This window comes from Lycium barbarum, chromosome 7 (genome assembly GCF_019175385.1).
Source record: "Lycium barbarum isolate Lr01 chromosome 7, ASM1917538v2, whole genome shotgun sequence".
Taxonomy (NCBI): domain Eukaryota; kingdom Viridiplantae; phylum Streptophyta; class Magnoliopsida; order Solanales; family Solanaceae; genus Lycium; species Lycium barbarum.
Window position 1 is genome coordinate 112,128,897 of NC_083343.1, and position 72,089 is coordinate 112,200,985.

The window sequence follows — 72,089 nt, forward strand, 5'->3', positions numbered from 1 at the left end:
AACAAGAGTTACAACAATTTTCCCCAAATGGCTACAACAACAAAGCCAAGCACGGAGCAACAATACGTAAAAGATAGCACCAAAACTAGTGAAGAAAGGAGAGAAATCACCCCCAAAAATGAGCTACTATTCGTACTAGAAAACTGGAGCGACAGACCACAAAATCAGATCTACACCGTTGAAATTGAAGAACCAGATGTTGAGAACCCCCAGTACAAATTTCAGCACGATCCAACGGTTAACTAATCGGGAAACGCAATTTAAAGTAGACTGCTGTAGCAGAAAATTTCTGGACGAAAATCTGTTTTCTCTCTCACGTTTTTCTCTCTATATGGCTGCTATGAATTCACTATTGTGTTCTGAAAATAAGACCTAAATTGATCCTATATATAGAGGAATTTTTGGGCAAAAGTGGCTTGGTCCACATTGGATTGGGTTTTATTAATCCAATTCCACATAGGAAGGGAAAACCCAAAAACCTAACAATTCTCTCCCTCCCGACTGTGTGGAGGAAACCGCCATGCCGTCGATCAAACAACACTCTTCAAACTTCTCTCTTGGCAAATCTTTAGTTAACATATCCGAACCATTATCATCAGTGTGAATCTTCTCAAGTTCAAGCAACTTACAATCCAACACATCTCTAATCTAATGGTATCTCACATCAATATGTTTCGACCTATCATGAAATGTAGAGTTCTTGCCAAGATGAATAGCACTTTGACTGTCGCAATAAAGCACATATCTCTCTTGAGCAAAGCCAAGTTCCTCCATAAATCCCTTCAGCCGTAGCAACTCTTTACAAGCTTCAACGGAAGCAATAAGCTCAGCTTCTATAGTAGATAGAGCAACACATTTTTGCAACCTAGATTGCCAAGACACAGCTCCCCCTGCATAAGTAATCAAGTAGCCCGAAGTAGACTTACGAGTATCAACATCACCGGCCATATCTGAATCAGTGTAACCACAAAGAATAGGCTTTCCTGTCCCAAAACACAAACTCAGACTAGAAGTGCCACAAAGATATCTCATAATCCACTTCACAACATTCCAATGCTCTCTTCCCGGATTAGAAAGAAAATGGCTGACAACACCAACGGCATGAGCAATATCAGGTCTTGTACAAATCATCTCATACATTAGACTGCCAACGGCTGAAGCATAAGGAACTTTCTTCATATCTTTCTTCTCACCATCACTGGACGGACACTACTTCGTGCTCAATTTGAAGTGCATAGCTAAAGGTGTTTTGACAACCTTAGCTTTATCCATGTTGAACCTGCGAAGTACTTTCTGAATGTACTTGTTGACACCCAATTTTGTCCCGCCTCTCCTCCGAAATACCTATTTACGCTTCTAATATTTTTGAAAAATTAAAAAATATATTTATATTTTACTATAATTATTAGCCTCATATCAATACCGGCGTTTCATTATTCTATTACAGTTACTAGCTATTATTGTTATTATTATTATTATTAGTTCAAATACGAGCTCAATTCACCCCCAATATTTTCGGATTAACCCATAAACAATTTTCATAGGCCACTACCCATTTTAATTCACCCCAACCCAATTTTCAGACCAGTCCACATTTTATTCCCAGCCCACATTTTAATTCACCCCAGCCCAAATAATTACCCAAACGGACCAGCCCATACCCGTTTAATTTGACCCGATCGGCCCATTTCCTTTTAACAAAAGATGAAACCTCTAGGGTTTCATCTCCTTCATCAGCCGTCCCCCTTTTTTTTTCTCTCTCCTCTCTGTCTCTCTCTTCGCTCCTTCCTCTCTCTTCTCTCCTCTCCACCATGCCGCTCCCCCCCCCCCCACTTCCGTTTGTCTCCCCTACGCCACTGTCGCCTCCACCTCCTCCTGTTCCCCACTCCTCTGCCATCCCCACGTTCCTCTGTCCACGCTCCTCTCAAACAAAACCCTAGTTCTCCCTATATATAATCATTTCCAAGTCAGTTAAGGAGGTCGGTTTTTTATTCAGGTAATTCCCCATACCAGGGGATTTTTGATGGTGAAAACCCCCCAAGAACTTGGATCTTTTTCGATTCATGAAATTCCCCAAGAACCTGGAGATTTCTTTTGATTGAGAAAATTCCCCAAGAACAAGTGGTTTAGCCGCAGAAATCCCTTAGGGATTAAAGTCGAAAACCCAAAAGTTCTCCACAATATCAATTTGCAGTTCGTTGTGATAGTTCAAAATATCGAATAAAAAAAATACTCAACAATTTTTTCGTCCGTTCTGTTGGTTGCTGTGAATCCGAGTCCCGCAGCCTCGGATTTGGTAGTTTTCGAGGTATTTCGGAGACTCGAAACCCCTGTTCGCTGCACCTGAAAAGGGTGCGTAATTTTCCTTCCTTTCCTATTTTTTTATGTGTTTTGTGTTAGTTGATTATTAGAGCATGTTGATTAGTTGGTTTAACTAGGAATTTGTGTGTATCCTGGTATTTTTCTGATTTAGGCAATCTAGTATGTTAGTGTAATCGAAGATGTTTGTTGGTAATTAAGTAATGTTCATGCATGTCCATTTAATTTGATTTGTTTAGATCTGTCGGCTATGTGATATGCTATCTTGTGAACTTGGCGTCTACGGCAGTAAATTCAGTTTGTCCAGCATGCTTGTGTTAGTTTTAATATGTATTGATAAGTGTTTGATTAGGCTTGCCTAAACTGAGTATAGTCGACCTCACCTGATTCGCCTTAATCTGCTAACGCATTGGTTTGTTCTGGACAAGCATATTTATGTTAGCTTGAGCATGATGGTCAATTCGAGCTATTAATATTTCTATGCTAGTTTAACTTAGCTGATATAGCACACTTGTGTTGGTTTAATCTGTCTATTTTAAACATGAAAGCTCAGGCTGTTAACTATGCATTGTTCAGTCTGTTTGGTTGTTTTAAGCATGTTTCAAATGTTTGTTCAATTCAGCTATTATATGGCATGGGTCAGATGTTTTTTTATTAAGCATATATTTGGCTTTGAATCACTTGAATCTGGCTGTGTATTCAGTTAAATTGATGAATTGAAACCAACTTGTATATGGCTTTTGTTGAAATTGTGTGAGCTCATATAAAGTGTAGAAGTGTATGTTGTTTCTACCTTGGCCTGAGCACACTATCCATTAGAAATTTGCCTATTCACAGTATGATTATATTATGCTAGTTAGGATATCTGTTTTGGTCAAAATTGTTAAAATACTTATATAGTACATTTAATAGCTTACCAAATCTCTGTAGGATGTTATAAAGGGTTGTTTGATATTTGGTAGCATAAACTCATTTTCAAGTAGATATAAGCTAGTATGTTATCCAATAGAGATGGTATTTCAAAGTGGTGTTTGGCAGCCTTGATGATACACATATATTTAGTTCTAATTGGTTAAGTATAATTCAATAACTAATCCTAACACAATGCTTGGTATGACTGTTAATGTGTCTTCATGATTAAGCTTGTTTTATGTGTTACCTAGATTATTTACTAGGGGTTATCAAGTCTTGAATCTTCTTAAACGCATATCTAGTTATATTTCTGCTTAGTGTCTCTTTGGGTATTCGGTGTATCCCTGTTATGATCCTAAATGAGAATAGTGACAAATCAGTAACTTGTGATCTTAACTCCAACTCAACTTGTGTCTTTCCAATCCATTACATGTTTTGTAGTCTAGATAGGTTTTAAAAAATGATTTAGCCTTAAACCATGACTAATCCTGCTCTAGTCACTAATATTTATCTGATGTTGTTTATAAGTTCTCTGGGAATTAACCTTGAAAGTTTGAAGTGATAACACTAAGTTATGTGAAGTCAGACAACTGTTGGGATTGAGCCTCGATTCGGAGTTTCCATGTTGTTACCCTGCATTGTGTAAAACTGCTCGTTTCAATTCTGATCATGCTAGTATTGTCATCTTGGGATCAATATGCATTCATTTTTGCTTCACCTACAGATAGTCTTGTTGGTGCTGCCTCTGCAAACTTGCCTATGTTTTCCTATATTGCCTATTCTGAGTCTTGTGTGCTAAGTACTTGCCTTGTTTTAAGTCAGGCAATCGTAGCCTAGTTTGGATGTTCTGCCATATATGATTAAAGCTGGTTGAAACATCAAACTTGCTGGTCCTATACTTGCAGCACACACTGTTTTTAAGTTCAAGTCTATGATGCAGCTTTAATGCGATTTAGTCTGTGTTTACTTCCAGTACCCGTTTCATGAGTCTAAATATGTTTGGATCTTAAATGTCAAACCTCTATTATGTTAAGGTAGAAGAGCAACATCCGTCCCTTTTAGATTTTTTCCTTATGTTAGAATTAGATTTTCATGTTTAAGAAATCATTCATCTATCCTTTGTTTTGTCCACATGGTTGAATTAAAATTGAATTAAAATATGCATGATGTCATGCCTATATGCTAGAAGAACCAGAATACTTTACCATCTAACTCAATATGAAACATGAATTTATTTGGCATTTCTTTCATTTTTCATGCTTGTCCTCTCCCTATTCTCCTTCTGATTTTTTCAAATAGGTTTAAGGTGCATGGTATTTGGCTAAGGTAGTTTCATCATAAACTCGTACTTGGTTACAAGTCATGGGAATATCAAAGATTGTTTGTCATCAGTTATGTATGGTTCTATGCATAGTTTGGCTTCTTAAAGGTTGTCATGGGCTGTGTGGATTATGTTTGATAGCTAGCAATGTTTTGAATCATTCCTTACTCCTTTTAAATGTAATCTCTCTTAAAACAGTAGCTAACCTCTAGTGACGTGTTCAGGTAATCTAGAGCTTAGTTATATGTTTAAGCGTTTTGTTTGGTTTGTGTTACTGGATTAGTTACCCATTTGAGATTATTTAATCGTATTAATAGATGTCTAATCCTTTTCTTTTATTTTGTGCATGACTGTCGTATACGAGTCTGAGGGACTCATCCCCTTTCGTATCCGGTGTTGGGTTGGAAGCCCAACGTGAACTCTCCTCCCGAGTCAGCCCACCTGCAGCGAAAAAAAAAAAGAATTCTGGGCCAAGGCCCATAACAGCAGCGACAACAACAACGTCCCAAATGGGCCAAACCCATTTGAACTCCTTTACATTTCCGTCATTTTATTATCTTTGTGTATTTGATTGTCTGACTAACACTTCTTCTTATTTTAGCTTACTTAGCTAGAATAAACTTTAGCGAAATTAGTGGGTTATTTTAATATGATGGGTAGTTAATTTAAAGTATCTATAATATTTATTTTGTTAGAACAGTTGATTATCAAATAGTATATTTGGAATAAAAAGAATCATGTTTTGCTACCTTAGAATATTGTTTTAAGAAACGTCGTTAATATGTGAATATAAACTCAAATATATTTTATGAATATTATTTTCAAGATTAATTCAATTATACATATTCCTAGCCGAATATAGATAAATAGGTTAATAAAAAGAGAAAAATTCACCTCCTCTTGCATTCTATTCATAACAAGTCTAGATTTCCTACACCACTATATTCATATAATGTCATTTTATTCCAAGTTAAATTGACTAGATTTTCTCTTAAAAAGCTTCTATCCATATACAAATCATTATATTTTGCAAGTCTCATTTTTAAAATAAAATTATTATTTAAAGCTTAACAATATTTATAAGTTTTATTTTTTGAGTGGACTACTATGTATTTCTTCAAGTTAGTTTAAATAACATCACTATGTTTTCCTTTCAAACCTTAATAACATTTACAACCTATTTTCTTAAGATTTAAGCATTATATTTAAGCTAAATTAATTAACCTAAGTTTGGTCGGATAACCGTAGTTAACGGATTCTAAAGGATACCTAACCCCTTCCCTTTAGGATAATAAAGAACCCTTACCTAGAATCACATTGGTTAAGCAGACTATTAACGGAGGTTTAGTTTTAACTTTACCTTAGTTAACATCTAGGTGTCCTAATTCACCGTTAAACTAATTAGGTGGCGACTCCTTAAATAAAACAAATAGGAATCACCAATATGTTGTACTTCTAATTATAACCCGGTTAAAATGGGGTACGACAGCTTGGCGACTCCGCTGGGGAACTAGGTTCTTAACCATAACAACTTAGGTTAATAATTAATTAATTGGATGTTTGGGGTGCTTTGCCTTTATTTTTGCTTTGTTGTTTTCTTATGTGCTTTTAAATGACTGCTTTATTATGACAAGTTTTCTATGTTACTGCTTTCCTTAAACTGGCATTCCGTTCATATTTCCTCCATTTCTGGAAAACTCACACTATCACACGTACACGCGAGGTGTGTTTAGCGCACCCGCAAATTTCTTCGTAGAATCCAAATTTTAGGAGAGTCGGCGTATGCGCGAGGTGCCCGAATAACGGGGACCGCGTAGCCTTCTCACTCGAGCAGTCCGCTCGGGAACCTTGTGTCTAGTAAATCCACTCTTAGTTTACCTAGGGTAGAGCAAAAATCAAAACCTTGTAAGGACATGCATCATTTTAAACCCATGAGGCTTAATACCCTTGGCGTATTGAGTTCATTAGTCAACCTTACCAAATGTCCAAATAAGTCCATGACTCTAAGTGACACTATTCACTATTTATGTGCATTATTTGAAGGACAAATGTGAAGAATATGTGGACCTAGTACTCTATAGATAAATATTTTGGAAAAATTGACATTTTATTGCAGATTGTCATGGAGCATCCAATTAATGACAAAGGTTTGAAGACAACCAAAGAAAATTAGTGGAGATGAAGTATTAGATATCTCAGATTAACTTTGAATCGTATTATTAACTTGCATGTAATAAATTTTATTATTCTTGTAAATTAGTTTTAGAAGAGTTGTGGAATGATACATAACAGACATGTTTGTCCTTCAAATGTTCGTTAGGCCTACCTCTGGCATAAAGAGGTCCCTTGCATTATAGAACGCGGTGTATTATGTGCAATAATGTGTTTATGTGCAATAATATGTCCTTACCGTATACTGACTCATTTTCTTTTTCTTTTCTTGTTTTATCTTTTTTTTCTTTTAAACTTATTTTCAAAACAAAAAGGTTGACTTGTGCTAAAAGGGGAACTGGCTGAGTATCCATATTTCACGCGATCTAAAGAAATCAGACTCTGACTCATCACTAATCACCTGGTTAACCAAAAAGACTCGTTCTAAAATAGAGCAAAGTTTGATCAATGCAATCACTTCATCTGAGCCATCTCTTAGTTTACCGATCACAAGTAATCCCACATCCTCTAATGAACCAGAAACACATTTGGAGATCATTGCTCGTCTGGAGCAACGAGTTGCAGAATTGAATCGTATGGTACTTCAAAATCAGTCATTTTCTCAAACTCCGCCGCATATGACTCCATCTCATGGGGTTCGTCAAACTTTGCCTATGCCAGATTCCCAAATTTGAATGAACTTAACCAAGCAAGCTATTTTACCGCTTCTCGACCAACTCATTTTGAACCAGGCACCCACCACATAATGCGGGTATCTTAAATTTCAGTTCAGGCACCCACCTCATAATGCGGGTATTTAAATTTCAGTCCAGGCACCCACCTCATAATGCGGGTATTTTAAATTTCAGTCCAGGCACCCACCTCATAATGCGGGTATTTTAATTTCAGTCAGGCGCCCACCTTCTAATGCGGGTATTTCAATTTCAGTCAGGCGCCCACCTTCTAATGCGGGTATTTTAATTTCAGTCAGGCGCCCACCTTTTAATGCGGGTATTCCATTTCAAAGCCCTAGCACACAAAGCAGAGTATGCATCAGGATCTAGGCACATAACACGGGATTTCATTTCATTTCAAGGTTTCGGTACGCAAACCGGAGCATACATCAAGGTCCTCACACACAATCCAAGACTCCCCCATTCAAAGCTCCGATACACAACCCGATCTATTCGTCAGGGTCCCAACACACGATTTTGTAGTCCCTTTCAATCTATGGCTCTGACTTCGGTCGCCCCTCTAGCAATGAATCGTTTTCCTCCCCAACAAGTTTTCACGAACTACGTCTGGCCTGATTCCTTTGGGATACGTAGGCAACCCAAGGCGGGTTCGGCCCTTCTATTTTAAAATTTCAAAGTCTTTGTTTGTCCAACCATTTTGATCCCTATGAGATACATAAGGATTTTTTATGTAAGATTTTGGTCTTCCCATTGTCTAAATTCATGTGTCCTAGTATCTTGAAACTGGGACAAATTTTTGAAATCGTTCAAATCGCTTCCAAAAACTTTCATTATAAGTTCTCACTTTTCAATTGTTTAGAACCAAGCGCCTCCAGGACTGAAAACTGGGACAATTTTTTAGAAATAGCACAAAAGTGGTCTTAAATGTTCAACAATTTTAAATAAAGTTCGTCCATGTCTTTCTAACATGTTGATAAGTTTGAATTCAAGTCTTCATAATCATTTTATCTATTAGAGCACTAAGTGTCTCCTTTCAAAGTCATCCAAAACTCATTACTCTTAATTTCAAAAGACGTTCTTTATTACTTATTACTGAAACTCCTTGGCAAAGCGAAATATGTGGTGAGGCCTCGAAGAACGTGGACACGACCGGGACAAGAATCAATTCAAGGATCAAGTTCCCCGACATGCACAAGTCAACCAATTTTCTTTTAAACTCACAATTTTTCTTTGATGAGACAGGTTCAATTAACATGAATGTGGTGCATATTTGACTATTCTTAAAATTTTAATTATGGACGTGATCAAAGAGTTAGCTTTCTTCAAAAGGCAAATATTCTTCAGTGTGGATGCAAAGGTAGCTTGCGCTAAACGGTGGACGTTGTTCCACTCGTCATGAAATTTTGATCGCAACAGTGGACACGAATTTATCTTCTCAACCAAAGGCTGTGAGCATAATTATTTCAAACCCAGCTATTTACATATTCTTATCACTAACAGTTGTTTTAGCTCGTGACATTTCTCGACGGATCAAGGGCACATAATCGTGGATTTAACTTTCTTAAGGGTGGATACGGACATGATCACCTATTATCGGGTTAAATTCCTCAACTTTTTCATCACTTTATATATACTTATTTATTTCAAGTCGATAACAAGTTATTTTTTTTAGAATGTGATATTTACTAAGATGAAAAGATCGAAATCTTGCATCATATATTAAATTGTGGGGATAATTATAGATTTAACTTTCGTCACAACGGGACATGGATTAGGATGTGGATATAAACGTGGATACCTTTCTACAATACTATTTTTAAAGTGGACGTGGATTTACATTTTTTTTACATTGTGGATGTGGACGTGGAAGTAGATTTATATTTGTACATTATAAAAAAAAAATCTGGAAGGGGATGTGGATTCATATGAACATTGTGGACGTGGAAGTGGATTTATTTTTAAAGTTTGTGAAAGTGGAGGTGGATTTATTTTCTTGCACCGTGGAAAGTGGATGTGGATTTATTTTTGCATTGTGAAAGTAGATGTGGATTTATTTTTGTACCGTATAATACGGACGTGGAAATGGATGTGGATTTATTTTTTGTACCGTATAATACGGACGTGGAAGTGGATGTGGATTTATTTTTGGTACCATATAATACGGACATGGAAGTGGATGCGGATTTATTTTACCGTGTAATACGGACGTGGAAGTGGATGTGGATTTATTTTTGGTACCGTATAATACAGACGTGGAAGTGGATGTGGATTTATTTTTGTACCGTGTAATACGAACGTGGAAGTGGATGTGGATTTACATTTTTTGTACCGTGAAATGCGGACGTGGATTTATATTTTTGCACTGTGGAAGTGGACGTGGATTTATTTTTCTGCACTGTGGAAGTGGATGTACAGAAAGCCAAGCCTAGAACAACCCGAATGGATGACATCTTCACAACTGGAGAAAAGATTTCATCAAAATCAACTCCCTTCTTCTGATTAAAGCCATTGACAACCAATCTAGCCTTGTACCGTGGAACTGGGTTGCCATCTTCATGTTTCACCCTAAAAACCCACCTGTTTTTCAAAGCTTTTCTATCTCTAGGAAGCTTAACCAGATCAAATGTATAATTATCATGCAATGATTTAATCTCATCTTGCATAGTATCAAACCACCTTTTTTTTTCTTCACTATTCATGGCCTCATCAAAACTTTCAGGTTCTCCCCCATCAGTCAAGAGTACAAACTCACTGGGAGAGTAACGAGATGAAGGTACTTTTTTTCTAATAGATCTTCTTAGAGAACTCTCTGGAGCATCAATAGCAGCTGGTTGCTGGCCAACCACATCATCTTCCACCGGAGCATCAACAACATTATGCTAGTCATTTTGAACATGATCACTATCTTCATTATCAACTTCATCTTCATTATTTTGAAGATTTTCTTCAGGTGCAATAGTCACAGGAACTGGATCAACATCAACTAAGCTCTCATTGCTCTGAGAATCAGCCTTCTCAGCTTTGTCAAAATCTTCAATTGTCTGGTCTTCAAATAACACAACATCACGGCTTCTAACAAGTTTCTTCTCAACTGGATCATAGAAACGATAGCCAAATTCGTCTTGACTATAACCAATGAAGATACACTGCCTAGTTTTAACTTCCATCTTTGACCTCTCATCCTTAGGAACATGCACAAAGGCCTTACACCCGAAGACTCTCAGATGAGCATAAGAGACATTCTTACCAAACCAAACTCTGTCAGGGACATCACCATCCAAAGCAACAGTAAGAGATAAATTGATAACATAAGCAGCAGTATTAAGTACTTCTGCCCAAAATGAATCTGGAAACTTAGCATCTGAAAGCAAACATCTAACCCTCTCAACTAGAGTTCTGTTCATCCTCTCTGCTAAACCATTTAACTGAGGAGTCTTTGGAGGAGTTTTCTGATGCCAAATACCCTGTTGTCTACAATAATTGTCAAAAGGACCAATGTATTCACCACCATTGTCTGAGTGGATGCATTTTAGTTTCTTCCATGTCTATCTCTCAACTAAAGCCTGAAAAGTCTTGAACACATCAAGTACTTGATCCTTGGACTTCAAAGGAAATACCCAGAGTTTGCGAGAATAATCATCAATAAAAGTCACAAAGTAAAGTGCACCACCACGAGAGCTTACTTTAAAAGGACCACACAAATCCGAATGTACCAACTCCAGCAAATCAAGCTTTCTTGAAGGCGAATGACTCTGAAAAGAAAATCTTTTCTATTTCCTGCTAAGCAGTGAACACATCTCTTTAACTTTGCTTGTTCCACTCTAGAAACCAAATTCTTCTTAGCCAAGTTATCAATCCCCTTCTCACTCATATGACTCAACCTTCTATGCCATAACTCTGATGAAGTATCATTCTGCACCAAATTTACTGAGTTACCACAATGGAGCCCTGAAATAAGTACAAATTAGATATCTTGTTACCTCGAGCCACAATCATTAAACCTCTAAGAAGCTTCCACTGGCCACCACCAACGGTTTGATCATAACCCTCATCATCAATCTTTCCTACAAAAATTAAATTAAGACGAACATCTGGAACATACTTGACATTGTTAAGAACCAACCTCGAACCGTTCTTACTTTTCAAGCAAACTGTGCCAATGCCAAGTACCTCAACCTCACTATTATTGCCCATTCGTAACATTTCAAAATTACCAGGAGTGTAAGAAGAAAATAACTCCTTCTTTGGCGTGACATGAAAAGTGGCACCTGAATCCACAAACCAGGTAGACTCATCACAAACAAGATTGTTATCATTGTTACCACAAGCAACAAGAAGATCATTTTCAGCAACAACAATTTTCTTTATCTCCTTCTTTCTTTTGCCTTTTCTGGTCTCTCTTAAACTTGTAGCAATGTTTCTTGATGTGCCCTTTCAAGTGACAATAGTCACATGTAAGATTCTTGTACCTGGAGGATCTTGACTTGCTTCTACTTTTACCTCTATCATTTTGACCTCTGAAACTGCTTCTCCCCCTGTCTTCAGTAATGAAAACATTGGAGTGTGAAGCTGAAGAAGACGAAGCTTGAGATCTTCTTCTCATCTCTTCATTCAAAACACCACTCTTAGCATATTCCATAGTTATACCATCACTGGAAGCAGAATTAGTCAAAGAAACTCTAAGGGTTTCCCAAGAATCTGGCAAAGTATTAAGAAGCCAAAGTGCCTGTATTTCTTCATCAAACTTGACACCCTTCCAGACAGCTGATCAAGAACACCCTGAAAATCATTGATATGAACAGAAATAGGGATACCCTCTTTGTATCTAATATTCATCAATTGTTTCAGTAGGAACAACTTATTATTGCTAGTCTTCGAAGCATAAAGTGTCTCGAGCTTTTCCCACAAGCTTTTAGCATTTGTCTCATTCACAATATGATTTCGAACATTAGTTTCAACCCATTGCCTAATATAGCCACAAACCTGTAAGTGCTCAAATTCCCACTCTTCATCTTCAATAGACTAGGGTTTCTTAGAAACAAACACAGGTAAATGCAATTTCTTGACAAATAGAAGATCTTTCATCTTGTTTTTTCAAATATGGTAATTACTGTCATTTAAACAAACCATCTTGCTCATATTTGCCTCCATCATTCAAATAGACGATCAACACAACCAATACAACCACAAGCTCTGATACCACTTTGTTGGGAAGAAACAAGCAATAACCAAATTGCATAACGAGGTAATAGCGGAAGAAATACCTAAGTCAAAACTTTTCACACAATTTGAACCAAAAGAAGACAATAAACACTAGCAAAAATGGAAATCCGAGCAGCAGCTATACCAATAATAAAATAGCAAAGCAAGCAAAATAAATCGAATGCAAGAGACACCAAATTTACGTGTTAAAACCCCTTCAAGGTGAAGAGGAAACATTCACGGGACCTCCGGCCTACAAAAGCTCCACTATAATCAACAAGAGTTACAACAATGTTCTCCAAATGACTACAACAACAAAGCCAAGTATGGAGCAACAATACATAAAAGATAGCACCAAAACTAGTGAAGAAAGGAGAGAAATCACCCCCAAAAGTGAGCTACTGTTCGTACTCGAAAACTGGAGTTACAGACCACAAAATCGGATCTCCACCATTGAAATCGAAGAACCAGATGTTGAGAACCCGCAGTTCAAATTTCAATATGATCCAACAGTTAACGAATTAGGAAACGCAATTTAAGCGGACTGCTGTAGCAGAAAATTTTCGGACGAAAATCTGCTTTCTCTCTCACGTATTTCTCTCTATATGGATGCTATGAATTTACTCTTGTGTTCTGAAAATAAGACCTAAATTGATCCTATATATAGAGGAATTTTTGGGCAAAAGTGGCTTGGTCTAAATTGGATTGGGTTTTATTAATGCAATTCCACATAGGAAGGAAAAACCCAAAAACCTGCCCAAATTAAGCAATGACAAACCTATTAAATTGAAAGACACACTGTTATTGGCCTTAATTAAGGTCAATCAATATTATCCATTATGATGATAATTATGGTGAATTTATTCTTACAGTTATCATCTCTTTCCCCTATATAAAGCTGAAGTCCAATCTATTTGCCTTGCATATTTTATCACATCATAAGATCATTTTCTTTTGGGTTTTGGAAATGCTGGAAGTTGCAATCTCAATTATTATTAATCATTTTTTATTTTATTTTTCCTATTTTTGTTGATCTTAATTAAAAATATTGTACTTGAATTGTGTTTGAAGCACTTTTCCTTCCCTTTTTTCTATCTCACTGATTTTTTTAAATTTTTTTTTGCAGGTTGATTGTTGTGTGTAGCTGTAGATTGTAATTATTTTATTTTATGGGAATATTATTAAGTCGTTATTTAATTGATATTTCCCGGAACGATTTTGATTCAAAGAACGTTTAAAGTCATGATGAATAGTAATCGATACATCATTACCTTTTCTATAAAGTTTCGATCGATCATTATTGTTTGTGCCTAGAAATTGTCTCACTTTCGAGCGAAAAAAAAGTTATCCACATAAAATTTAATTTCACATGAAACCGAAATAATGTCAAATAATTTTATGTTTTGTCATTTAGTTTTATTAACTTTCTTTGCACCTAAACCATATGCAAGAATTCAAGTACAAAAAAAGTCTTTCTTCAACTATCTCCTCCTCTATTTCTTTACCCTTCTCTTTTCTTCTTTGGTTTTTAAAAAGTAGGCGAAGTTTTTGTCTCTATAAAATCAAAATTGAGTAAGGTGTTGCTTAGGGAAAAAATCTTTTGAATGATTCATCCCTCTGAATTATGGTCAATGTTGTTGTAAACCTTGTGCAAAAAACTTTTTCTCTCTTTTTCTTAATGAAAGAAGATGGAGAGCGGTATGTAAAGAATTTGAAGCAGGACTATTATGCATTTTCTGACCTCATATACTTTATTCATGGCCATATTTAATAATGCAATTTTGTAAAAATTTACTACTTGTATGTTTATCCAACAACATGTTTGTTATGTCAGTATTACATAATATTAGAATATTTTATGATTCTGAAATAAAAAGGTGATTATTAGCGAAAATTGGTGAGCGAAAATATTTCTATACATATATATATATATATGAAGGGAGTGCCAAATAGTAAGAGAATCTATTTAAGGAAAAAACTTATCTTTCAGGTTCTACGTAAGAACTAACAGGAGAAAAAGAAGCATCTGATGGGTTCTAAAATTTTTTTTTTTTTTTAAATTCTTCACAATTTAAGTTCTCTGATCCTTAAAATGAGAAAACACTAATGTAAAATACTGTAATAGAAAAGTAAGATTGAAGTCTAAGCTCATTTTAATCTATAGAAAAATAATTAATTAGAACTGATTATTAAATGTGAGCAAAATTTAGGTATGTACACCAGATGCTAATAATTAGAATTAGAGGTTTTAACATTTTTTATTTTGTAAGTAGTTAGTGATTTACTTTGCTTACATCTTCTTTCTTGAATTTTCATTATTTTTTCTTCATTCATGAAAATTTGTGTTAGGACTCACCAAACCTCCTACAAGCATATTTTTGACAGAATTATAGAAATGTGAATGGTGATATATTGATACTGTACGATGAGTAATTGAGTGTTAATTTTTTCAAAATTTTCAAAATATGCTTATACAAAAATAATGTAGGCAACAAAATTTGTGATTTTTTCTCTTTTTGTAGACATGATTTTTGTAGACGAGAATGCAACCTCATAGTTCTTCTTATATCCCAATTAAATTTAACAAAAAAGTAATTTAAAAGTTATTAATATGTTTAATGAAATAACTGCGCGAAGCGCGATCAAATTCACTAGTTGAAAGTAAATGAAGAAATTGGAAGGAGTAATTTTATGCACTTAACAAAAAAGTTTTCATCTTACTAAAGAATTGCTTGTTGTCATGTCAAAATGAAAAAAGAAAAATAAGAATATCAATTTTATTTTTGTTGAACTAATTATGGAGAAGTTCAATTTATGCATATGGTCACAATTAGGTAGACAACGAAGTATTGATTTCAAGTTTTCTTCTTTTTGTTCTTCTTCTCACCTTTTAGAAAAGAGAAGTCTAATAAACCTTTGATCCTAAAATAAAATGATTAATTGAAAAAAGTGAATTTCGTTTATTTTGAGAGGGGTATTTGAGCAAGTTCTTCAACGATAGGAGCATATTGGGATCAAATCGAAAAGGAGGGCAAAATGTTCTAAAAGTTCTATTTTCCAAAGTTGAGGGGCAAATCCGAGGCATTCCACAACGATAAGGACATATTTATGACCAAATTCAAATGGAGGACACAATTATTTTACTTAATAAATGTTCTTCCATCTTTTACATATTTGCATAACACCATGAATGTTTAATCGGAAAAGGGCCAAATATACCCATGTACTATTAGAAAAGGATCAGATATACCCTTCATTATACTTTGGAGCCAAATATATCCCTACAGTTATACTTTGGAGCTAAATATACCCTTGTTGTTATATTTTGGCACATATATACCCTTTATCTTAACGGAAGGACACATGTCACCATCCTATTGGCCTAGTTTGAATTATACCTTAATTAATTATAATTTAACTCATAACCCGATATCCAATTAAAAGACCCATATTCATACCTGGAAAATTCGAGTCTTAAGTTTCGAAAAACTTCTTCAATGGCTTCTTCCTAACAGAGTTTCAGTAAAGGGTCTAAAACAGAACAACTTTAAAGTATACAAAACTATATTAACACAGGAATTTTCATTACTTTATCAGATTAACCAGGGAAAAAATGTACAATTACTTAACAAAACTCATTTATTTGAGGGAGAATGGAGACGTAGATGCATTGCACATGGCAAAGATTATCATGGTAAGTGCAATTGCAGACGAGAGTATTATTATACAGGGGCATATCTTTTCTTTTCAGTGTGCTCCAATTTGGATTACCACCACAAGGGTTTAGCTTAAAATCCCAGTCTTTTTACCCCAATGGAGCTGCTATTTCTTTAAGAGCTTCAACTGCAACCAAAGTAAACGGGTATCAACCTTTTAATATACATTCCCTTAAAAGAAGTTGAATTTGTTGACCTTCATCTTTGCGAAGTTGACAATGTAAATTAAAATCTTTTCAAGCTTTAACTCAGAATTGTCTTGCTCTTTCAAAATATACTTTTCTTTAGCCATTTGAAGCAGTTTTTTTAAGCTTGACCCGAATTTTTCCAGGTATGGGTATGGGTCTTAATTGGATACTGGGTTATTAAATTTTAATTAATTAGGGTATAATTCAAACTAGGCCAATAGGATGATGACACGTGTCCCTCCATTAAAATAAAGGGTATATATGTGCCAAAATATAATAGTAAGGGTATATTTAGCCCCAAAGTATAACGCTATGGGTATATTTGACTCCAAAGTATAACGAAGGATATATCTAGTCATTTTCTAATAGGACAGGGGTATATTTGGCCCTTTTCCGATGTTTAATAGATTAAAAGAGATGAAATAATTTTTCTAGGATCACAAGGAAAAATCTTCAATTATAGATATCAAAATTCTTAAAACGACTTTTTTTTTTAGAGAGTTGCTAAATTGCCACACCAATTTGACCCAAATTTGGTCACACTTATGTAAAAACTACCATAACTTCTATTGTATAGTTATAAATTAGGATAAACTTTGAGAAGAAAAGATAGAAATGACATTAAGTAAACATAAATTGTTAATTTGACCTAAATAGTCATATGAATTTACTCCATTTGGACCATTATAGCTAAAATAGTGTGGCAAAAAAAACCCTGTTTTTTTTTTTTTTAATATTGTACTTTAGACTTAGGCGGTTGTTGCATTAAGTCAAATCCAATCCACGAAATATGGAACATAGGTGGAAAAATTATCTGGTGTCTCCGAGTTTCTAAGTTAAGGGGGACTGTTGGCCTTTTTTCCTTAAAAAATAAAAATAGATTTCTGATACATAAAGTACCAAAATTGTCTGTATGTGTAGTGCTCCCTGATTTCTTAATAAGTGGTGTTTTTAGTTTGGGCACACCCCTTAAGAAATTACTTTTATTCTAGAAAGTAAGTGTTTTATTACTTACCCTTAATCAAATGGCTTGAAAAAAAAAACTCTTTAATGGTTTTCTGCCTTTTTAGTACGTAAAACTTTATTTATTTAAATAAGGGTAAAATTGCAAGAAAATAATCAATGCCTTCTTGATTTTAATGAAACACCACTTATTTTGAATTTATTTATTTAAATAAGGGTAAAATTGCAAGAAAATAATCAATGCGTTCTTGATTTTAATGAAACACCACTTATTTTGAACTAAAATTAAAGGATAAAACACCACCGATTATGAAATGGAGGAATTACTTAATAAACAAGAGAAGGTAAAAACTTATATTTCCTTTCCCCTAATAAAAAGTTTAACTCTTCTTTCAATTGAAATTTCAACTAATCGCATTAATAAAAAGAGTATATTAAAATTAAATAGTTTTCAAATATGTAAAGGGACAAAGTAGGGTCCTCTGGTTCAAAACAAGAATATCCTAGAATCATAATTTGAATATTAAAATCATAATCATAACTTAGATAACTTCTCCCATCATATGTGATAAGTTATCAAGATTTTAACATAAAAATATAAATTTAATTTCAAAATTTATATTGAAATAATCCACCTAATCCCTTGAATCATACGAACCGAGTGACTAGAGAAAACAATTAGGATGCATTGGCAAAATTACGCTTTAGGTTTATTTTGTGACATATTTATGTCACATAGCCCACTCTGAGTTTGTTACCCGATTTAGCTCATATTTATGTATAAATATATTTTATACACTATTCTACGCTTTTTACAAGGTTGATACATCATATACAATACTTTTCCTCACGTATAATATTGTATAATATTGTATATTGGGCTAGCGCAGTAATTTATGTCGGTTATATATGGTTGAAAATTTCCCATTCGCTAATGGTTGAAGATAAGGTGCCATTAGCACAAACCATTCTCCCACACACACACAGAGTGACCATGGGAAGCACAAATATGGAATCCTACAAGTTAGAGATGTATGAAATAGGCCCTTGTGAAGATGCTTTCCAAATTGGTTTCTTGATTGGCCAAAGATTCTCCAAACTGATACAAAGCAGATTATCTACAGACCTTATTCTTAAAAACCAACTCCTCCCTTTTGCTCAACTCCCAAATTCCCAGCCACTGATTAATAATCTGTCTGAAAATAACAAGAACAAGTTCCCAAGTTATTGGAATGAACTCAAAGGAATTGCTCAAGGAAGTGGTGTCCCCTTTCTCAATGTGAACTTTCTAACTTATCCTTCTTTTTTATCTAACCGGTACTCATGTGCTCGACTAATTTAAATTTGCATCGTGTAGAACCCAATGAGAGAGCTAGGGCGCAAGGGTTCGTTTGTATTCCCTTCGTCGAAAAAGTAAACTATATATAAAGGTGAAAGAAAAAACAGTTTGTAGGATTCTTGATAAATTATTTATACATATTAAATAGATTTTTAAACACAATACAAGGTTTGAGCCAAAGTTAATATGTTCTGTCAAACCCATATGCACAAGTTGTAGCTCTAACCCTGACTGTATATACAAAGTTAAAATTATTTTATATGTAGCTATAGTAGACATTGAGCCCCTTGACTTCTTTTATGTGTTTAATTTATTTCTTTATATTTTGAATCTCTTAGTGAAAATTTTATTTCGCTACTGGTAGAACCCATTAAATGGAAAGCGCCTTGTAGGAGTTTCTTTTGATTTTCGAACCTTTAACTAAGGGTGGACGAATCTCATCTGCCAAACGACTTTAGTGGCCATACTTATCCTTTCATTAAGTGCAGCTAACTGATAAATTAAAAAACTGATATTTTCTTTTCTTTTGGTTTTTCCAGATTTTACTATTGAACTTTAGGAAAGAAATATTGCCTTTCATTCGAAAGACAGAGGATTATCCCAAGGAGGAAGAGATTAACGATGACTGTTCAGATATTCTTGTTGTTAGTAACACCGTGGCTGTGGCAGCTCATAATGAGGATGCAAATGTTGCTGTTGTTGGACACACGTAAATTATCTTGTTTTCTTTTACAGCAATAAATCCCTGTTTTATATGTGGTTTTTTTCTTTGGGATAATTACATTTTTGGACCGCTCAAAAAACAATAGCCAGCACGTGTATAGGTTTTGTATATTAAGTATAACTATACATATAATACGCATATAGTATACACAAAATATGCATATAATATATATAATAAGTGTATATGTTTTGTATATTTTGACTAGTGCCCGTAATTAATTTCGGCCGACGGGCCAAAAATGAAAAAAAAAAATCCTTTTTCCATCTTTGGAATTTGACCAGTTTCATTATATTGCAGTTATTTGGTTAAGGTGACATTGTCTAATGGTACAACATTCACTGCGTATACATATGCTGGAGAACTTCCAAGTTGTGCCTTTGGATTTAATAATCATGGAGTGGTACACTGATATTAATTTCTTGTCAATTATCACTAATATTCTAGTTCTTACTGTATTTGTATGTGTTTTTATCGATTATAGGCATTTACTTTGAACTCAGTACCACCCTGTGAGGAAGAGATAGTAGCTGGTGCAATTGGCAGAAACTTTGTGTCCAGAGACCTGCTTGAAGCAAATAGCATTGAGGATGCTCTGGCTGTAAGCTTTAAGTTTTCTTCTCTCTCTTCTGATTCACGTTGTTAAGTTTCCCACATTGATTGAGGGAATGAGTTGTTGTCTCCTTCTATAGTCTTGACCAGTGATGAAGCCACCTTATGCTAAGGGGTGTCAAGTGTCCTCTTTCGCCAGAAAAATTACACTGTTTAGTTAGGTTATAATTTTAATTTTATGTATATATGCTATATGTTGACTCCCCTTATTTTATATATATATATATATATATATATTTATTTTTCAAATATTTTGACATCCCTTTGTAAAATTTCTGGCTCCGCCGCTGGTCTCTTGGCATTCTTCACCTCATAAACTAATTTTTGGGCTTGAGTTATCTGGTTTCGAAATGAGACTCATTCCAATTCTTTGAGCCTCATATTATGTTATTGACGCTCCAATTGTCCAAAATGTTCCACATTACTTGAGAAAATGAAATGTTGTTTACATATATGACGATCTTGGATCAAAACTAGCTTCTAGCCTTAAGTTAAGTTAAGGTCCATTTTCTTAACACAAGATGGTAACCTGCTTTTATGTTCATAATTGTGGGATCCAGAGGATTCATTCCTCAGAAGCTTCAGTTGGGCACAGCTATAATTTGATAGACACAAGGGCTCGGAGGATTTTAAACGTCGAAACTGCATCAAGAAATCGAGTTTCAGTTCATGAAGTCAGGGAAACTCCATTCTTCCATGCCAACATGTATCTGCATCTTCAAGTAAAGCAGGTAAGTACACCTTTAAATTTTTTCTTAGCTATCACTACATTTTAACCTATTGTAGCATGTAATATTTCTTATCCCACCTTTTTATGGACGATTACCGGTAATTATCTTTTAGGTGACCTGATAGTGTACAAATTCGTGTACGCTGTAAATATGTTGAAGTTAAACTCGTCTATATTTTGTCTAATGAAGGCACAAGATGAGAACTCCTTGAGTAGGCAAACAAGGGCATCTTCTTTGCCAAAGCAATCAAAAAGTGATTTCTTAGCACTTCTTGGAGACATGAATAATGAGAAGTATCCCATTTACATGACAGGTAGTTGAGTTCATGAAAAATATTGTACATATTGCTCTATTGATATCATTTTATTGATGTTCTTCAACCTCGTTTCAGGTCCATTGCTGTACACATTGTGCACAGCTGTGATAGATTTGGATGAGAAAATTCTAACAATTATAGAAGGGAACCCAAAGGAAAATCAAGAATCCTATGTCTTCGCATTGTCCTAAAAGCAAGCTATTATGGGGACTTGGCCTCTTAAATAATTGTTCCTTGGATAGAGGATCCAAGGAGAAAATTTTGTTACCATATAAACTCCTTCATATTAAAGGGAATTTTGTTTTTTAAGTATCTGGTTTTTGGAGTAACTAAATATAGAAAGACCAAGAAAGTTCCGTAGCAGAGCGGTTCGGGCAACCGATAGCACCAGTATCTCCTCCATACTTAAAACTCAAAAAATAGATTAGGAGCAAGAAATATCCACTCACCAAATTTCTGGTGGAATCCTGTAGGACCTTATTCGGTTTTCTGGTGCCATAGTAAACAACATTTTTTCTTCATCTGAGCAAACTACATCACATGGTGCTAATAGCTATGTTGCTCGGAATCTTCAAAAATTACCAACTGGTGCATGTCGGATCCTACAAGAATCCAACACAGATGCAGCAGCGTTTTGGAAAGTCCCAACAACATAGGCTAACAACATACAATGTTCAAGCATCTAAAGTTTGTCATGCAACCAGGAACAAGATGCTCCATTCAGGCACTTAAATCTGATGTAAAAGGACCACCAATTTATCAAACTGAATCTCAGTACTCAAGAGGAATATGTGTTGGGTTTAATTGATAGGTTGAATGGGAAATGGGAGGAAAAGAATTGGAGGGAAAAATGAGTTGTTCCCTCTTTCTTTATGAAATAAGCATTTGTCCCTCATAGATGGTGGAAAGAAAAGTTCTCCTACTTAAAAGTAGAAGCACTCATTCGTGTCCCTCCGTTTTTCCAACGGAATTTTTCTGAAAGGTTGCAAACCTTTTCCCAAACAGGCTATATATTTCTGTTGATCCTCAGAATTTTTCCTTACGAAATTTTCTGATATTCGTCTTCTTCTTTTTCTGCACTTCTTAAAACTCTCGTGTGACATACTACTTTCGAGTAGTTCGCAGTCACCTTAATTTGCTGTACCGCTATTTTGGTGAGTAAATCGTTCTATCCTGGGAGGAAAGATTCCAAAACCTCATGTACATTGAGGGGAATAATAACCTTAAGGACACACTGTGAATTCAGTGGGCTCGATTTGGTTTTCCATATGCTGTTCATATTATTTTCCAGTTTCTGTTAATTTCGTTTTCTACAGTTTTGCAGAATCTGTCCAGTTTCTGTTTTTTGTTTTCAGGAATTATTTTTTATTGTTTCAACGTTTTTGCAATACAGTTGGTTAACAATCTTAAGGAAATTAGTGCTTATATATTTTAATCCGTATTCTGTTTTGGAGACTAAAACCTTCTGGTTTTCTACTCCGTTGGAATTTTTCTAGTCCAACTTGAAGAACATAAAAACTTCGTTGGATTATTAAAGTTCATAACAATGACGCGATTTGAAGAACATAAAAACTTCATCGTGAAACAGATTCTGGAAAAAGGATATATATATATATATATATATATATATATATATATATATATATATCTTCTCTGTTAACTGTTCTGCTTCATTTTCCATTTATTAAACAGTTTGTCAATTATTGACAGTGAAGAATGGAAACAGAAAGTGATGTTAATGCTCCTAGTGGAACTGCAACTGTTGGCGCGACTGCTGGTACTACTGTTGGCACTACTGTTGGGCCGACAAATGTTGCATCGTCAAGTCGTCCAACTGCTGCACACGCGATGGCACCGGCAGAGAAACTAGGGAAGTTTTCTGGTATCAACTTCAAAGGATGGCAGCAAAGAATGTTCTTCTGGCTGACTACTTTAGGCATGCAGAAGTTCACAAATGAAAATCATCCTGCTACTGAAGAGGGAATGCCTGAAAACCAGCGCTTTATGATTACTGAGGCTTGGAAGCATGCAGATTTTTTGTGCAAAGGATACATCCTTAGTGCACTAGATGATGATCTGTATAATGTCTACAGTTCTGCCAAAACTTCAAAAGAATTATGGCTTGCACTCGAAAAGAAGTATAAAACTGAAGATGCATGCTTGAAAAAATTCGTGGTTGCCAAGTTTCTTAACTATAAGATGACAAACAGTAAAACTGTTGGAACCCAAGTTCAAGAACTCCAAGTCCTTATCCATGACCTTATTGCTGAAGGTATGGTGATCAATGAGGCATTTCAAGTGGATGTTGTGATTGAGAAGTTGCCTCCTTCATGGAGAGACTTCAAGAACTATCTGAAACACAAGCGTAAGTAAATGTCGCTGGAAGATCTTGTGATTCGCTTGAAGATTGAGGAAGATAATAAAGTTGCTGAAAAGAAGTCGCCTGGAAATTCAACGATTATGGGAGCGAACATCGTTGAAGAAGCTGCTCCAAAGAATAAGACAAGGAAGAAACCTTTTGGAAAAAGTAAGGAGCAGAACAAGAAAAAATTGAAGGGCAATTGCTATAATTGTGGGAAAGCTGGCCACAAAGCCCCAGATTGTCGTCTCTCGAAAAAGGACAAAGGAAAGGTACAAGCCAATATGGTGGAGAAGAATGATGACATGGATGATCTGTGTGCTGTCACGACCCAACCCCATGGGCCATGACTAGTGCCCAAACTGGACGCCCGTATACGAACCTGTTAAATATAGGTAAACTGGAACTAAGGACAATAGGGAAACTTGTAAAAATAAACGAAGGGTTCGCAACACCGCATATCATAAACCTGTCTCCTGAGGAGTCACAGCATACAATAACACAATATGCAAGCCGACAAGGCTGCCACTATACTCGGGGATATCCAAAGCATAACAATAACACGATACGCAAGCCGACAAGGCTGCCACTATACACGGGGATATCCAAAGCAAACCATATAGACACGGCTGACCAAAACTTATATACAACTCACACATGTCTACAAACCTCTAAGAGTTATAAGAGTGAAATATGACAGGACAGGGCCCCGCCGTACCCCTGAATATATATAAGTCTATATCAGAAGATCTGTACCAAAATATCTAGGCTCCAGACAATGGAGCTCTCCAAACAGCTGAGCAAAAATCCTAAGCTGGAGGATCACCGGACTGAGTGTCTGTACCTGCGGGCATGAAACGCAGCCCCCCGAAGGAAGGGGATCAGTACGAGATATGTATTGAGCATATAAAGCATGAAATACAATAAAGAGGTTCATGACTGAAATAGAGATTTCCGGAGACAAGTATGACAATAAGAAATCACTGTACCTATGCCTTATGAAATGAAAATCATGCATAGCTATATCATATACCATATCCAGCCCATTATGGACTCGGTGAATAAAGTCGTATACATGTATACCATGCCCGGCCCATCAGGGGTCTCGGTGCCATCATCACATCATCATATCATATATATATATATATATATATATATATATATATATATATATATATATATATATATATATATATATACACCGTACCCGGCCCTCTAGTGAGGGACTCGGTGAACAATGCAGTGAAACTGTGCACGAAAACATACCCGGCTCGGGACTTGGTGAAAGATACATTACGGCATGCACGAGCAGAGTAGTGAGCAACCATATGCAAACTAATTCATATCTGATACTCAATAGAATAAGCAAAATGAACTATCATTTGAAAATCAAGACAATAGTCATATCAAGTACCCTTCGAGTGTCACTATGGATTATATCAAAATAGGACGGTTGGAATCATAGACACGTATCAAGACATAATAAAATAAGTTCTGGGAATCAAGAACATTAGCCATCCTAGTGTCTCTAAGAATAGGAGCTTCTTTGGAGTTATATGCTCGTCGTCTGTTTGTTTCACAAAGACCATGCCAAAAAGAAGGAAGGATAGCTTCACATACCTTGTCCGCTTCTTAAGTTAACCATAACTTAGGTCTCGGGCTTCACCAATCTACAAACAATACCAAATATGCCAATAATCAATTTAGGATACTCTTTCAAACCAATCCTTAATTACTTAGAAATCTAACGATATTCGAGCAGCATCTTTCCTAAAAAGACAATAATCCTCGTGATTCCAACTTACCCAAAATATCAATCACCATACCAACAACAATATAAATAAATACATATCCAAATAGAATCAAATCCATTCTTAAATCACTTTCAAAACAGCCCAACATACATTCCTATACCGATACTTGTATACACTTCTTTATTTTCGTATATACATAGTATAACAACAAACACAACAACAACAACTACAGCCAATCCCACGATATTCCAGCACACCAAACAATTTATAACAACCACCAAACAGCCCACATGATAACAATAACAATTTATCCGATTTCCAATATAGTTTTCGTAATTCTTTCATCTAGCAACGTAGATACGACTCGGATAACTCAAATACATCTAGGAGAGAGGATTTCTTACCTTATGTGCCAAGATTTAATCTTCTTCCACCTTAGTCTTGAACAATTGTACCCAGTCCGTTCTATCATGAGCTTACTACAACCAAGAGACTACCATAGCTTAATTGAAATGGGACGAGGTTGCTGCCTTTGCTTCCATCAAATGAATTGTTCCCCATGGTTAAATCAAATGGTTGCTGAACGTTTGTTTGCCTCTTCATAATGAATCTTCAAAGAAAAATGTTGTTGTACTTTTTTTTTGCTTCCAAAATGAATCCCAAAGTTACTAAATGAACTCCAAGTGAAAAATGAACAAGCTGGACGTATTTGGTCTGCTTGAATCCACTAAAGAAACACGTGGACTGCTACCACTTCATTAGCTACTCATTTGATTAATTAGTCACTATAATAATTTAACAAGGTCACTCCACGTTGACAGCCCAAAAAGCCACATTTATCTATACTTATAATTACACATAAAGATGATTTTTCCCCACATGGGACCCAAGTGGACATATTGTCCCCTAAACATTACCTAAATGTTTTTAATTTCCACTATCTCATAACATTGGACTAATTACCGATATAAATAACGTTTGATCTCAATTCACTTAAATATTACTCACCTCTAACTCACTTCATTATTATGGTCATGTGATATGGTCCTAGTCCATAGCCTCATTTGCCACACATAAAATATTATTTCCAGTCATCGTCGTCACACTTTTCCATCTTAAATCATTTCGGGACTTCATTTCTCGTATACACCGAATTCTTTTATTTTCATGTTTGACTATGACCAAATCTTACAGTCGGTAAAATTTGCTCATGTTGGACGGTTCAATTTCCTAGTCCAAAAATACAGGATATTATAGCTTGGACTGTATTTCATTTAAATAAATTTCGAACCTCAACGAAACTTATTTTCTTAGATTTGTTTAACTTCTAATATTTATAACACATCTTTACCATCAATACTGTTATATCCCGTGTTTTCACACGTTTGGAAAAACTTGAATTATATTGGATTCTTGAGATATAAGGTCAAATTTGATATTTTGTTGGACATAGGAGTTATGCATGAAAGAATAGAGTCATGAAAGTGTGAGACAAGGCTAAGGGCAATTTTGGAATTTTGGAAATTAGTTTCGGGAATTACAAAAAGTGGACTATAAGTCATTGGGCCAAAAATAATGGAATGGAATTTAAGGCCCAATGCATTGTAGTGGCCGGCCATAGTGGCCCAAGCCCAAAATTTTGTATTAAATTTCCATGTGATTAAGTAACATAAGGCTTTGATCCAAGCCCAATTAATTAGTCATGTGCATGATCATGTGACAATTAATATAAGAAGCCTAAAGTCTTCATTATATGCATTAGAACATTCAAGAAAATTAAGCAAGGAAGAAGTCAAGAACAAGAGCAAAAAACCAAGAGGGTTTCGGGTTTGGCTTAGAAAAATAGCCACCAAAAATATTGCTCCAAAAATTCATGTCTTGTGGTTTTCCTACTAAGATAAGGTTCCTTTGTAACTTGGTATAGTTGGATTGGAGTGGGGAGCATTAGAATCATCAAAGTGACTACATCTCCAAGTGAAGAAAACTTGAAGAAAAGGTAAGAATTTCTACCTTTTTATTGTGTTATGAAGTTTTGATTGTGTTGTGGTGTATAGAAATGTGTTGATTGTATGGAAAAATGGAAGTTTGCAATGTGGGTTTGGAATATGGCTTGTAGCCGTGAGTATACATATGTTGTATAGCCAAAATGTGTTGAAATTATGTTGTATTCTAGTTGTGAATGTGATGGAATTCATGTTGAGAAGGAAAGTGGAATAACTTTGATTGAATTGCTAAAAATAGCACTTGGCCGTGTGGTGTATTTGGTTTGGGAATAAAATGGATTAAGTTTGTTTAGTGTATTGGAGTGTTGTTGTAATGCTTGATATGTGAATGAAGTTAGAATGATATAAGTTTGTATTGAATCGGAATGTAAACACTTATGTCGTTTTAGTATGTTTTTCCGACATTAAGGAAATGAAGTCGTTTGGTTGTGAATTATGATGATCATTGATGAATTTGGAAGTTGGAAACTTGTTATGAAATTGTATGCCAAAGATTTGATGTTTTGCATAAGTTAAGACTTTGGCGGAAAGTTGTATATTATGTATATCGAGTGTATACCTTAAGGAAAATGAAATGAAATGTCTCTAAATCTATATTGTGATGATCTTGAGTGATAATGGATGTGAAATCATGATGTTAGTTCGAAAGTTTGGGTTGAATTGAAGATTATGTCAACTTGTGAGAAAAATGACTAGTTGAAGGATATTTGTGTTTTTAATGTTCATTGTTGATATTGATGTTGTCGTTTGGGTTGTTGTTGATGATTTCTAGCCGAGTTGAATTCTCGGGGTGCCATATGTATAGGGGAAGTGCTGCCGAAATTTCGGTAGCCAAATATGCTTAAAGTTGTAATAATGGCATTAATAACTCACAATTGGTAAACTTGACCAATTGCAGTTTTTCGACGAAACGGGAAGTGAGTTTGGAAAGGCTTAAGGAGCGTGAAATGTATGTAAAGCAACCCCTATTCTTCCCTTGGCATGCCCTTAGTGTGTTAGGGTCGGATCCGGGCCTCGAAGGACCTCTTGGCCCTCGGAATCCGCAAGAGAAAATTTCAGTTTTTCCTTCAGTAGAATTGAACCATTTTAATACGCTATTTCTTGGAATTATGCAATTTTGTTCTAAACTACTTGGAAAGTCATAGAATGTTTGTAGAACCTTTTTAGGTGATACCATAAGCTTAGAGGGCATAATTTGAGCCCGCCGCCTTATTTGTCCCGAGGCGGGCCCACTATTTTCGGTTTTGCCCCTAATATGCTAAAGCTTACTTTTAAGCGATTTTTGAAAGAAACGTTTTGATTACCCTACTAATCGCTTAAAGAATATTATTTTAAATATTCTATTAAATCTTATGAATTATTTTGACACTCGGAATGACTTCAGGAAGGTTATATTTCTGTAAATTATTATGATATCCGAATTGTATTAATTCTGATTCCGTCCGACTCCATTGGATTTGTTTGGCTTTGATACGCTTCATCGAGTCTTTGAAACCATTTATGATATTTTTAAATTGCATTAGTCTCTCACTACTCCATTCGTGGATGTCCCAATGTTTCCCACACTGAGCCCGGGCCAGGATATGTTGTCAAGCGTAATTCTCTGCATTGTTCGCCGCGTCCCGATGTGAGGGGGCAGGTATACGCGTACATGGGTCTGTGGAGTATGATGTGCCATGTCCGCCTATTCTGATCTGATCTGTTATGGCCATTCTGATATGACATTTTATGATACGGGGCCACGCCCCTTTTCTGATTCCTCTGTATTGTGGCACCAGTGTCGGGAGGGTGACCACGTTCTGTCTGCCGAGTCCCGTGGCAGGGGCCGGATATGATATGACATATGTTTCTGTACACATTCTGTCTGTTTTGGAAATATGCATTTGACACTCTGGATTTTGTACTCATTTTCTGCAACCATTATGATTTGACTTCTGTAATTCCGCTTTACATATTCAGTACATATTTCGTACTGACCCCCTTTCTTCGGGGGCTGCGTTTTCATGCCGCGCAGGTACAGACGACAGGTTTGCTGATCCGCACGTTTAGGATCCCATTTCTGCTATTTTGGGGCGCTCTCTTCTACAGAGCCCATCTTTTGGTACAGTCTGTCACTGCTATCTGGATATGTACTTTGTTCAGGGTATGACGGGGCCCTGTCCCGTCTTATGATTATGATATGTTCCGTAGAGGTCTGTGGATATATCTGTGTGGGTTCTGTACATATGTTTGGGATACTTTGTTCTATGATGGCCTTATCGGCCTATGTGTGCCAAGTCTGCTTTTTATGCTAAATTCTGTAGCGTCCACTAATATTATTATTATATTATTTTGTTAATATGCTAATTTGGGTATCGGGTACGTATAGGTGCCCAGCTAGGGCACTGGTCGCGGCCCACGGGGTTGGGTCGTGACAAATACAACCATCTATAAGCTTGGGAGGATAACCTCATTTCCGTTACCAGTGTCATTTAACTCGCACGCTTTCCAACGCATGAAAACGCGGGATGTAACATGTGCAATGCTATCGGAGTGCAATTTGGTTGGAAACCCAAAGGAGTGGTGGCTTGATTCTGGTGCCACTCGACATGTTTGCGTTGTAAAAGAAGCATTTGCAACCTATGCTCCCGCTGGACCCGAAGAGGAACTGTTTATGGGAAATACGACAACAGCTAAGGTTGAAGGTTATGGGAAGATACTTCTGAAGATGACTTCCGGCAAGGTGCTGACTCTCAACAACGTTCTGCACGTTCCAACAATTAGGAAGAATTTAGTTTCAGCCGGACTACTCGTCAAAAACGGGTTTAAGTGCGTGCTGGTTAGTGAGAAAATTGCAATAAGTAAGAATAATATGTTCATAGGAAAGGGCTACCTCACCGAGGGCCTTTTCAAACTCAATGTAATGGTTGTTGACAGTATTAATAAGAATTCAGCTTCGTCTTACTTATTGGAGTCAAATGATTTATGGCATGTTCGTTTAGGACATGTCAACTACAAAACCTTGCGAAAATTGATTAATTTAGAAGTATTGCCTAAATTCGAGTGTAATAAATCAAAATGTGAAATTTGTGTTGAATCTAAGTTTGTTAAACATCCATATAAGTCTATTGATAGGAGTTCAAATCCTTTAGACTTAGTCCACACAGATATATGTGATATGAAGTCAATACCATCACGCGGTGGGAAAAAATATTTTATAACTTTTATTGACAATTGCACTCGATATTGTTATGTGTATTTGCTTAATAGTAAGGATGAAGCAATTGATGCATTTAAGCAATACAAGAACGAAGTGGAAAATCAATTGAATAAAAAGATAAAAATGATTAGAAGTGATACGGGTGGAGAATACGAATCTCCTTTTGCAGAGATATGTTTAGAATATGAAATTATTCATCAAACTATTGCTCTCTACACACCACAATCAAATGGAATTGCGAAAAGGAAAAACTGAACATTAAAGGAAATGATGAATGCTTTATTAATAAGTTCCGGTTTACCGCAAAACTTGTGGGGGGAAGCTATCCTTACAGCTAATCGAATACTCAACAGGGTGCCCCACAGCAAAACACAATCTATTCCATATGAACTATGGAAAGGAAGAAAACCCAACTTGAAATATTTCAAAGTGTGGGGGTGTTTAGCAAAGGTCCAAGTTTCTTTGCCCAAAAGGGTAAATTGGATCAAAAACTGTGGATTGTGTTTTTATTGGCTATGCTACAAACAGCAAAGCTTGTCGGTTTTTGGTTCACAAATCGGACAATCCCGAAATTCATGTTAATACGGTAATTGAATCAGATAATGCTGAATTCTATGAAAACATTTATCCGTATAAAACTGAATGTGAGTCGTCAAGTGAAAGATCTAAACGGCCGCGAGAAGAACCAAAGGAAAGTAAATCAAGTGAAGAGGATCCAAGGCGTACCAAACGTCAAAGGATATCTACTTCCTTTGGACCAGATTTTATGACATTCTTGCTTGAAAATGAGCCTCAAACATTTAAAGCAACAATGTCTTCTTCTGATTCAGCATTTTGGAAAGAGGCAGTCAATAGTGAGATTGAATCAATTTTGAACAACCATACATGGGAATTGGTTGATCTTCCTCCTGGAAATAAACCTTTAGGATCAAAATGGATTTTTAAAAGGAAAATGAAAGCTGATGGCACTATTGACAAATATAAGGCAAGACTTGTGGTCAAAGGTTATAGACAAAAAGAAGGCCTTGATTACTTTGACACATATTCGCCGGTAACAAGGATAACGTCTATTCGGGTGTTAGTGGCACTAGCAGCCGTATATGGTCTTGAAATCCATCAAATGGATGTCAAGACAGCTTTCTTAAATGGAGAATTGGAGGAAGAAATTTACATGGAACAACCTGAGGGTTTTGTGGTTCCTGGTAAAGAAAGGAAAGTGTGCAAACTTGTTAAGTCACTTTATGGACTTAAACAAGCACCCAAATAATGGCATGCGAAAATTGACCAAACAATGTTGGCAAATGGATTTAAGATTAATGAGTGTGACAAATGTGTTTACATTAAAAATACTCCAAATCATGAAGTCATTGTTTGTTTATATATTGATGACATGTTGATAATGAGTAGAGATATTGCCGATGTAAATGCTACGAAGCGTATGCTCGCTAGCAAATTTGACATGAAAGACTTAGGGGTTGTTGATTTGATCTTAGGAATTAGGATCCATAAAACTCCACAAGGTCTAGCATTATCACAGTCACATTATATTGAAAAGGTGTTTGACAAGTTCAAGTATTTAAATTTCAATGTTGCAAAGACTCCAATTGATGTAAGTTTTACACTTCAAAAGAGTGAAGGTGAAAGTGACTCACAATTGGACTATGCACGAGTTTTGGGAAGTTTGATGTATATTATGAATTTTACACGACCAGATATAGCATGTGCTATTAGCAAGCTAAGTCGATTCACGAGTAATCCCAATCAAACTCATTGGATGGCAATGAAACGAGTTTGGGGTATTTGAAACACACCCAAAACTATGCTTTGCATTATAATAAATATCCCGCAGTAATTGAGGGATATAGTGATGCAAACTGGATCACCGGATCATCTGAAGTTAAATCCACGAGTGGATATGTTTTCACCGTTGGTGGAGGAGCAGTGTCTTGGAAATCATCAAGACAGACATGCATCACCCGCTCTACAATGGAATCTGAATTTATAGCTTTAGACAAGGCCGGTGAAGAAGCTGAATGGCTCTGAAATTTCTTGGAAGATATTCCATTTTGGCCCAAACCTCTGGCACCTATATGTATACATTGTGATAGCCAAGCGGCAATAGGTAGGGCAGGGAGCGTTATGTATAACGGAAAATCGCGTCACATTCGACGGCGACACAATACCGTTAGACAACTACTCTCTAGTGGTGTTATCACTATTGACTACGTAAAGTCAAGAGATAACGTATCGGATCCACTAACAAAAGTCCTATCTAGAGAGGCTGTTGAAAGATCATCGAGGGGAATGGGGTTAAGGCCTAGGACAAGTCATCATGGCGGTAACTCTACCTAGTAGACTGGAGATCCCAAGAACTAGGTTCAAAGAGATCAAACAAAGTTATGAATGACGGTTCAACATTGTCAAATAACTCAACCCATTCTCGTGATGATGACAATGTTCAGAAACAAGGATAAAACCTTAAGGCTTTTTAATGCGTTAATAAAGCATTAAAGTTTTTTAATGATTATCTAAGTCTGGCAAAACATGACTAGATAGTGTGTCTATAGGACTACACATTTAGAAATCACCTATGTGAGTGTGAAATATAAGCCGCTTCAAGGGAAATGATGGTAAAGGCCCATTCTCTATGCATTCACGAAACCAAGCGGTGTTCATGGCTGAAACGAACACAACCGTGAGAACCATAGATGGTTGAGGGTTAATTGTGTGACTTATGTTGTCTAGTTATACAACAAAGTTCGACGGTTCAAAGATATCACATCTACCGATTGATCGAATATATCCGATATAAGTTCACTACGGAAAGTTCAAAGGAAAACCTACTTATCCAGATGCAATTAATCTTCGCTTGTATATCACACACTTGTCCGTGCATTCCTTTATATTATAGCCATTCCCCATTCATGTGGGGGATTGTTGGGTTTAATTGATAGGTTGAATGGGAAATGGAGGGAAAAGAAGTGGAGGGAAAAATGAGTTGTTTCCTCTTGCTTTATGAAATAAGCATTTGTCCCTCATAGGTGGTGGAAAGAAACGTTCTCCTACTTAAAAGTAGAAGCACTCATTTGTGTTGCTAAAGGGTCAAGAAGAGGGTCTCCCCTCGCGCCGTCGTCGTCGCTCGGCTTCGGCTTCGGCTTCGGCTTCGGCTTCGGCTTCGGCTTCGGTCAAATGATCTGATTGATTGATAATCTTTTTGGACCAAATTTTCTTTAATTTTAATTATTAATTAATTAATTAATTAAAGATCCTAACCCGCGACCCGACCTGGTTTCTTTCTTTCCCGGATTAATTTAAAACATTTCCCTCCGTTTTTCCAATGGATTTTTCTGAAAGGTTGCAAACTTTTCTGAAAAGTTGCAAACCTTTTCCCAAACAGGCTATATATTTCTATTGATCCTCAGAATTTTTCCTTATGAAATTTTCTGATATTCATCTTCTTCTTTTTCTACACTTCTTAAAACTCTCGTATGACATACTACCTTCGAATGGTTCGCAGTCACCTTAATTTGCTGTACCGCTATTTTGGTGAGTAAATCGTTCTATCGTGAGAGGAAAGATTCCAAAACCTCGGGTACATTGAGGGGAATAATTTTCTTTAGGACACACTGTGAATTCAGTGGGCTCGATTTGGTTTTCCATATGTTGTTCATATTATTTTCCAGTTTCTGTTAATTTCGTTTTCTACAGTTTTGCAGAATCTGTCCAGTTTCTGATTTCTGTTTTCTGTTTTCAGAAATTATTTTTTTTACTGTTTCAACGTTTTTGCAATACAATTGGTTAACAATATGTAATAGCACTATTTACCTAGCACTATACAGATTTAACTCGGACTACTACATGAACACCGCTTATGAGGTGTATTTAAGGGGAAAAAATAGCTGTTCTTAGCATGAACCTGCTAGAAGATCTTTGACTCTGCAGTGAAGTGTGTTTAGTTTGAAGAAATGTCTCAATTTCAGACCTCAGTTTTTCAAAAATTGAACTTTTTTCCACTTGACCATATAAAGGTTCTAGTTGCATTTGCATCCGTTCGCCGAGCCGAAAGTCTGAAATATGGAAAGCTCATCGATCACTACCAGTCCTTTCAGTCCAATTCTTCTCAGGTTTCTGTCTCAGAGAAACTTTGATGGGCCAAGCAAACTGCAGGGTGGTAACTTGTAAGATGTAGCCTACGAAAGTGAAGAATGTGAAAGGTATAGAATTTAAGGCATACTAAGCCCTTCAAAAGATATACTGATTAACGTAAGAATTTATCCGCACCGGATATGTATACTAAATCAATAAAAAATATGACATGTATTTGAATATATATAACTATGAGTCTATTACTTAGCCATAATATATTAATATATATTTTAACTTTATTAAATCACTTAATTATAACAAATTAAATCAATTTTGGTATACACGACTGATATGAGTAAATTTTTACCCTTTAATGAAATTATCCATGCATAATACATACACAGGCCTCCAAACTTAGCTTCAGGTGTCAAATATGTCCTCCAACTTTGGGTATGCACAAGTAGACACCTTAACTTGTCTCCACTTTGTCAGTTGAAAACTCCAACTTACAAAATGATCATCTAGACACCTCAATAATTTATGTGTCACGTCAGTATTTGTGTTTACGTGTTCAACTGAAGACAATTATCTAATACCAATCTCTACCTCCTTGGCTCTACATCTCACGGTTACCCAACCATTCAAATCTTTAAAGTTCCACCTGGAAACCAAAGCACTCAACTGTGTTTTTGGTTTTCAAGGTGCTTTTTGAGCTTTTATACCCCAAATTTTATATGCATCGTGTTTAACGGGTGTTGGAGCACCACTAAATTGGAGGGAGGTCCGCCCCTGCTTAAGAAGTAATTCATAAAATGATAAGTTTACTATATATCACTCTTTATGTAACAAATTCAATATTTTGGGAAATGCATAAGGATATGATTATGTTTTGGTTTTTCAACTGAGCAAGTAAAAATGAATATCTATTTGTAATATAGTCCACAAGTAAAAGTGCGCGGAGGGATTATTATTTTACAATCCGTAATTAATAAATACAGTATATTAGTTGTATTTTTTTTATTTTTTTTTTTAGTCTTGCTTAGCCCGTGTACATGGATAAAATTTAGTCCCCAAGTGGGAAGGAGTCGAGCAGTTGGTACTTTCACTCAATCTCTGACTTACTGAAAGCAACTTGTTCCATAGGTTCACACACCAACTACCATTCTATTTATCGTACTACATCTTTAATTCTTCGTCCCTATCTCCTTCAAAATACAAATAAAAAAAACATTCTCTTCCTTTATCTTTGTCTTTCTTAGACTTACAGTTGCAGATTTTGGTATTTGGTTTTCATTTCAAATGATCCCATTCTTGGACTTTTCTGAAGTAACCAATTAAACAGAGTTTACAAGGTACTATGATCTTTCTTGCCCCGTCACATTTCACAGTTCTAAACTCGTAATGATCAATACATGCATATTCCAGTAGTGTTACTCATTACAAAGTTACAAATAATCTTTTCTGATCCTTTTCTTGATCATTTGTCGTTTGCAAGAATTACTAGTAACTCTGCTGAGCTATTATTTTCTCTATTTGGCACACTGCCCTAATTTTTTCTGTTTCATTAATAGTAATAATAATAATAAAAACCAATATGGCTGCCATAAGTCTAATGAACAAGTAATGTAGATCCTTGGATATGCATATTCTTTTCCCCGCTGAATATTAGTTTTTGTACAAAAATAATCATCTTTTAAATGGTGTATTACTCGTTCAATTTTTTTGGAGGGATTGGTGCTGATTGAATTTGTAAAGCCCTTTCTCTAATTCTAAAATAGGTATATATGCATATACTTTTGGCAGGTGGTATCCATGCCAAATTGTGCACATCTCGATTCATTTATACTGACTACCTATTACCATCCAAAAGTAATTTGCCTACCAAGATTAGGGTAGCTAGGCTCACACTGTCGTTTGGTTGTTGGTTAGAGTTATGCAGGGTTAATTATTCATGTATTAGTTATACCATCTTCGATCCTGCCTAAAATAATATTACATAGATTCCCTCATAACTTATATATATATATATATTTATATATATTGATTATGCGGGATTGTAAACTGATAACTAAACACTGTATTTGGTGTGCTGAATTTTATATATAGCAACTAAGATGCTACCAAACATGGTATTAGTTATGGTGGTTTTAATACATGAATAATTAAATTCCCAACTAGCAACCAAACGATCTGTAAGTGTTGTAGCGGGTTGACCCTGGGATCTCCAGGTTCTTCCCACTCCCTAACCCCTTAACCATCCCCTTGGGAACACTGGATCTTCATTACCTCATCATTCTATAAAGATTATCCTGTTGATCATTTCCTTAGGATATGTTTCCTTTGAGTTGAAATTGGAAGTGCAACAGCCATCGTGTTTTACAGTATTGTTTGTACAGGACTAATTTGGAGTGGCATCCAGTAAAACTATGGAACATCTTTGTCCTTCTCCAATGAAGGCCACATCTAATGGCATTTTTCAAGGTGATAATCCTCTGGATTTCGCCCTTCCGCTGGCCATTTTACAGATATGTTTAGTTCTTCTTGTCACAAGAGGTCTTGCCTTTTTGCTGCGGCCCCTACGACAACCACGTGTTATTGCTGAGATTTTTGTAAGTTGTTTTTCCTGCCATCTCAAAGAAAATTTGGTACATTGTATGTAATTGTGTATAGGAAGACAGTTATTCCTTCTATATCGCCCTGTTGTGTTCGTTTTGTTACTGGTTTACTCTTTTCTGTTTTATTTCTACTTGCTGAAAGTAAATTATCTGCCCTTCAAAACTATTTTGTCCTGTTCAATTTTCTTTCTCTCCAAACTTAAGTAACTCACCTGTCCTATTTCTTTTTTTTTTCTTCCTCTTCCTTCCCTTGCTTTTCTTTTGGTAGTTGTTTCGGCTCCAAAATGCTTCTGTCGTATAACTGCCAAAGAAAAGCCTACCTGGTTAGATTATCGTGGGATCTTTACACGAATAGCTTTCCGGATTCACTATTCATTTCTTCTAGCCGCTATACATAGATTATACACTGATTATGCACAATTATAAACATTATACATGGTTATTTAGGTTAATTTTTCTTATCATTTGTAAGTCAATCAAATAACCCCTTTTTTTCTTAAACTTTTTCTCGAATCACGTGTTTTTCTCCTCGTTACAGTATTAGATTCACTGGACAACTTCTGTGATGTGATCCTTAGTCTTCCTTTTCATTCTTCTTCATGGCACGTTTGTTGGAAGAGGAAAGAACAATTTCACCTTTCCTATTGAATTATAGGGGTACTACAAAGTCATGGATGTTTTAGTGTTATAGACAGAAAATCTTACAACTTATCTTGAACTTCATTCTTTTTAGAAAAGTTAACATTCTGTTTGTGATATACAGGGAGGAGTATTGCTGGGACCATCAGCTCTTGGTCGAAACAAAGGCTATTTGAATGGAATATTCCCGCCGAAGGGCATCACTGTTTTAGACACTTTGGCAAACATTGGTCTCCTGTTCTTTTTATTTCTAGCTGGCCTAGAACTAGATGTCAAGTCATTGCGTCAGAGTGGGAAAAAAGTCCTTGCCATTGCTGTTGCAGGAATTAGTCTTCCGTTTGCTTTGGGAATTGGCTCTTCATTTATTCTTCGAGAAACTATAAATAAAGGCGTAAATGCTACCTCATTTCTTATATTCATGGGTGTAGCGCTTTCCATAACTGCATTTCCTGTTCTGGCACGAATTTTGGCTGAGCTGAAACTTTTAACTACTAATGTTGGGCGAATGGCCATGTCAGCGGCAGCAGTTAATGACGTCGCAGCTTGGATTTTACTTGCTCTTGCCATTGCCTTATCTGGTGATAATTTATCACCTGTTGTGTCACTTTGGGTTTTCCTCTGCAGTTGTGGCTTTGTCATTTGTGCCAGTCTTATCGTGCCACCGATTTTTAAGTGGATATCGCAGCGTTGCCACGAAGGTGAACCTGTGGATGAGATTTACATATGTGGTACTTTAGCTGCTGTACTTGCAGCTGGATTGGTCACTGATATTATCGGGATTCACGCAATGTTTGGGGCTTTTGTGATTGGAGTTTTAGTTCCAAAGGAAGGGCCATTTGCTGGTGTACTGGTTGAAAAAGTTGAGGACCTTGTATCTGGTATTTTCCTCCCATTGTACTTTGTCTCTAGTGGTCTAAAAACGAACATTGCTACAATCCAAGGTATACAATCATGGGGTTTGCTAGTTCTGGTTATATTTACTGCTTGCTTTGGGAAGATTGTTGGCACTTTTATAGTTGCCCTTCTCTGGAAGATTCCAAAAAAGGAGGCTCTTGCTCTTGGATTTCTTATGAACAGTAAGGGATTAGTGGAACTGATTGTCCTCAATATTGGTAAAGATCGAAAGGTAATGCTCGTCTAGTGTCTTATTGCTCTGTGGAGTCAGGTTATCCCTTTCAGCTTTAAGTTATTTACTCTATGTCTCATGCAGGTATTGAATGATCAGACTTTTGCTATCATGGTTATGATGGCTCTCGTCACGACCTTTATCACCACACCCTTGGTTCTGGCTGTTTACAAGCCAGCAAAAATACTAAGCAAAGGCGACTATAAACATAGAAGAATGGAAAGGAAAAATCCAAATACTCAACTGCGAATATTGACCTGCTTCCGTAGTTCCAGAAATATCCCATCGATCATTAATCTCCTTGAGGCCTCACGTGGGACCGAGAGGGGAGAAAGGCTTTGTGTATATGCAATGCATCTCATGGAGTTCTCGGAGAGACCGTCAGCTATCTTAATGGTACACAAGGCTCGACATAATGGCTTGCCCTTCTGGAATAAGGGTCAGCGGTCAGCTAATCATGTTGTTGTGGCATTCGAGGCTTTCCAACAATTAAGTCAGGTCTCTGTGAGGCCAATGACATCAATCTCATCACTCTCTGATATGCATGAAGATATTTGCATTACTGCTGAAAAGAAAAATATAGCAATCATAATTTTATCATATCACAAGAATCTGAGGCTCGACGGCTCATTTGAGTCAACCCGACCTGATTTTCACTTGGTTAACAAAAGGGTTCTTGAACATGCTTCATGTTCAGTGGGGATATTTGTTGACCGTGGACTTGGTGGTAGTTCTCAAATATCTGCAAGTAATATTTCATTTTCTATTACCATTCTCTTTTTTGGGGGCCATGATGATCGTGAAGCACTTGCTTATGGAGTTCGTATGGCTGAGCACCCGGGAGTCAAGTTAACAGTCATTCGCTTCCTAGTGGAGTCGGATTCCTCTGAAGAGATAGTAAGAATAGATACAGAAGGCACTCCTGCTGCAACATTAATCTCTGCTGATGAGGAGTTTCTTGTTGGTTTTAGAACGAGTGTATCAGAAGGCAGTTCCGTTATGTATGAAGAGAAGAATGTTAGAGATGTGTCGGAAACAATTACTATCCTACGTGATTACAGTCGGTGCAGTTTGTTTCTGGTTGGTCGAATGCCTAATGGTGTAGTAGCTCTTTCATTGAGCCAGAGGTTTGATTGCCCCGAACTAGGGCCAATTGGGAGTTTGTTGACTTCACCAGAATTCTCCACAACAGCATCGGTCTTGGTGGTGCAACAGTATTACGATAACTTATATGCAAATAGTTCACATCAGATGATTGAAGATTGACTTGCCAGAAAATTTAAGGGTCCTTCATTGGTAAAATCGTTCTTGGCATTTTGCCCTATTCATCTCTTCGAGCTGTAATTATCACTTGTTCTTTTTTATTACAAGAATTCAATGTATGAAGACTTAGCAATTTTTCTTGTTGCTACTTGTTTATCATAAGTGAAGCCATTTTCTCGTATTCTCAGTTTGGAAAGCCAATAAGATCAATACTATCTGCTACTTTTATGTATCAAACTTTAAGCTACTTTAGTTTAGGACATACTTGGCTTAGGTGAATTATCCTTTCTTGTTATACAACCATGTGGCTAAAGTTGTAAAATTTGATCATTCAATTAAAGCTGGAGAGTAGGTCCTCATGTAGTTGTTCTCCAGCTCATTTGTGGAAACAAACAGAGTCAGCAACACTGCTACAACTTCTTTGATGTCAAGTAAATAAAGTTGGATACACAGAGTCTTTGTCCAGAAACATTTATCAAACAGAAAGTGAAAAGTATACCCGGAACACTATTCATATTCCACAAAGACCGCAACTTAGGGGCTGTGTGGTTACTGGTTAGGAAGAGAATTATTCATGTGTTAAAACTAGTAGAGTTAGTACGATGTTTGATAGTTTTTTAGTTGCTTTGTATAAAAGTCAACACACCAGGTACGGTGTTTGCTTATCATTTTATAATCCCACATAACTGAAACATGTATCAATTTATGTATTATTTTATGCAGAATAGAAAATGGAATAACTAATAGTATATGAATAAGTAAACTCTGTGTAACTAATCCCTACAGTATTAATACTTCCATAAGTCTAACTGACAACCAAACAACTCAATGAATAATGTTTGGTACACGTGTGTTAATTAAGCATCTCACATTGGTATAGAAAATGAGTTGTTGGCCTCTTTTATGATTTTGGACATTTCTCACCTCAGGAACCAGCTGTTAGAGTTGAGTTAGAATTAAGGTCCATTGTTTTACAAAGATATCGGAGTCATACTCTTTCAATGGTGCAATAGTTAGAAGCAAAGAAAGTCCTCCAAGTCACTGGCCTGCTGTTGATCTGACAAAGGCAAAGGTACATAAAATGAGTTGTAGGGGTCAGTGAATTCGATCCAGTGATAGAATCAGCAAACCTATGTGTCATAGTTCTTCCATTAATCCCTTGCTGTATAAGCTCATAAGCTTTGAGACTCAGCAACCTATGTGCCATAGTTCTTCCATTTGCATTGTCATCATGAAAAATGTGAGTCTTGAGAAACAAGAAGCGTTTGTAGTCCAACGTTTAGGATAATTGCCTTCCAAGCAATAGACCCGGGTTCGAGTCCGGCAGAGGCAACTCACGTGTTTTTGTCAAACTCTTTTGAGTGATTTTAAGTAATTTTGCCTTTTCCCGACTTATTTTCGGGTGATTTCAAAGTGTGTAATCTGATGAGTGGATATTGTCATTGAGAGAGAGCAGTATTTCTTAATACTACACAACTTGAAAACTAATAAGCAACGTAGCTACTTACTTGTTTCTACAATATAACTTGAAGTTTTCGTAGGAATCCATAAATTTCAAATTCTTAATCCGCCTCTATTAATAATCCTCATTTCAACAAAGATTTTTGTGTTCGCTTAACATCCAGAGTGTCATGAAGAGCTTTCAGCTGAATCATTGCGTGAATGTCAGTGTATGGTTTACAATGATAGTAACATAGCAGGTTCGATCACGCTCCCTATATCATACAAGTTGAGAACATGTTAAAAATTATATTTATACCGAATATGCCACAAACTGTCGCAAAAAAGTAATGAATGCAGTGGTATTCTATACCGACAAAGTTAAAATCCTGAATGTGAATTTCCAAGGGTCATTACGAGCAGGCTGTTGAAGGAAACGAATAATCATATAAATTTTTGTCAATCAGCAGCATGAGGCCAAGTGAAAGAAAGTACATAATTGAATCTGGAAGTTTGCTTGTTTTTTCACAAAGCTCGAATACAACGATCATTAGAAGGTAAACCTAAGGGTTTTAAGCAAAATGTAATCATCATCTAAGCATATATATTATCCACAAGCAAAGAGTCAAATCTCTGGGACAAACCATTGCCAGTACCAACTATTATCAAAATACAAAATCAGAGATAAAATAAGATGAGCTATAAGAATCTACAAGAAGCACAATATGAGTATGAAAATGTCCTGAGCATAGATATTACATAATGAATACACTTACACACACGTGAGGTATGTCCGGAATACCAGAGGCTAAAGAGAGAGAGCTCTTCTACTATTGCCTCATCAATGATGTACACTGAGGCAAAGCCAAAAGCATCTTTATGAATCTGGCATCCATAATACAAGTAATGGTACAAGCACAATGATTCCCCTTCTAAAACCCTAAACCAACCAGGCATAAGATTACAACGTTCATTTCTTCCATGTGACAGGCTGTACAAATCCTACCATATTTTGCATGTTTAACAGCAGTTAGAAGGATTAGACAAATGCAACACTAAGGGTTCTTGTCTGATCCACTACATAATGAGGCTCAGTCCAACATCCTGTCATCTTCTTGGGTCCACTCCATTGGGTACCTTCCTCAGCTTCTGGTCAGTACTACTACAAGCCTTATCCATCACCCTTGTATATGGGGACATTATACATGGTTTATTTACAAAGCTGGTATTGAAACCTTCCGAGTCCCTAAATGATTTGACAGGAGTTGATCTTATTGATTCAGCTGAACAAGGTATCGGTCCTTTCCTATCAGGTTTTCTAAAGTTGACTGAAAGGCGAAGCTTCTTCGATGGAATTATCCCATCCGCAACTTCAACCAGATTATTTGATCCCACAACTGGTTTTGGTGCTATGAATTGATTTCCAGATTTCTCAGTCAATTTACATGCTCTCATGCCCTTCTGAGAAGGTTTCTTCAGCAATTTGGTCGTTGCTTCAGTCTTCTGCTTCAACGAATATGTAGCAATCTCGCAAAGCGTCTCAGCAGCAACCAATATACCTGGAGATTCAGCTGCTACCATCAGATATAATATGAGCTTTGTAGGCATAAAAACGTCTAGCACAACACACATGAAATATAGTTTTGTCAAGATCTAACACATTCTTAGGAACTAAATGGAGACTGTGTGCCAATGCATGTATTGTATCATTTCTTGATATCATAAAGTATGATATTGTCAAGTCTAATACTCTTCTAACATGATGCTCGGCAACCTAAAGAAACTAGCTATCATAGAGCAACTTAAAGTATGTAAATTGATTATATTCCATAGGAACTCACAGAAAAGCAAGAATACAGATTGATCATATGACCTGTCCACTATAGTGGCAGATAAACAAAACCATTTAATTCATTCAAAAGATGCATCAACTCATGTACTCAAGCCCCCGAGAAATTTACCTGGTGGAACTTCAGAAGTGCTGCTGGCTGCAATTGATGATGAAATCCTTTCACATACAGTAAAGCTATCACGGTTTGATGAAGCATTTTCATTTTTTGAAGGCCTAGACACTTTAACTCCTGTTGGAACTAGTTTGTGATTGTCAGTGAGTGATTGCAATTCCTCAAGGAAACCAGTAGAACCTTTCACTGGAGTCGAAGTGTTTTCCACTCTTACCCATCTGCCTTGGCAAACCATCTTACTTGTAGATAATTTAGCTGAATCAGGAACAATTTTAGGATGACCAGAGCATGTGTGCGACCAAGGAAAAGGAGGCAAACCATTTCGCTGAGATGATGGCCTGCTTAGACGAAGATCGCCACTATTTCTTGAAGTAGCAGGCTTGACTGTGTCCATAAGTAAAGAATCCAAATCCTTGGATGGAGTGAGCGCAAGGCGCTCCAACACATACTTTGGTGTATATGATGGAGAATGACACATTGTCGCAACTGCTTGAACCTTGCCACTGGATTCCTGTACCTTTGAGAATAAAAAGAAAAAAATAACGTAGGTTATGAGTTTTTTCAGATACTGACATTATCTTGTTTTACCTTGTGAACCTAAAAACAGTGTCCCTTCTTTATCTTCTTTTTTTGATCAAGAAAAACAGTGTCCCATTTTATTTGGCATTGGTATTCGAGGAGTCAGTTTTTGTTTGGCTACAATTTTCTCAAATATTATTTTGGTGCTTTTAGTTGCAATTTTTTGTAATTTATAGTATTTGCAAATTTTCTAATATGTAGATTTTACTTAAAAAGTAACTGATGTCCAAATGCATACCTAAATTAGATGGTTTGACCTTGTACTTCAAAGTTCAAAATCAACAATTCCTTTTACAACGAAGGGAGTAATAGGATACAAAGCAGACTTGCTTGACCAAGTGGGCTGTCAAGATTCAGTTTCAGTAACAAATAACCATTAAAACTCACCTGATCAGAAGAAGACGGCTTATCAATCCTGTTCTCTACCTTGTCACCATCATTTCGACTTGCTGAAGAAGAGCTGGTATAAAAATCGGCGCAAGAGAGCTTGCTTTCAACATTAGAACAATTCTGCGTCCGTACAGACTTCTGAAGTCGAAGCATGGAGTTAGCATCTCTAACCAACTGCATGAGACTGTCATTTGATTTTGAAGCTTTGTTTCTCTTATCTTTGGGAACAGGTGCGCACTTATAACTGCCATCAAGTAGTTCCCTCAAGGGCAGATCATCTACATCTTTTGTGACATCCATGCCATCAGATTTCAAGCCATACATTCCTGAATCAGATATCCCTTGTTATTTTCTCAGAACATTTATGGTATAACACATTGGTAAATGCTTAAGACAAAGAATAACCAAGAATTTATCGATCAAGCGGTTAAGTTTCCAGGGTAAAGCAAAAGCTAGTGACAATATACTTTATGACTATATGGAGAAATTAAGAAATAAATGTCAGGGTACAGCAAAAGCTAGTATGGACATACTTTACAGAATGCAGGTCAATTGTATGGACATGTTTAGATGGATTGCTATGTCTTGCCCAGATAATTCTGAGTCCAAAAGCTGCATAAAACAAGTATCACACTATGTGCTAGTGTGAAAGTGCAACTTTTCAGTTGGCTAGGGAGCCACATTATCTTCTATAAAATTGCATCTGGTACAAACAAATTGCAGTGACTTGAGACTTCTTGCAGGCTTTGGCTGAGTTATTTCGTCACAGAAATGACTACGCTAAATTAACAGTTGATTCAAATCAAAGTTATAAGTAACTTTAGCCTTCATTTTTTTTGGATAAGGTAGTAATTTTTAGTCTTCATTGACATGGTGATTTGCATGCACTGATCATACCAATTGTGCTTAGCTCTATATATTTCTATGTCTTACCCAGATAATTCTGAGTCCAAAAGCTGCATAAAACAAGCATCACACCATGTGCTAGTGTGAAAGTGCAACTTTTCAGTTGGCTAGGGAGTCACAATATCTTCTATAAAATTGCATCTGGTACAAACAAATTGGAGTGACTTGAGACTTCTTGCAGGTTTTGGCTGAGTTATTTCGTCACAGAAATGACTATGCTAAATTAAGAGTTGATTCAAATCAAAGTTATAAGTAACTTTAGCCTTCATTTTTTTTGGATAAGGTAGTAATTTTTAGTCTTCATTGACATGGTGATTTGCATGCATTGATCATACCAATTGTGCTTAGCTCTATATATTTCCTTAAGAAAAACATGGTAAACACATATATCTGCAAAACGTATTTCATGAGATTTAGTTGAGAAAGATTATTAAGTAAATTTGCATCAAATGTATGGTACTTAATCATGAAGAATGACAAAGTGAACCAACCATATCCTGACTCGGTCTATAGTACGGTGAGAACCTCATGAAAAATCGGTAGACCAATGAAAAAACTATTCACCTGGTTGGAAACTGGAAAGTGAAATTTCGTGGAGGAAACTCTAGCATTTGAATTGAAGGATTTGCAGATGATGGAAAAGAATTGAGCGCACTGATTTGAGATAAATTGTGCTACTCATACACAAGCTCTCAGCAACAAAAACGCATGGTCACTATACAATTTACCATGTCTGAAAACACAAAGTCGAGAAGAATGGAGATGATGTGGGAAGAAATTTAACAACTGCAGTTTTTTTTTTTTGGAAGTAAATTTAACAACTGCAGTTAACAGTGTATTTCAATTGTTAAGCATCCTAAAGGGAAAGAAAAGTGTACCATCAAGTGACACTAGCATAAGACCTTGGAAAAGGAAAGGCGGGAGCCACGTGAAAGTGATAAAGTTTGATTTTATTTTTCATAGTTAAGTACTGGAATGATTCAGGTTTAAAATACCTAAAAAGGAAAAATCAAGTTCTTTGGTCGTGCATCTAGTACTAAAAGACTAAACAGGAACATTGACTTTGTTTTTTACAAGTGTTTGGAAGAGATGGAACAATACATACCAAGAAAGTTTCTTCCTCCAGCAGCTGAACCGAAGCCAACTAAGCTCTTTAAAGAGAAATTACTTTTGGTAACTTTGCCATTTCTTTTATCACTTCGCTTGCCACTAGAATGCTGCCTTTGCTTAAGCATTTGAGTCCTCTCTGACAAAATAAGAACAGATTACACAAACAAATCATGTCACCAAAATAATTGAAATACAAACTTAAAAACAGAGCTATGCAATTAAGAAACATACCACAAAACAGATAATTCGTAGATGCTTATAAAAATAAAATAGTTCAAACATATTTCTAACACATAAAAGAGTAGGAACAAAATAAATGAAAGCTGAAAAGAAAACTATTAACCCACCCTTTCAAGGGTTAATAGCATGCAAATCTAAGTACACATTAGATGCTATACAGAATATTAAAGCAGGCCCTTCATCAGCTTAATCGTAGTAGTAGAAGATTGCAACTCCCTTCCATTCATTTGTCATTGTAAGTGCTAAGTGGTAAATACATTTTGAGAGTATATTCTATCAACTTGCAATGGGTGAGAAATTTCAATATAGTACAGACAGGAGGTCACCCAATGAGATTAGAGAAAATGAGTTGGCATATATCCTTCAAAATACTTTGTTGATCTTTTTTTTTTTTTTTTTTTTTTTTTTGTGATAACCAAGAAATCTCCAAAAATTGGTTGGTGCGCGGTTTGCAACTCGGTGGATAATGGCCCTGTCTCTCTACCTTTATCATTTAATACCATCACTTTTTTAATATCTATCTTTTAGTATATCTTATACAATAAAAGGAAGAGGGGAAGTTGCTTAATTGGTACTATACTTTGTCCAAACTCATTGGGTTGGTTGTGACATTTGCACAAGGTTTAGCAAAATCAGACAATCATCTGAATCATATTTTTTTAGCACATGAAGCGTTTACACAAGCCATACTTCAATTACATTTAAGCTTCTATAAACAAGTAATGCAGTTTCTACTCTGGTGGTTCCACCTTATTCCTATAAACCAGATAAATACAATCAGCAACATATCATAGTCGATTGATCAGCAATGCGCTTCCTAGAAAGGTCAAAAGCGAGTCAGTAGGCAACACAACCACAGATAAAAAGCAATTTAGCTTGAATGTCATAGAAGATAACAATTTAACTTCAACATAGTCTAAATTGGTAGCAGCATATATAGCAACTCTAACGCATTTGCACATTCGCTATCTGCAATTGAAGCTGCTCCCAAAGAAAAAAGCAATGAAAATTAGATTGCAGGGATGATTCCTCATTCAACCTTTACAGGTTTCCATGTATGATTTTTCCCATTTGATAATATATTTGGAAAGTCTTTCCTGGTGCATCGTAATTCTAGATTCTATCCACACAGGATTTTATTGGTGTTACAGTCCGTTGAGATGATCCAACCTGTACCGACTTCAAAATACAGCTCTTCAAGGCTTAGGAGAATGAAGGGCATGTAACTTTGGGATAATTTCAGCAATTGAGCAGGTGCAAGCTCCTGATTACTAATTATGAGCTTTGTGCCTTTGTCTACAATTTTAAATTTTAGATGCGAGTGATATTAATCTCTGTTGAAGCTTCTACATGAAAAAAGAAAGGGAAAAGGATATGTAGTCTTGCTTTCCTTATTTCTTATATATCTAACTATTATACTTTTTATTTATCAGTGTTGTTAAAGTTGAGCTCATTCTTAAAGTAAATATAAAATAGCATGAATATTTAGCTGTACTGGTACTTTATCAGATCATAAAAACCCACTTCTGAAGATATTTTCCTTCTCTTCGGGATCGAACATTAATTGCAAAACAAGTCTTAATTATGCTTTGTGATTAAGATCCCAGCTTACTGGCATTTTTTTGGCCTTGGACAAGCCATCTACCTGCTATATAGCAGCACCACTGGTATTGGGAACCTCCATCCGATTAGGCTTAGACATATGGAAAGAAATCACCTAACCCTTTTTGCCTTGATAGGTTTTGAACCCAGGTCTGTCCAAATTTATTCCAATTTCACTGACCAATACGCCATATCGTTGTGTTTGCAACACTACGATCATATCTTACAATAAATTTGCAAGTTTGCAACCCATTTTATTTTTGAGACAACTAGGACAAAAAAGCTAGTTATAGCTGGGTGCAAAAAAGAAGTCAGGAGTTCGCTTTTTTCTATACTCTGAATCATGTAGGGGTAGGTAGCCACCAATGCTTTTCAGCTTTTGAAGATATTGGATGCACATACAAAAAAGTGTACGATTTTCATAAGAGCAATGTTTTGGAGAGCCTATAATGGAAATGAGGTAATGGCATAGGGGCAGCATCCAATGGCCTTTTTGTCAGACTAATACCAAATTAATCAGAAAGAAGTCACTTCCTGAAAAAGAAACTTTTGGAATCTTATTTTCTCAAACTAATACCGTATGTTACTTTCTTTAAAAGTTTTCGAGCATAACTAACACAAGGCATCATAGGACCGTTGTGATGTTCAAAAACAACTATTTAAACCATGAGCTAAACTTATTCCATGTCACTGTGAATCCTGACAAAGCATTACTGAAGGAAAAACGGAAAATCAAAAGGCGAGCAATGATAGTTCTATCCAAATAGGTGCGCACCATACACTGGCCACATGATTTCTGTTGCAAGCTTTTGACCCACAGGCGTTTCAGGTAAGTACTATAACGGAGTAGATTTTGACCCAAAAAAATAGTATCAACAAGGAGACATATTTGAAAATCAAAACTAGATACATGACTTATAGGCACTTCCAGTGTCATCTGAGAATGCATATCATAACTAAAACTATGTTGAAGAACATGCATACATAATGTTATTACCTCCATTTTTGCAATTTGTAGGATTTGCTGAAAGCTCAGTAGAAATGCCTTTTCCATCTTCACCGATTTTATTTACAGAAACATCCATCTGCATTATCCTTGATCTCTTAGAACTAGAAGTACTATTTCTCCCCACTTTCCCAAAATTCCGATGTGACTGTGTAGCCTCTAACCCAAGAGTCAGTGGAAGAATAGTATTTGTCTTCCCGAGACTGAGGTCTTCTGAAGCATCCTCAACATGATGTCTGGATTGATGACCAGCAAATTCATTCTGGGGCATCTTACTCCATAAAGCTAGCTCTGAGGTTTTACAGCACACATCACATCTCACATAACCATATTGGGAAAATAGCGAGTTAAATAAGATGCAACACTAGCAGTATAACTTAACAGGTTTCCAGGTTTGGACATTTACCTGCTTTAGTGTCAAAAGAAATACCGAAAAAAAAGAAAGACAGATACATGCATTTGTGCTTCCTGCTCTCAATGGTTTCCGAGAATTAGAAACTACGGGAACAGTTCTAAGGCCACAATTTTCTTTGAGTAACAGAGTTATAAGGCCACATATGACATCTTTTTACTAGAAAATACCATTTCTGCAAGTAATTTCAACTTTCATGTGATGAACTACATAATTGACCAGTTAGTAACTTCCACAGCTTAGTAACTTCCACAGCCATGTACACTATGTTAATTTATAAGTTTCTTCTTGGCAGTACATAGATTTTTTGAGATAGCTAACAGTATCCAGCTATTAACAGTTAGTAATATCATTCAGATCATGAAAGATCAATATAATGAGCAGACACCAAATTGTTTTCCCATAAAGACAACTGTCAAAATCATCTCAACAAACGTCAACATCTTAGCTTGAGGCTACACTTTTTAGCTGTCTCGGTTAGTCAAGACTATGCAAATTATTAGCAATTCATAATATCTACCTACCCAAAAAATCTTATACTACACTAAACCTTCCTAGACTGTACATGACGAACAAAGCTAACTTTTATCACAAAATGAAAAGATAAAATTCTCAGTTTCTATTGGTAAGGAGAAAAAAATAGTCATATTCAACCCAAAAGAGTAAAACTTTTAAACACTACGGGTTTGTTTATTTTGCAGGTTAGAGTTATGCAACAACAACAACACACCCAGAATAGTCCCATAGTAAAATAATACATAAATTGACTTAACTATTTTATTTAGGGAAAAGGGTCAAATATACCCCTCTACTTTGTTTTATTAGCCAATTTTATCCTCCCTTAGTGATAGTGAACAAAAATACCCCTGTCGTTAGTGACAGCGAACAAAAATACTCCTGCCATTCACAAAGTTTATACCTATACCCTTAATTGGATGGAAAACCCCAAATCCCATAAAATTACCCGATTTCAATTAAAATTACCCGACCCGCAACCCTGACACTTCCATCTCCTCTCCCTCAGGGTTTCTTGCTCCACAATCGTCACTGCCGGCGAGCTCGTCACACCGGAGCTCCGGCGAGCTCCAGCCTCCATCACATCAGTGCTGCTTCCCCTTTCCCCATCTAATTAGAATAAGACCTTAGCAACAACACTATCACTTGTGTGAAAATTATGGATTATGCCTTGAATATCCTTTTTGTTGTCACGGTTGCTTTCTTGATTATGATGATAACGAAATTCTGAATCGATGCTGTTGTTATAAGTGTCATTTCTACTAATAATTCAAAGCACATTAAAGTTGTTGTTAGTGTTACCATTGTTGTTGTCATGTTGATCTAATTTCTTCCCGAACGTGTTCTTGTCATTATGCATCCATACTTTTAAAACACCCTTTTCAACTCACAGAAATTGTTAACCAGATCTTCATCTCGTTTCTGCATTTTCCACCCAACTCTCTCAGCAATTCCAACATTTTAACCTTCTGATCGTGAGTAACTTCATTCTAAAATCATTACCAATGGTGGCTGGAGATTTAACCTGCTGCTTCCATTATGATGTGATGGAGGCTGGAGCTCGCCGGAGCTCAGGTGTGACGAGCTCGCCGGCAGTGATGGTTGTGGAGCAAGCAACCCTGAGGGAGAGGAGATGGAAGTCTCAGGGTTGCAGGTCGGGTTAAAAAGAGGCGGGTTGTGTAATTTTAATTGAAAGGGTAATTTTGTGGGATTTGGGATTTTCCATCCAATTAAGGGTATAGGTATAAACTTTGTAAACGGTAGGGGTATTTTTGTATCACTAACGGCAGGGGTATTTTTATTCACTATCACTAACGGAGGATAAAGTTGGCTAATAAAACAAAGTAGAGGGGTATATTTGACCCTTTTCCCTTTTATTTATGTAGGATTGTAAAATGATAACCAAACACCGTACTTGGTAGTTGGTATGCTTAATTTTACACAAAGCAACTAAAAAGCTACCAAACATGGCATTAGCTATGCAAGTTTTAATTAAATCCCGCATAAGTAATATCACGTTTGGTAGCTAGTTAGGAGGTAAGTTATTGTATGAGGGCATCTATGTATTATTTTATGCAGGATAGAAGGTGGAATAACTAATACATGAATAACTAAACCCTGCATAACATAATACATAGATCCCTTCATAACTAATCAGTGCATTACTATTACCTGCATAACTCTAACCAGCTACCAAACGACCCCTATTTACACTGTCAGGTCATTTAAGAAATTAAAACCTATGAAAAGATGGGAGCTGATCTATTACAAGGTAAAACCGCAGTACCAAACAAATAGTGTAAAAATCTCTTATAGTGACAGGTACTCCCCTCTATCATCTGTCTTACTTTCCTTTCTGATCTGTTTCCAAAAGAGTGTCTCCTTCTATATTTAGTAAGCGTTCCAATTCCAACATTCAACATGTCAAATTTAGTACCACGTGATTTAAAGGACTATAGACATCTTTAATTTAAAACTACAAGATTCAAAAGTTTCCTTTTTGTGTCATACACTAAGTGTCACGGTCAAATTAAGACACTTAAATTGTGACAAAAGGAGTATATAAGTGAAATCCGGACAAAAATGTAAAAAAAAAAAAAAAAAAAAAAAAAAAAAAAAAGTGAAAGTATACCTTTTCGTCTAACAGAACCAGTAATCCTATCAATAGAAGGCGCATCGAACGACCTCTCCAATTTAGGCGCAGCACCAACACCGCCAAAACTTTCGGATCCCATAAGCTCAACCACAACAGAACCTTGCAAACTATCCATTTACCCACCAAACAAAACCCTCACATAAACTCAACCTAATCATTTTCCCTGGAAAAAAGAAGAAGTTGAAATTAAACAAATTTCAGCTGAAAAGAAGATATATTAGAGCTAAATTGAGCTGATTTGAGTGGATTTTAGGTGGGTTTAACATGTTGCGGCTGAAGAGAAAAAGGGGGAGTTTATTAGGGCAAGGAAAAATTTGGGGGGTTAAGAATGAGAGGTATTTATACTTTTCGGGAAAATGGGGAAAGTGGAGTTGAGGTTATTGCCGTCGGTGGGATATTCGGGTGTGGTTGTCATCACCCTAATCCACTGTTGACACGTTGTTAAAATAGTGTGCACGTGGCATTATCCATTATTCGAAATTTGATACTAAGGGGTCATACCGGTAGTCATAGTGTCGCTGTTGCAGTTGCTTGTGCTTTGATTTCTGTTACTATTTGTTATTTTTTATACCTATTATCTTATTTGTTGTAGTTGTTGCATTTTTTTTCAAACGGTTTTACTATGACTTATGTGTTTTCGTTATTTCCTTTTTCATACTGTTTTGATTTGTTTGTCCTTATGTCTAGGGTCCATCAGAAATAAATTCTCTACTTCCAAGGCAGATGTGAGGTCTGCGTACATTCTACCCTCTCAGATCCCACTTTGTGAAATTTCATCGGGTATGTTGATACTAAGGGATCGTTTGGTAGCTGCTTAAATTTATGCAAATACACAAATTAGTTATGAGTGAATATATGTAATTATTTTATGAAGGGACTATGTTGACACCCAATTTTGTCCCGCCTCTTCTCTGAAATACCTATTTACGCTTCTAATATTTTTGGAAAATTAAAAAATATATATATTATATTTTACTATAATTACTAGCCTCTTATCAATACCGGCGTTTCATTATTCTATTACAGTTACTAGCCATTATTATCATTATTGTTATTATTATTATTATTATTATTATTATTATTATTATTACCATTATTATTATTATTATTATTATTATTATTATTATTACTATTATTATTATTATTATTACTATAATTCACAATTTTTATCATTTCGGTATTTTACCAGCTTACGCACACGCATCGCATTTATCTTTGCATAATTAGATAATACTGTTTATTTACTGTGGATTTTCGAAATACTATTGCATGGCTATTACAACGCCATTTTTATCTGAGCACTAATAATTGCATATTTTATATTAAGTAATATTTTAACACAAGTTATTTAAATAGATCTTTTATTTAAATGTAGTAGCCCAATCAACTCATACTATTTTCGGACCAATGCACAAAACCAGTCCACATTTTAATTCACCTGGCATCATTTTAATTTACCAGCCCAATTTAATTCACCTCAGCCCAAATAATTAACCAACATTTTCGAACCAGCCCATTACCCATTAAACCCGGTCCAGCCCACACCACCAACCCGACCCGACGGCCCAATTCGTTCAAAACAAAAAGGAAACCCTTAGGGTTTCCTTCCATTTTTTCAACCGCCGCTCTTGTCTCTCTCCTTCTTCCCTCTGCTCCCCCACGTTACCCCCACTCCCTCATCGTTCCCTCCACGCCACTGCCACCCCACTCCGTCTTGTCCCCCCACGCTTCTGTTCCCCCCACGTTTCCTCTGTCACCTCCACTCCTCTGTCCCCACGCTCCTCTCTCTCTTCTTCACACGAAAACCCTAACAATCCCCTATAAATAATCGTTTGCCAGTCGTTGAAAAGGAAGATTTTGGATTGGTGAAAACCCCCCAAGAACCGAGAGGTTTTCGATTCAAAAATTCCCCAAGGAAACTGAGGTTTTTCGATTCAGAAACCCCCTAAGAAATACCTTAATACTTCTTGATAGTCATTTCGAAACACAAGTCTTTAATTGTTCCAGTTCCTCTTCAAAATATCGGCTTTTAATTTTTCGATGTCGTCACAAAATTAAATTCTGTTCTTTTTTTTGCTGTGGATGTTCGTTTGAATCCGAGCATACGCAAGTTCGAATTTCTGTAGTGTTCGAGGTAGATATCGAAACCTTCACCCCACTTCGCTGCACCCGAAGAAGGGTTTGAAACTGCTGCTATACTGTGGCATTTTTGTTTGTGGAGCTGCTTGATAGAGTTGCAGTGTCTTTGATCCAAAAAATGATCAATATGGCACTTAAAGTGTTCACTTGATATCACCTGTTTGTTGTTGCAGTTTGGGTCCTTGCTAAGGCCAGTTTTATTGTTGCTATTTGTTGCTATCTTGCTGCTGATGAAAAGCCAGACTAAGCACATTTAGGCCTGAACCAATTTGCTATGATGTTTTGAGACCTGTATTATTGCATTGTGAAAACAGAATTGTTGCTTCACTTTTGCCATTAGCCGTAGCATTTTGGCCAAACTGTTTCACTGTCTAGGCATGTGCTACTACCACTTTTGAGAAACTGTTACATTTGGGAGAACAAATACTGCACCTCGACATAGTTGTTGCCCTTCTGCTTAAAAAATAAACATATGCTACACTAGATGTGATAGTTGCTATTATAACTTTGCTGTCTTCTTAGAAGGAACAGACTGCTATACTTTGGTGAAGTATCACTGATTTGAATAAATAATATCAAGGCCCGATAATGTATACGTGCACACCATGTGCGGTTTTGTTTATGGGATATATATGCGTATACACGAGATATACTCAAATATACATACAATCTACTGGTCTGTTTTTTTATTTATATTATACATGCGTAGTTCTGTTTATCGATTAGATACTAATTTTCTTTTCCTTTCATTTTATGCATGATCATCGCGTACGAGTCCGAGAGACTCGTTCTTCTCCTGCATTCGTTGTTGGGCTAAAGCCTAACGAAATCTTCTCGAGTCATCTCCAAATCAGCCCCTGTCCGCAGTCAAAATAAGAAGCTAAAAAATTCTGGCCCAAGCCCAATAGCAGCTATGGATCGCAGCAGTCCAAACTGGGCCTAAGCCCAATCATGTGCACAGTTCCAGCAATTGGGCCTTAAAATGGGCCAGATCCATTTCATCTTTTTCCTTCTCTCTCTTCCTTACTTTATTGTTGTGTATTTTTTATTTGCTTTGTACGACTAACCTTATCTTATTTTATTAACTTAGATGAATCCTAATGAATTAGTAGATTCAGTTTTAGTAATGGATAGTTAGTTTAAGAGAGACTAACAATCAATTCCATAAATTCCATTTTCTTCTTTTTATATTAACGTCATTTATAGTATCCATAATATTTACTTCTAGAATAGTTGATAGTATAAAATTCATATTTTTTGAATTAAAGGAGTTATGTTTTTATTATCTTAATTTCAAAACATCATTAATATGCAAACATAAATTCAAACATATTATAAATAACTCTTCAAGTTTGAATCAACCACGTCTATTTTTAGCCGAGTATAATTAAATAAATCAGTAAAAAAGAGAGAAATTCATCATCTCTGCATTCTATTTTTTTAAAACAAGTCTAGATTTCTTACGCTATTATACTGATATAATGTCATATTGGCTAGGTTTTCTCTTAAAAGCTTCTATTTATATACAAATCATTATATTTTGCCAGTCTCACTTTTATAATAAAAATTATTATTAACAACATTTATAAATTTTTATTTTTAAGTGGATTACTATGCATTTCTTCAAGTCAGTTTAAATAGCATAATTATGTTTTTCCTTTAAAACCTCAATAATATTTATAACCTATTTTTCTTAAGAGTTAAGCATTATATTTAATCTGAATTAATTAACCTAAGTTTTGCCGGATAACCGTAAGTTAACGGATTCTAAAGGATGCCTAACCCCTTCCCTTTAGGATAATATAGAGCCCTTACCTAGAATCATACTGGTTAAGCAGACTATTAATTGACGTTTAGTTTTAACTTTGCCTTAGTTAACCTCTAGGTGTCCTAATTCACCGTTAAATTAATTAGGTGGCGACTCCTTAAAACAAAATAAATAGGAATCACCAATATGTTGTACTCCTGATTTAACCCGGTTAAAATGGGGTATGACAGACTAGTCATGCAGGATTTAGTTTATTTATGTATAGTTATTCCACCTTCTATCATGCATAAAATAATATATAAATTCCTCATAACTGATTATTATGCGTGTTTTTAAATTACAAACTAAACATCGCACTAATTTTATACATGAATAACTTATCCAACCACAAAACACTCACATAAACTCAAGCTAAGCATTCTCCCCCAAATTAAATTAAGCTAAATTAAAGCTGAATTGAGCTGATTTGAGGGGTCAATGAGAGAATTTTATGGATTATGGTTGGTTAACATGTTGCGGCTGAAGAGAAAAAGGGGAAGGGCAAGAAAAAATTGAAGTGGGTTAGAATGAGATGTATTTATAACTTTCGGGGAAATGGGGAAAGTTGAACTGAGGTTATTGCCGTCGGTGGGATATTCGGGTGTGGTTATCATTACCATAATCCACTTGACACGTTGTATACAATATGTCCACGTGGCATTATCTACTATTTGAAAATTAGCTGGACTTTTGTTGGTGGCTACCACCCGCTTGTATTTTTGTCTTGATACTCAGGATATAACATCCTTCTTAAATTAGACGTGTGATTACTGGAAAATACTTATCTTAAATTATTTGACGTTTTAGAAGTTTAAGACAAATTAATTACTTTTTTCATCCATTTTTACTTGTCCAGTTTAAAAAATTAAGAGATAATTTATCATGTTATACCTTTACCCTTATTATTAAGTACTAATTATTTTCAATTCATTTCTCAATGACTTAGATGGCATATAATAATTAAGGGTGATATAATAAAATTATCATTTTATTTATTACTTCTTAAAAGGTGTGTCGAGTTAAATATGGACAAGTAAATATGGTTGTATTTTCTCTCATTTTATCCTTAGTAGCAATTGTTCTTGAATACTACAAATACCTCAATTATGGGGTAATATTATGATTATTCAAATACCAATGAAGGGTACTCCCTCGGTTTCATAATAATTGTTTTTTTAAGCTTATGCACACTCAAGAAAGTCCTCACTCTTAAAAAATTAGGAGTGTTTTTTGTCTAACTTACCCCTAATTAAATGCCTACAAAAATAAAAGCTACTTAAAGGTTCTTGATATGTATATAAGGGTAATTTTAAAAGAATAAGATCAATTTCTTTTTGAAATCCTAAAGAACCACTTATTTTAAACAAAATGAAAGGCCTGAAATACCATTTATTTAGAAACAGAGAGAATAAAATAATTAAAATCCTTCCTAATTAATATTTTTTAAGGAGCGTATAAAAGAAAATCATAACAGATAATTTGAGACGAGGAAGTGTTTGTGAAACGATACCCCTTTCACCTTTTTTTAACAGAAATGATAATCAGTTGAGCAATATTTTTTTATAGGATATAAGAATTTTAAGAAAGGAAAGATTTTTTAATCTTTACTTAAAGTTTTTTCCTTTACTTGCAACATAAGGATAGTACTGATAGTAATTATTATACTAATGATTAAAATTTCTGGCACCTTATTAATTTGTCATGAAATGATTAGAAAGTTGGATTGAATCTAGACTAGTTAACCAAATTTTCATCTATTTGGAATGACTAGCAATAAACTTCACTTGCTCTGGTAGGATAACATCTTGAACGATTATTAAGCTTGAATTTAAAAAGGAAAAAAATAAAAGTTGTTAAACGCAAGGAGTGCAAAGATATTTTTAAATTTGACTTATTTGGATACTGACGAGTCTTATTAAAAAAAAGTAAAAAGAGTTAAAATACCCCTTTATTTTGAGAAAAGGGCTAAAAATATCCTCCATTACGAATGTGGGTCAAAAATACTCCGGTCATTAAACTTTTCAAATATATTCCTCTCTTAACGGAAATCCCCAAATTCCCCCAAAATAACCCTATTTCATTTTTTAAACCCGATCCATTATTTAACCCGATCCAATTAACTAATAACCCAGACAATCCCCTTATTCCCCCAATTCTCTTCATTTTTAAAAATCTGATCCATTATTTAACCCGATCCAACTAAATAATAACCCATATAATCCCCTTATTCCCCCAATTCTCCCAAACATTTTCTACTTCTCTCCAGCAACATTAGAGAGAGAGAAAAGTGAGCTTCACATTTATGTTACTCTGAAATAAGATTTTGGATAGAAAAGTGAGGTTCGCGGCTTCACGCTAATGTCATTTATACAGCCTTTTCTTAGAAAAACCTGTGACATGTCACCATCACATCTTATCCCAAGACCTAAAATAGAAAGCTATAGAAATCCATTCATTAATATCAAACATGCATATCATAGTTACTTAATTTCCACTGCTAAAATTAAAATCAATTGTACAATGCGAATGAAATTGAACATGATGATGGATAATAGAGAGCAAAAGTGAACAAAATCAATTCATCAGGAACTTGGCTGACACTAAGTTCTCCGAGGAACTTGCACTTTAAGTTTTCCGAGGAACTTGCACATAAGAGGAAAGTTCGAGAGTAACGTATAAGGAGTAAAAAAATCTTTGGAAGAATTTGTACTCAGTAATTATTAGCTAGCACTTTGGAGACCGTTTATACTCTTAGATAAGATTTTGGATAGAAAAGTGAGGTTCACACTTTAGCAACATTGAAGAGAAGTCGAAAACATTTGAGAGAATTGAGAGAATAAGGGGATTGTATGGGTTACTTAGTTGGGTCGGGTTAAATAATGGATCGGGTTTAAAAATGAAATCGAGTTATTTTGAGAGAATTTGGGGATCTCCGTTAGGAGAGGGGTATATTTGAAAACTTCAATGACGGGAGTGGTATCTTTATCCAAATTCATAACGGAAAATATTTTCAGCCTTTTCACGAAGTAGAGAATTATTTTTGACCATTTTCCCTTAAAAAAACTAGCATATCCATGTGTGTATGACTCTTATATTAATCAAATCCTCAAAATTTAAGGAGACAAGTGCAACATATAGTGAACTTTCAACGAGTAAATGTTTCAGGAGGCCCTAAAACTCTTAACTGAGATTTGAAAGAACTCATTTTACCTAAAATATAATTTGACATGTCAGAATTCAGTCAACATATATTCATTTTTTTCGGCGGATTTCCCTTGCACTGGTCTTTTATTTTTGCCCCTCAAATTGTTGGTCTTTAATTTTTGCCCTTCGCCTAAAAACTCATGGGTTCTGTGTTCTGATCACTGCTCAGTCAAACATTAAAAAAAAAACAATCGCAAGTCAGAGTTTTGGATTCAAACTCTACGTTAAGGTAGAGTTTGCCTTATGCTTGAAGGCAAACTCTGCCTTATAGGGTAGAGTTTGCTACCTTAAGGCAAACTCTGTGTTATAAGTTAGCAAAATCTACATTGAGGTAGAGTTTTGCAGGCAAATTTTGCCTTGAGAAATTCACAATTTGTCTTGTGATTTTTTTTTTTTAATTTTTTGACTGAGAGGGGTTCGAATCCAAAACCTATGGATTTTTAGGCGAAGGACAAACATTAAAGACCAATAATTTGAGGGACAAAAATTAAAGACCACCCCTGAATAAGGACAGTCGTGGAAATTGCCCACATATATTCAACACACCACACCACAAATACACACTCCTTACCCAAGTAAGTTTTTGGGCCGGCATATGGGCTTCAGCTCCGTGGGTCCGCAGAAATGGGCTTGTACTTTTATGTGGACTTTCTCAGATGATAAAATGCGGGCCCAACATTTTGACTAAAACACATCTTAGGCAAGTAAATTTTGAGGGTTGAGTCAGACCAATTTATTGATTCAGTCTGACCCATTCAAATTTGTTTCAAATCGCTCATTTATCATCCCTTAATATACTGTATTTTAACTTGACATACGTCCATAACCGACTAGATGTGTATTGATTGTCCATCTCATGTCATAATATGACCACATTTTGGGAGCCAACTAAGGCACAAAACAGTTATTTGAAAATTATTTCAAGCAAATGTGCATTTCTCACCGTTTTTTTTCCCGATAGAATAACCCTCGCACGTCTTCTCCAATTTTGGTTCATGACACGGTGACAGTTTATTCAATTATTTGGAGGCAATCTTATTCTTAGTTTTGCACCAACTGATACAACTAACCTTTACAAATTTCTGTCAACTCCCTCCTTTAATTTTCAGTCGTTACACGGTATAATGTTTAACTCTGAGTTCCGTTAATTAGCTTCTTGCCCACTACAATTTTTTAATGAAACTTTGACAAGTCATTATAATGGGATCAATTGCACTTTTGACCCTATTTTATGCTGGTCTTAATTTTATTTTGCAGCTCATAATAATTTTAAAAAAAATCGTGGGGCATGTGTTGATATTTTCGCATCAGAATATCCACAAGTTATGCTCCACACCCTTAAAAAACTTATGCTCTGCTAGGCATAAGTTCGACGTTGAACGACAAAAAATTAAAACCAGCCTATTTGAAGGGCAAAAATTAAAGGGGAAGATCACATATGCCCCCTCAAACCAAAATAATTACAGGCCCATCCCCGATTACTTTCATACCCCCCCAAAAAAATAAAAAATATTTACCCGAGATGCCGCCCAGTTATGATTCCAACATGGTATATAAATATACTGAGACGGTATCATGGAAGATGCTTCGGTCCTTTTCTTAGTCCTCCATGATACCATCATGGTATATAAATATACTGAGATGGTATCATGGAAGATGCTTCAGTCCTTCTCTTAGTCCTCCATGATACCATCCTGGTATATAAATATGATGAGATGGTATTATGAATGATCATGTTCATTTATTCAAAAAGACACACTTTTCTCGAAAAAAAAACCTTTATGATACCATCGTCTTATATACATATACCGTGATGGTATCATGAAGGATTGCTTCAGTCCTTCAATGAGACACTCTTCAGGACCATGGTACCATCATGATATATAAATATACTGAGATGGTATCACGGAGGACTGTTTCAGTCCTTCTCTTAGAGCCTGTTTGGATGGGCTTAAAAAAACAGCTGATAAGCTGAAAACAGCTTATAAACTGCTTTAGATAAACTAAGCCAAACGAGCCCCCTTTTTTTTGGCTTATTTTAAGCACAAAATGGCTTATAAGCTGGCCAGCCAAACACTCAAAAAAGCTGAAAACAGCTTATAAGCTATTTTCAGCAACTTATAAGCCAATCCAAACGGGCTCTTAGTCCTCCATGATACCATCGTAAAATATAAATATACTGCAATGGTATCACGAAAGAAGGGGTTTGGCCGAGGGGTATGTCGGGTAAATATTTCCAGCCGATCGGGGTAGAAGCGAAATTACTTTAGAAGGGACATACAACAACAACAACAACAACCCAGTGAAATCCCACATCTTGGGGTCTGGGGAGGGTATAATGTACGCAGACCTTACTCCTACCAAGGTAGGATGGCTGTTTCCGAGAGACTCTCGGCTCAATAGAAGCATAAAAAGGGGGGGTCAGATAAGGTTAAAAGATTTAAAACGATATTGCAATGAAATAATGCAAGCGACACAGTAAAACAGGATAATCAAGGAATTCAAAGCGATATGGAAATGCAAATCACGAAAGCGGCACAGATAAAATAGAGTAATCAAAGTACAGAAAGTAGCAAATAATAACATAAATCAAAGCACAAGAAATTATAATGCGCTAATGCGCCTACTAATGAGGAAAGATAACGAGACTTATATACTAGCCTTCTACCCTAATGTGGGTCCTCCACACCTTCCTATCTAAGGTCATGTCCTCGGTAAGCTGTAACTGCGTCATGTCCTGTCTAATCACCTCTCCCCAATATTTCTTTGGCCTACCCCTACCTCTTCTGAAACCATCCATGGCTAGCCTCTCACACCTCCGCACTGGGGCATCTATGTCTCTCCTCTTCACATGCCCAAACCATCTCAGTCGCATTTCCTGTATCTTGTCTTCCACCGAGGCCACTCCCACCTTATCCCGAATAGCCTCATTTCTAATCCTGTCGCTCCTAGTGTGCCCACACATCCATCTCAACATTCTCATCTCGGCAACTTTCATCTTTTGAACGTGAGAGATCTTAACTGGCCAACACTCCGCCCCATACAACATAGCCGGTCTAACCACCACTCCGTAGAACTTGCCCTTCAGTTGTGGTGGCACTTTCTTGTCACATAGCACTTCTGAAGCTAGCCTCCATTTCATCCACCCTACCCCAATACGATGTGTGACATCATCGTCAATCTCCCCGCTGCCTTGCATGATAGACCCAAGGTACTTGAAACTACTTTTCTTTTGGATGGCCTGAGCACCAAGCCTAACTTCCACGCCAACCTCCTGAGGTGTCTCACTGAACTTACACTCTAAGTACTCTGTCTTGGTCCTACTCAGCTTAAATCCTTTAGACTCCAAGGTATGTCTCCAATCCTCCAGCTTAGCGTTAACTCCGCTACGAGTCTCATCGATCAGGACTATGTCGTCCGCGAAAAGCATACACCATGGCACCTCACCTTGAATTTGTCGCGTCAATCTATCCATCACCAAGGCAAATAAAAACGGACTAAGAGCTGATCCTTGATGCAACCCCATCACAACTGGAAAGTGCTCTGAGTCCCCTCCTACTGTCCTTACTCTAGTTTTGGCTTCCTCATACATGTCCTTGATCACCCTAATGTATGCTACAGGTACACCTTTAGCCTCCAAACATCTCCATAGGATTTCTCTTGGAACTTTATCGTAAGCCTTTTCTAGGTCGATGAATACCATATGTAAGTCCCTCTTCCTCTCCCTATACTGCTCCACCAGTCTCCTCACAAGATGAATGGCTTCTGTAGTTGAGCGTCCCGGCATAAATCCGAACTGGTTCTCTGAAATAGACACGCCTCTCCTCACCCTCATCTCCACCACTCTTTCCCACACTTTCATAGTATGGCTTAGTAGCTTGATACCTCTATAGTTTTCGCAACTCTGGACATCCCCCTTGTTTTTGTATAGAGGGATCATTACGCTCGACCTCCATTCTTCGGGCATCGTTGCCGTCTTAAAGATGACATTAAACAACCTAGTCAGCCACTCCAAACCTGCCGAGCTCGCGCTCTTCCAAAATTCCCCAGGGATCTCGTCAGGTCCGGTCGCTCTTCCCCTGCGCATCCTACGGACAACACCCTTAACCTCCTCGACCTTAATACTCCTGCAATACCCAAAATCGTGACGCCTCCCTGTATGCTCCAAATCTCCCAACACGATGTCTCTCTCCCCTTCTTCATTCAAGAGTTTGTGAAAATATGACTGCCATCTCTGTTTAATGAGAGTCTCCTCTACCAATACTTTTCCATGCTCATCTTAAATGCACTTCACTTGATCCACATCGCGCGCCCTTCTCTCCCGCACCCTGGCTAGCCTGAACAATTTCCTATCCCCACCTTTCTCTTCTAGTTCAGCATAGAGGCGTTCAAAAGCTGCCGTTTTTGCCGTCGAAACCGCCGACTTCGCCTCCTTCCTCGCTATCTTATAAAGTTCCCTATTCGTCCACATCTCCACCTCATCCTTGCTTTCTATCAGTTTCGCATACGCCATCTTCTTTGCTTCCACCTTCCCTTGCACTTCTCCATTCCACCACCAGTCCCCTCGATGCCGACCACGACTACCTGTCGAGACTCCCAACACTTCCCTTACTACAACCCTAATACAACTAGCCGTCTTATCCCACATATTGGTCGCATCCCCACTACTATCCCAGGCCCCCATATCCTTCAATTTCTCTTCCATCTCCAGGGCACTAGCCGTGGTCAAACTCCCCCATCTGATCCTAGGTCGATCATCCCCGACCCTCTTCTTCCTCGTCATCTTGATCCCTAAATCCATCACCAAGAGCTTATGTCGGGTTGTAAGGTTGTCCCTCGGAATGACCTTACAATCTTTGCACAAACCTTTATCATCCTTCCTAAGAAGTAAAAAATCTATCTGAGTCTTAGCCGCCGAACTACGGAAGGTTACCAAGTGCTCTTCCTTCTTTGAAAAACTCGAATTGGCTATCACCAACCCAAAAGCTCTTGCGAAATCCAAAAGTGAAACTCCTCCTCCATTTCTGTCCCCGAAGCCAAAGCCTCCATGCACATCATCATAACCTCCCGAAATAGACCCGATGTGCCCATTGAAATCCCCTCCCACGAAAAGTTTCTCAGTAGGCGGTATGCCTCCCACTAACTCGTCCAAATCCTCCCAAAAGCGCCTCTTCTCCTCCTCGCGTAAGCCCGCTTGCGGCGCATAAGCACTAATAATGTTCAAAGTGGTCCCTTCAACGATCACCTTAATCGACATCATCCTATCGTTGACTCTCCTAACCTCCACCACCTGATCCCTTAAATCACTATCTACTAAAATGCCTACCCCATTCCTATACTTCGATCTACCAGAGAACCAAAGCTTATACCCGTCTACCTCCTTAGCTTTAGGTCCTACCCATTTGGTCTCTTGGACACAAGCTATATTAATCTTCCTCCTCTTAAGGGTCTTAACTAGCTCTATGGACTTTCCCGTTAACGTCCCAATGTTCCAAGAACCTACTCTCAGTCTAGATGCTCCTTTAACCCACTTACTCCTAACCCTCGTCCCCGTCCCCGTCCCTGAACGAGAACATGACCCTAGTCTACCATCAATATCCAAAGCCACGAAAACGCGTTTGAACTAATAAATTAGTCAAAGGTCTAAAGTCAGCAAATGTAGCTACAAATGTATGAACAAAGCATAGATATGAGAACCGGAGGTACCAACTCCAGTCAAAATGAACCTGATCGCCGCCAGAAAATACTGTTCACGCGGAGTCCTGTTCACGTCGGGGGTACTGTTCACAGCGAAAAAAACCGGAAAATCTGCCGGAAAAATTCGCCGGCGACTGAGCAGCGGCTATCCGGCAGATAAAAAGGGAAAAAAGTAGAAGAGAAGAAGAAGAGGAGAAGAAAAAGGAAAAAGCGAAAGCAAAGTAAATGTAGTCGGAAAAGTCGCCGGCGTTACCTGGTCGCCGGTATTACCTGAATGTGATAGTGGCCGGAAAAGAATCTGAAATATCAGATCTAATCTGATCTAAATCTCAGATCTGAATGGTGAATGAGGCGGGTAAATAATTTATATTTTAGGGGTATTCAGTGATGTTTTCCCAAAATTAAAGATCAAACCATTTGAAGGACACACAATGCAATTTCTTCATTATTGTGGCCAGCATTCACATCATTTAAGCTACTTTTGTACTAGTAACTAAACATGTTTATTAAGGCTAATTTTTGCAATAGTCATGCTGTTGAATCTCACTATATATTGTCCAAAATAGATTAATTTCATGTAGGGGACGACTATGAACTTCAGAGCATGCACGGACGGTCGGGCTGAAATCCAAAATATTGACTTTGACAAGATCTTTTTTATTTTTAAAAAATGTTCAATCTCGTGTACATTTAATCTGACGAGGGGACACCAAAAAGAATGATTTGTGACTCTTTTTCTCTTTCTTTCTACCAAATAATATGAAAGAGCCATCCACATGGTCGATCAGTTTTCTTATGATCAGATTCAATTCACCTTCTCCGTTTTTCTCGAACAAAACCTATCGAGTTGCATGCTTAAAATATGATTACGTATAATTGTTGATGGCCTTTTCCTTTTTTTTGTTTTGTTTTTGGTTTTCATTGTCCTGCACACTCGACTAATTTGATTTCGTGCCAGAAAGTCTCACATTGGAGTTTGGGGGTAAAGCGTTCCTTACCAAACATGACTTCATTCAGAGGATTCGAATCCAAAACATTTAAGTAAAGGACGAATGGACGAATCGAATCCACTACTGCGACAATCTTTTCCTTTCGTGAATCACATGCTCCCATTTTCTTTCTACATATTAGTGTGGTGAAAGTTATCTTCTTGCTTTAAGGACAAACCCCTTTAGGATTTGTTTAATAGTCAATCTTAATTTCCATCTTCTTTTTTTCATATTTTTTGCATGTTAAATATATATGAGACACAAATTGGACATGTTAAAACTGAAATATGGATATTGCAAGAAAATCTTAAAGAAAAAACAATGACTTCAAGACGACTTAAGATGTTTTTAGGGCTAAATTAGCAATGATAATTCTGCCAATATAGTTTTTATTAGGCATTTAGGCTAAGTTTTGGAATTTTTTAAGAGGTTGGCTTTTGTTATTATTTCAGTTTTTTCCTCGTTACGTACAAAGGGCAATGTTTATGTAGTTAGTTAGATAAAAATTTACTACATTATTAATATCTGGATTTGACATTCAAATCTGACTTATTAGAAATTTCGTATAGTAGACCATAGACTATTAAAAGAAATTAGTTGAAAATGCAAAAACCCAACTTATTTGTAAAGTGGCTTAAGACCTTCTTGTTTCTCATTTTCTCACTTCCATCTTCCACAAATCTCCAACAAGATATGCTGGTAAAATCCTAATTAGTCAATTTATCAACAATTTTTTAGACTTGACATTTGAATATTTTTTGTATTTTCTACAAGTGCCCTTCCGAAATGACTAGCAGTAAAATAACTTTGTGAAGTGTCAATTTGCACCTCACTAATAGTAGATATTAGGATAGGCACTTAACAACACTTAGAAAAGTGTGGCCAAAATAATTACAAATGTGTTCGTTGTCTGAGATTTATGTGTCAAAAATGACCAAACATAACATGGACTGACATTGCCAAATGTGAAAACAATGAACAATACAGACTTAACGGTTGAGTGGTTCGAATGATAACAAGTGAAAGAAGCAGAAAAAGCAACTACTTCTAGTAAAAAACATTTTACCTAAAAAAAAAAAAAGGCTCTAGGTAAATTTGACCAAATGGAGGCCTATACTCCAGTCCTAATAGTGGCACAATTATTTTTCAAAAAGGGAAGGAATACTTTTTGCTACAACAATATGGTTCATGACTTCCGCTGCATATCTTTTTTTTTTTTTTTTCAAAGACCTTTTAGTTTTGGACATATTGAGCACACATTTAAAAGATTTCTTAAGTTTTTGCCTAGAGTTAAAAAGTTCTACACACTTATAATGCGAAAAAGTTTTACAAAATCAAATTATTTAGAAGGTAATTAATTATGATGTGATAAAGTTTCACATAATCATATTCATATCGGATCGAGAGTTGGATTATCGAACTTCGAATGAAGAAAAAGTTGTTTTTCGATAAAAAAAATACTTAGCTAAACATCATCCATTTTTACCTGAACTTCAGCTATATGATGTGACTGAAATGCAAGTAGAAATGACCGAAATTCAACCATTTGTGGCTGAAGTGAAGAACATTTAGAGCATTTTAATATTATTAAAGTGTGTCATTTGCTTCCTTGTCCACTATGCTGCATTGACCATTCTTTAAAGGACATTTAGAGCATTTTAATTTTATTAAAGTGGGTCATTTGCTTCCTTGTCCACTATGCTGCATTGACCTTCCACGTTAGAAACATTATTTCTCTAGTTACTCATTTGAGTAAATGGATGAATGTGGACATAAGTTCCTTTGAAATTTCATAACCACTGATCATTACTCCTACACGTTGATGGCTAGTAATAGTCACTTTATTTCCTTTGTAACCTTCTAGTCATTATTCTCCATTAACTCAATATTCATGCACATTCTTCTTGTAACCTCTAAATAATAGTTCTTCTATTTATCTACCTCCTTTACTATCGTATTCATATCAAACTAATATAAGGATGATTTTCCTAGCTATAAATAGTTAGTCATCCTTAACTTGTGCGAAGTAGAGAAAAATATATACTTTGGAGAGTTCTTGAAAAGTGAGGAAAATCAAGAGAGTTTATTAGTTGAAGGAAGGTGTTTTTTTTTTTTTTTTTTTGGTGGAGCTTTGGACTCAACATCTTGTCCAGAGTTTGTTGAGTTGTACGACGTGATCGGGCTGTTATATCCTGGAGGGGACAAGTCAGAAAGATTACTGCTGGACCGGTAGATTTGCTGCAGTGGGCTTGAATCTCCTTAAAGAGAGCGAGATATCCGGGCCTCAACCGAAGATATTTTTATTTCTTCATTTTATTTTTCAATTGTAATTGTAATTTCATTGTATTATCACCAACAATTTAAGGAGATTTATATGGCTACAATTGAAAAATCTGCCGATGTCAAAGTAAGAGATCTTAACAAGCCATTTCAGTTCAACGGTACTCATTTTAAGAGATGGAAGGGTAAAGTACTTTTCTACTTAAGTCTTCTTAATGTTTCTTATGTGTTAACTGAGAAGAATTCAAATAAAGTAGACAACTCTTCCATGAATGATGAAGAACTTATTTCTCATCAAGAAAAAACTGAAAAGTACGATGAAGACTCATACAAGTGTCGATATTATTTACTTAATTGTCTATCAGATAATTTTTATGATTATTATGATAGAACTTACTCTACTGCAAAGAAAATTTGGAAAGCGTTGCAAAGTAAATATGATACCGAGGAGGCTGGAGCGAAAAAATATGCTGCTAGTAGATTTTTTCGTTTTCAAATGGTGGACAACAAATCAGTGGTAGATCAAGCTCAAGACTTTATAATGATTGTTGGAGAGCTTATGTAACACCCCACATCTTGGAACTGAGTTTAAGCTCATATCATTAGAGTTCTAGTGGAAACACTGAAGGTTTGAACGTTTTGCGAAAATGGTTGATAGGCCTATTTCGGGCAGCGATAACTCCTTGATCGGTTTGGAATTTGGGAAAGTACCCTCAATGAAGTTGTAGTATATAGAAATACCTTTCTAACAATATAAGGACCAAGCCAATCAGAGATCGGAGCAAGGAGATATGATCGTCTCAATATGGCTAATAGTAAGGCACTTGAAGTCCTATAGAATCGGCTAAGTTTTTGATACGTTTTCCTTCCAGTCAAATTTAGTGAAAATCCGTTGGGAATTTGAGAAAACTTCCTTGATGAAAGTTGTATCCCTTTGAAATAGCTTTCCAACGGTATATTATGGGGGTCAAACGGACATATGTACAAAGAGTTATGCTCATTTTACTGAAGCCTGTTCGCTGGAAATTTCGCCTGTGTTACGGTGGACGTTACGGGCCGTAACAGTGAGCCGTAACACACCAAAAATTTCCAGAACCTCACTGGAAATTTTCACCAAGGTACGGTACCAAGTTACGGTCCGTACTTCGTGTTACGGGACCGTAACATGGGGCGTATTTTGGTCCGTAAGTACGTTTCGGGTCACCTGACTTCGAGAGGCCATAACCCTATCATAAATTGGGAATTTGGGAAAACTCAAAGAACGAAAGTTGTAGATAATTGAAATACCTTTCCAACCATAGGTTGTGGGACCACAGGTAACATCGGGATAGGGAGATATGGACGTTTTAAGACAGAAAGGTCCCAACCCGATTTCAAGTTGGGTCAAACCCATTTCCCATTGGTATTTAAGGGAAATGTTAACCCTAGCAGCCACATTTCATCACATTTTCAGATTTTAGAGAGAGATAGAGAGAGAGAGAGAGAGAGAGAGAGGGGAGAGTTAGAGAGAGAAAGTAGAGAATCAACCAAGTTTAAGGCCCCGAATCCCGAGGCTCGTGAAGGATAAAGTGTAGTACAAGTTGTTGCCGTTATTCTAAGCTAAAAATCGAACTTGGGGATGTTGATTTCGTGGTGACTACTCATAAAAGGTAATGTTTCTACTCCCTAATCATTTATAGTTGTGAATTGATGAATTCTTGGGAGAATAATAATTGGGTTTGATGAAGAGAATTATATGAACTATGCTAGAGTTGTTGGATTGTTGACTTGGGATTGTTGTATTCATATGGGTGATGAAGAATGATGTTAATTACATCTAATTGAGATTGTAGAATTAGCTAGAAGTAATAGCATGGGGATTTGGTGAAGAAAACACCATTAATGAGGGTTGTGGAGCTTCATGCCCACCAAGTGTTTGATAAAATGCTTAGATGAACAAAGCATGAATATTGTTGCTAATATAAAATCCCTATGACCTGTATTGCTATAGATTAAAGTTGAAGGGATTGGAGGACATTGTGATACGCTCAAAAGCAGGAAGTTAAGGTATGTAGAACTTCCATCCACATGTGGGAATCTCTACGTTCTTCCCCATGCTCCGTTTATTGATATTCATGAAGTTCAAATCCTAGGGCACTAAATCCAACATATTGGTAGCCCGTAGTTATGTATTTATGTACATGAATCTTGTATCTATATTCGTTATTGTACTCCTAATCTTCCATTACGGTTATTAGGAATCCCAGCTTAATCCATGAATCATGAATTCTTCCTCATGTGTTCTCATTATGTTTATATGAAACTTTATGATTTCATCCAGCAAGTTACAAGCATGTTTTCAAGTCAAGTATATATATATATATATATATATATATATATATATGATTACGAACTATTGTTATTACTCATGAACCAAAAACATGTTTTGCAAGATTATGACAAGTTATCTTATGAAGCTATATTTACAAGTTATGATTCATGAAAACCATGTACAAGCAAGTTATGATCCATGAAAACCATGTACAAGCAAGTTATGATTCATGAAAACCATGTACAAGCAAGTTATGATTCATGAAAACCATGTACAAGTAAGTTATGATTCATAATATACCATGGGCAGCAAGTGCCACTATTTTACATGTTCATGTTTTGGGAGTTGCATTAATTACCGAGGAGGGCTTCAGATAGCCTGAAACTACGTAGTCACCGTAGGATGAGGATCGCTCCACCCATGTCCCGAAAGATATCTCATAATGACTGGATCCTTTCATATTTTATTAAATCTCATGTTCCCTGGCAAGGACTGATTGTTCTGCTGGCGGGACGCAAGCACCAGACCATGGATCGGTTATAAGTTATTGCTCTCCCTACTTATGATATTTTTACCATGTTTTATATATATATGTATGCACTCATGTTCATGTCCAGGTTTTCAGTTCCAGTTCTTATCATGTTATTCCATGTCCCATGTTATTTCTTTCAGTTGTTTTACATACCAGTACATTCAATGTGCTGACGTCCCCTTTTTATTGCCCGGGGGCCTGCATTTCACGATGCAGGTACTGATATACAGGACGACACATCTGCTCAGTAGGACAGCATTCGTATCAGCTTATTGGTGAGCCCCATCTCATTCGGGGTTTAGTCAACTTTGGTTTTATGTTTAGTTATGCAACTAAGGTATGCTGGGGGCCTTGTCCCAGTAAGTATGTTTTCCAGTCAGACTCATGATAGAGGTTTCATAGACTAGACAAGTCAGTTATGTCATGTCAAACATTCGGAGTCGTATAGCCATTTTGGCTCATTCATGTTATTTCCGCACTCATGTTTAAACAAGTATTTTTATTAAGTATTATGACTTACTACGTTTTATAAAGGCTCATCATGCATTCACGTTATATTCCGCTTATGTTATGTATCATG

At 36.4% G+C, this 72,089-nt stretch overlaps 3 protein-coding genes across 6 annotated transcripts; 2 read left to right on the forward strand and 1 right to left on the reverse strand.

Moving 5' to 3' along the window:
- The first annotated feature begins 18,393 nt into the window (after positions 1-18,393).
- LOC132603825 (uncharacterized) lies at positions 18,394-29,526 on the forward strand. 2 transcript variants are annotated; one of them, XM_060317103.1, is made up of 7 exons: positions 18,394-18,746; positions 19,346-19,515; positions 19,828-19,930; positions 20,012-20,128; positions 20,700-20,870; positions 21,060-21,183; positions 29,317-29,526. In XM_060317103.1, the coding sequence occupies exons 1-7, from the start codon at positions 18,402-18,404 to the stop codon at positions 29,349-29,351; spliced, it is 1,065 nt and encodes a 354-aa protein (XP_060173086.1). In that variant the 5' UTR covers positions 18,394-18,401; the 3' UTR covers positions 29,352-29,526. The 2 variants fall into 2 exon arrangements, with proteins under 2 accessions (XP_060173086.1, XP_060173085.1); XM_060317102.1 differs by lacking the exon at positions 29,317-29,526 and adding an exon at positions 21,262-21,495 and having other exon boundaries at positions 18,395-18,746.
- A 6,104-nt stretch (positions 29,527-35,630) lies between these two features.
- LOC132603826 (cation/H(+) antiporter 18-like) lies at positions 35,631-40,411 on the forward strand. The gene is made up of 4 exons (XM_060317104.1): positions 35,631-35,939; positions 36,984-37,196; positions 37,966-38,967; positions 39,052-40,411. Exons 2-4 carry the CDS (start codon positions 37,014-37,016, stop codon positions 40,231-40,233), a joined length of 2,367 nt encoding a protein of 788 aa, XP_060173087.1. The 5' UTR covers positions 35,631-35,939; positions 36,984-37,013; the 3' UTR covers positions 40,234-40,411.
- Positions 40,412-42,302: 1,891 nt separating this feature from the next.
- LOC132603827 (uncharacterized) lies at positions 42,303-52,911 on the reverse strand. Of its 3 annotated transcripts, none has more exons than XM_060317107.1 (6): positions 52,527-52,911; positions 49,459-49,758; positions 46,615-46,755; positions 44,601-44,929; positions 43,632-44,145; positions 42,303-43,241 (listed from the first exon to the last, which is right to left on the reverse strand). In XM_060317107.1, exons 1-6 carry the CDS (start codon positions 52,663-52,665, stop codon positions 42,778-42,780), a joined length of 1,887 nt encoding a protein of 628 aa, XP_060173090.1. In that variant the 5' UTR covers positions 52,666-52,911; the 3' UTR covers positions 42,303-42,777. The 3 variants fall into 3 exon arrangements, with proteins under 3 accessions (XP_060173090.1, XP_060173088.1, XP_060173091.1); XM_060317105.1 differs by having other exon boundaries at positions 43,632-44,151; positions 52,527-52,908; XM_060317108.1 differs by having other exon boundaries at positions 42,303-43,229; positions 43,632-44,151; positions 52,527-52,907.
- Positions 52,912-72,089: the final 19,178 nt, after the last annotated feature.

Bases quoted from the DNA above. Each gene is read 5' to 3' on its own strand.
- LOC132603826 (XM_060317104.1), top strand. From the start codon at position 37,014: ATGGAACATCTTTGTCCTTCTCCAATGAAGGCCACATCTAATGGCATT. The intron at 37,197-37,965 runs GTAAGTTGTTTT...TGTGATATACAG, and splicing joins GTGTTATTGCTGAGATTTTT to GGAGGAGTATTGCTGGGACC. The intron at 38,968-39,051 runs GTAATGCTCGTC...TGTCTCATGCAG, and splicing joins ATATTGGTAAAGATCGAAAG to GTATTGAATGATCAGACTTT.
- LOC132603825 (XM_060317102.1), top strand. From the start codon at position 18,402: ATGGTTGAAGATAAGGTGCCATTAGCACAAACCATTCTCCCACACACA. The intron at 18,747-19,345 runs GTGAACTTTCTA...TGGTTTTTCCAG, and splicing joins GTGGTGTCCCCTTTCTCAAT to ATTTTACTATTGAACTTTAG. The intron at 19,516-19,827 runs GTAAATTATCTT...ATTATATTGCAG, and splicing joins GTTGCTGTTGTTGGACACAC to TTATTTGGTTAAGGTGACAT.
- LOC132603827 (XM_060317105.1), bottom strand. From the start codon at position 52,665: ATGGATAGTTTGCAAGGTTCTGTTGTGGTTGAGCTTATGGGATCCGAA. The intron at 49,759-52,526 runs GTATACTTTCAC...GTAAAACCTCAG, and splicing joins TGGTTCTGTTAGACGAAAAG to AGCTAGCTTTATGGAGTAAG. The intron at 44,930-46,614 runs GTATGTATTGTT...TATCTGATTCAG, and splicing joins TGGAGGAAGAAACTTTCTTG to GAATGTATGGCTTGAAATCT.